This window comes from Nansenia antarctica (assembly GCF_963989245.1).
Source record: "Nansenia antarctica genome assembly, chromosome: 10".
NCBI lineage: Eukaryota > Metazoa > Chordata > Actinopteri > Argentiniformes > Microstomatidae > Nansenia > Nansenia antarctica.
In genome coordinates, this window is record NC_137680.1 from 1,779,765 (window position 1) to 1,844,764 (window position 65,000).

General features: G+C 42.8%; 3 protein-coding genes across 4 annotated transcripts; 2 read left to right on the forward strand and 1 right to left on the reverse strand.

Annotated features, from left to right (window-relative positions):
• Positions 1 to 10,216: 10,216 nt before the first annotated feature.
• On the forward strand, positions 10,217 to 28,628 carry thrap3a (thyroid hormone receptor associated protein 3a; the record flags this gene model as incomplete). The annotated part of the gene is made up of 11 exons (XM_080540487.1): positions 10,217 to 10,280; positions 15,971 to 16,125; positions 19,934 to 20,881; positions 21,442 to 22,209; positions 22,890 to 23,062; positions 24,221 to 24,332; positions 24,668 to 24,752; positions 25,613 to 25,800; positions 26,731 to 26,917; positions 27,495 to 27,638; positions 28,362 to 28,628. Exons 2-11 carry the CDS (start codon positions 16,004 to 16,006, stop codon positions 28,626 to 28,628), a joined length of 2,994 nt encoding a protein of 997 aa, XP_080396613.1. The 5' UTR covers positions 10,217 to 10,280; positions 15,971 to 16,003.
• A 2,543-nt stretch (positions 28,629 to 31,171) lies between these two features.
• sh3d21 (SH3 domain containing 21) lies at positions 31,172 to 46,875 on the forward strand. The gene is made up of 17 exons (XM_080540817.1): positions 31,172 to 31,300; positions 32,333 to 32,490; positions 32,812 to 32,869; positions 33,375 to 33,493; positions 34,244 to 34,334; positions 34,470 to 34,531; positions 34,905 to 34,953; positions 36,371 to 36,465; positions 37,679 to 37,780; positions 38,224 to 38,275; positions 41,598 to 41,648; positions 41,815 to 41,932; positions 43,602 to 43,761; positions 44,986 to 45,048; positions 45,579 to 45,775; positions 46,192 to 46,255; positions 46,378 to 46,875. The coding sequence occupies exons 1-17, from the start codon at positions 31,297 to 31,299 to the stop codon at positions 46,402 to 46,404; spliced, it is 1,470 nt and encodes a 489-aa protein (XP_080396943.1). The 5' UTR covers positions 31,172 to 31,296; the 3' UTR covers positions 46,405 to 46,875.
• Positions 46,876 to 49,968: 3,093 nt separating this feature from the next.
• eva1ba (eva-1 homolog Ba (C. elegans)) lies at positions 49,969 to 54,408 on the reverse strand. Of its 2 annotated transcripts, XM_080540827.1 has the most exons (3): positions 54,292 to 54,408; positions 52,316 to 52,415; positions 49,969 to 51,875 (listed from the first exon to the last, which is right to left on the reverse strand). In XM_080540827.1, the coding sequence occupies exons 2-3, from the start codon at positions 52,380 to 52,382 to the stop codon at positions 51,442 to 51,444; spliced, it is 501 nt and encodes a 166-aa protein (XP_080396953.1). In that variant the 5' UTR covers positions 52,383 to 52,415; positions 54,292 to 54,408; the 3' UTR covers positions 49,969 to 51,441. The 2 variants fall into 2 exon arrangements, with proteins under 2 accessions (XP_080396953.1, XP_080396954.1); XM_080540828.1 differs by lacking the exon at positions 54,292 to 54,408 and having other exon boundaries at positions 52,316 to 52,525.
• Positions 54,409 to 65,000: the final 10,592 nt, after the last annotated feature.

Sequence of the window (65,000 nt, forward strand, 5' to 3'; positions counted from 1 at the left end):
GGCTGGAGCCCATAGATGTGCATTCCAGTTCAGAGAGACTTATCATGGGGAGACGAGACAATGGTCTCCTAGGGTAGAGACTAACCCTAACCCTAACCCTAGGGGTAGTGGTGGTCTAGTGGATAGTGAGTTGGACTTGTGATCGGAAATCATTTACATTTACATTTACATTTTTGGCATTTAGCAGACGCCTTATTCCAAAGCGACTTACAATCAATACATTTGAATACTAAGCATGTGAATCAGCAGTCCACTATTCGTTGCAGGAAGAGTACTCTAGCTCGGGCCCGGGGCCACTGATAGAAGGAAAAACTTCTCCCTATTATCGCCTTCTACTAAAATATATATATATATATATATATATATTATTTTTATTTTATTACTGGAGAAACTGAGAAACAGTACAAGGGGGGCAGTAGAAGTTCTTAGGGACACAGTAAAGGGGAAAGCGGGTGTCTTTAGGAGACGTAGTGGTGAGGGTCAGAAGATGTCTCAGGAGGAGCAGTTAAGATGTAACCTGAAGAGATGGGTCTTCAGTCTACGACGGAAGATGGGTAGTGACTCTGCCGTTCTGACAGCCGTGGGGAGCTCATTCCACCAGCGGGGAGCCAGTGTTGTGAAGAGACGTGATCGGGCAGCCCGACTGCTGTGTAGAGGAGTTGGGGCCAGTCGGCCAGCCGAGGTGGAGGAACGGAGTGAGCGGGCAGGGGTTTGGGGGGTTACCATTTCCTTCAGGTAGGCAGGGGCTGTCCCTTTAGCTGCCTGGTATAAATCCCGCCTGAAACCACACCACTACTAGTGTGCCCTTGAGTAAGGCACTTAGCCCTCAGTTACTCCAGGGGGAATGTCCCTGTAATTCGTAATTGTAAGTCGCTTTGGATTAAAAGCGTCTGCTAAATGGCAAAATTATAATTAAAATTAGACTTATATCAAGGTGGAGGAACTAGCACAGCTAGAGTAATGGAGCGTCAACCAACCAGAAGGCTTTCATTCCCCAACAGCATTAGTTACTTATGAGGTATCATGTGGCCTTGGAACCCTGTTTCAGTTCAGTTTCTAATCATTTATTGGTCATATCGGTTCGAATGGTTTCGCCACCTGCTATCACTTCCCACTGAGACGAGTTACCGAGCCATAAACAACATCAATCTAATGAAGTTAGAAGGGCTGAATCTACCTCCCTCTGAACTGCCCACCTGCCTATTCACGACTGGTGTGTGTGTGTGTGTGTGTGTGTGTGTGTGTGTGTGTGTGTGTGTGTGTGTGTGTGTGTGTGTGTGTGTGTGTGTGTGTGTGTGTGTGTGTGTGTGTGTGTGTGTGTGTGTGTGTGTGTGTGTGTGTGTGTGTGTGTGTGTGTGTGTGTGTGTGTGTGTGTGTGTGTGTGTGTGGGGGGGGGTTCATAAACTGTAGGTCAAATTTCGGCCATACACTTTTAGCTCAAGGCTTTCCCCTCAGGTACTGATTCATCAAAATACCCATACGTAGTAACCTCAGGCCCCCCGCCCCCCCCACCACCCTCCCTCTTTGACGTAAAGGCTGCTCTCTCTGCTCTTTAGCAGTAACTCAAACTGACCCAGCTGCTCTGTGTGTGAGCAACACGCAAGAGGGAGAGTTCCTCTTTTATGAGTTTGCTGCTGCAGTGCATTGTACGGCTGTACGGCGAGTCTATTTAAGTCTGGCCTTCTGGCAGGGACCTCTAAGTAGGGGCTTAGGAACCAAACTTAGATGGGGGGGAAGAGGCCTGGACGGCAGAGGGAAAGAGGGAGAGAATATCCTCTATTGCAGAGGAGAAGAAAGTCCTGTTTCGGCCCTGAAAGTTTAAAGTTAGCTCTTGGAAGTTAGCTCATGTCCTGGCCACGTTGTGAAGAACTGTGATAAGTCTATATGTTACGGTACATGTGGGAAAACTAGGGTTAGGGTTAGGTGCTAGGGTGACTTGGTACATGCTGGCATGTCTAACCCTAACCCTACCCCTAACCCTAACCCTAACCCTAACCCTAACCCTACCCCTAACCCTAATCCTAACCTTAAACGTAGCACCCTAACCTAACCCTAACCCTAGTTTTCCCACATGTACCGTATTCCCACATGTACCGTAACATAATACACTGTAATGGGGAGCTTTGATAAGGCCCATGTGAGATGATGGATATTTTACAACTCAAATTTGGGCTACATGGTGAGAAATGTGTTCTGCTTCAGTTGTTATGATAATGATAACACTCTCATAACTACCTTTGCATAGGCCATATAGTTCAGGTTTGACTTGATTAACTCTCTTTATCAAGTGTGGATTATTCTTATTATGTGGGTTGGCCAGAATTGTAAACTTTCTTTCATGTTGCCTTTTCCCCTAACATGTGTTTCCAATGCAAAGGGTACATTTGAATAACACATTAACTTCCTTGGTCAGGCACTTTCTTCTTCTTTGTAACGACGCTGAGTACTTTTACTCACTTTAAATCTACTTACTTTAAATCTATTAGTGCTTTTCCTCCTGTCGTAATGTGAAACAGAAAAGATAATTTAACTGAAGCCAAGTTTCGTTTTTCAGTCATTGCTAATAACATTAAACTACATCTGGTGATTCCAGCTTCTCCAGCCCCAGATATGTTGGTTAATCATTATCTTGAGTGGCTCAAAAAACTTGTGCTGATAGATGGGTTGTTGTGTCGCATAACACCAATGATTTATTGACTTGTGTGAGATGTCCTTGGACTCTATAAATACAGAAGCTTTATTTGTTTTCTCTCTTGCTTGGCAGCCCACGTTTGTTTCCAATGGCATCCTTGAACACAAGCATCCTTACACAGTCCATCTGATTATTAACCAGACAACAAACAAACACACAGTTGTAAATCTCAGAAATGCACATTTTCTGCTTATGCATTTTCTGCTGCATATCAGGGTATGCATATGTTACGGTACATGTGGGAATACGGTACATGGGAAAACTAGGATTAGGGTTAGGTGCTACGTCCACTTGGTACATGCTGGCATGTCTAACCCCTAACCCTAATCCTAACCCTACCCCTAACCCTACCCCTAACCCTACCCCTACCCCTACCCCTAACCTTAACCGTAGCACCCTAGCACCTAACCATAACCCTAGTTTTCCCACATGTACCGTAACATATGCACCCAGTACTGTACAGATTATCATGTCATTAAAGCTGAGCCATACAATCCTTTTTACAGTATATCTGTACATTTGATTGTATCAAAACTCACAAAAGCATTTGGTAGGAAACAATCTTTATTGGCCTCTCAAAAGTTCTAAAAGTGAGTTCTATTAGACAGGAAAAGCATAGTAAAAACACCAGATACAGTATTTGGCAGACATCTGATTTACCTTCCCAGATGTGCTCCCAAATTGAGTTTTTAAAGAGAGCCATGTCAATATTGAAAATTGAATCCATATTTTGCTACAGGAAATCTGGGAAATGTTGGGTGTCATCCTCACTATAGCGGTGGCATAATATGAACAATACCCAATTCACTCAACTTGAGAAAATACACTATAAACATTAGCCTCATATGGATACAACTGCACTGAAGTGTATTATTGTGAAATCGTGACGTTAGAATTATAAGGTTCTATCTCAATTTTTGTCAAAATTGAGTTTTCTACATAATCTGATCCATTAGGTGTTTATTAATGCCAGTGTGGTGTTATTTTTAAAAAGTTGACATTTTTGAGTTAGTAATTAATAAAATACAAAGGTTCCATCTCACAGAACATAATGGAATGTAAAAACGTTGACGCTCAATATCTCTGAACTGCCCTAAACGGAGATAGAACCTTATCATTCTAAGCTCACGAAGTGGCGCAATGATTTGATTACTTCTCATGCTATCTTCCTCAGTCTCCTCATCGCATCAGACTGTCTGTGATTATAATTACACCCAATAAAAAACCCTGAGCCCCTCGGCACCTTCTTGAATTCCCACCCACATCTTCTTCTGACGTGCTGATACAGAGTCTGGGTCTGGCCGTGTCTGAGGTGGTTCTGACCCCGGTGGAAACATCTAGAAGGTGATAATAGTTTCTGAACAGCTGGGTCACAGCCCCTTCTGGAGCTAAAGGCAGCTGGCCTGTTAACGCTTACCAGCCTCTTAGGGTCAGATCTGTCCACGACAAAGAGGACGAGAGAGACGTCCAAGACGACTTGGTGAAGTGTGAGGAGTCCAGAAGTACATGCTGAGATATAGGGAAGGACGGTGGTACGGATGGTGAGACTTATAGTATTTCAACGTACACATCGTAATCAAGTTATGATCGACGTCTATGAAAGTTGGATCGAACGATGTACCACATTAACCAACTATAGCACTTCCATCCTTAAATATAACAGTCATAAACACTCGTGGTATTGGTTCTGATACATGAGGCTTTGAGGATTTACAACTCTGACACTGAATGAACAGTTTAGTATCCTTACTAAACTACTTTAGCTCCTCCATACTGTGATTTACAGTATATTATCTGAATGGCTCATTAGCCTTGTGGCACAAAATGAACTAATCCTCCAATGCTTCCCAAACAACAGATTTGTCAATTAAAATTGTAATTACATAGTTCGCTGGTGAAATAGGGTGAATGTAGTGTAGTAGTTTAAATATGCAGGATAATGGACATAGAGATAGTGCTAGTTTACTTTGCGCCGTCAACTGAATGAAATATTACATAGTACATTTCCCTGTGACTACCAGAACAATCAATACACATGTTAAAGTCAGGCTCTAGCCTGCATAATAAGGTTTAATGGTCATAGTACTCAGGTGGTGAAATGATACATCTTCAAGAGAGTAATAATGTGCTACTCAACACAGCATACTCAACTGACTCACGATACTGTATTCATGTAAGACATTTGCTCATTTTAGTCATTCTTTAGAGGACAACTTTAACACAAATGTCTATAACTGGCTTGTTTAAATCCTGAGGTTTTGCATTTTGTTTGATGGAATCTGCAGAGATGACTGCATATTGTAGTATATTGTTTCCTAACAATCCAATCTAGATTATTCTCCAGAACTCTGCTTTGAAGCTGACCTTTCTGTGCTCTGAGTAGCTGCCCAGTTCAAGTGGCTCATATATAATGGCCTGTAATTCAATATTCAGGCTTTGTAGAAGGAGGGACAGGTGCCATGCTTGCGTGGCATTTGAAAGTGAGTAGAGGCTGGATTTGGGAGTTGATGTGGGATTTGACTTGTGGTGCCACAAGCACGCACACAGCCGTTACTGATGTGCGTTTCGATGTGCCACAGGCAATGTGCTCTCCGCATAAATGTATAAATGTATGCCCATGGAATGAAATGGGTTTGGATTTTTTCAACATACGTTTTGTGAGGTTCTTCTCAAAGACAATATTAGTGAAATACACAAAACACAAATCCATGAGAAATCCCCCCCATATCATTAGAAATAAGATACAGAAACAATATAGTACTACAATATGCAGTCATCTCTGCAGATTCCATCAAACAAAATGCAAAACCTCAGGATTTAAACAAGCCAGTTATAGACATTTGTGTTCAATTTGTCCTCTAAAGAATGACTAAAATTTGCAAATGTCTTGAATACATTTGAATACATGAATACAGTATCGTGAGTCAGTTGAGTATGCTGTGTTGAGTAGCACATTATTACTTGAATAGTTTGGGCAAGTCATTGAATAACACAGATATATTGATCTGCGGTATCACAGACAACATCATTCATTTACACAAACTGCAATGGCGTCTAGACGTATAGTGCCTAAACTGCACTGATAAATCAGAAAAAGAATACTGTACTGCAATTGTTTCGCTGAACTGCAGGTTCAGGTAACCATTAACAGATGGGGAAAAAGGCTGTAAAATCAATATCTACATGCAGATACTCTGGCACAGGGACAGTGGGAAAGTTCAGCAGGCTTCTATGAAAACAAGCCTGGCTCAGACAGCATGTCCATTCACGACACTCTGATCCACACAGCACAGCAGTGTTGGTTACACCTTAACTGCTCCTCCTGAGACATCTTCTGCCCCTCAGCACTACGTCTCCTAAAGACACCCGCTTTCCCCTCTGCTGTGTCCCTAAAAACTTCTATTGCCCCCCTTGTTTCTCCAGTGTAAAAAAAACACACAAAAAACTAGGTTTTAGAAGAAGGTGATAGGAGAAGGTTTTTCCTTCTATCAATGGCCCCGGGCCTGAGCTAGATTACTCTTCCTGCTACAACTGGTGGACTGATGATTCACATGCTTAGTATTCAAATGTATTGATTGTAAGTCGCTTTGGAATAAGGCGTCTGCTAAATGCCAAAAATGTAATGTTGGGAAACAGTCAACCCAGTGCCACCCTGCATTCTAATGTCGCTTTTTTATCCTCATTCAAATACTGGTTAATCAATCGTCTCAATCAAAAGTGTTGAGCCCCATGTCTACGTTTCTGTGTATCGCTTTATTTACATTGATTATTTCAGGGTTCACATTATCAGTTGAGATGACGGATTGTCCCAAATTCACATCCAATGCTAATTCTTCATTAGACTGAACTGTGTGTGACCCCAGTGCTGTTTGCGGGCTGTCAGCATAGATATGGTAAAGGCCTGTGAGTGTTCCTGTCCCTGTCACTGAAGGAGCAGACGGCTCCAACAGGTGGGGGGCAGGACGTGGGGGAGTGAGAACTCTTTTATCGAGGCGCAGATGGAGAAAATGGTGTCAGAAGGGTCGCCCGAAATAACCCACCGCTGTCTGTGCGCACTGAGGGCTAATAGGATTGGAGGAGAGGGCGGGGTAGGGCGTAGGGTGAAAGGGCACGAGGGGTGCGAAAGGGGCAACTGTACTCTGGGGTTAATACAACGCCACTGTCTAGGTCACACACTGTGGCCATCTGTTTCTGTAAAAAAGGTGTGTAAAAGAGAGGTACTACCGCTTTACACCAAGCCACACCTACTACATGAGGGTGTGGCCAGTAGCCTAGAGGCTAGAGAGGCCGGCTAGCTATTGGAAGGTCGCTGGTTCGATCCCCGCCTCAGGAGGGAGCTGCATGTGCCCTTGAGCAAGGCACTTAACCCCTAATAGCTCCAGGGGCCGCTGACTATGGCTGACCCTGTGCCTAGAGCAAAAAATACCATTGATTGACAAGTTGATTGCATGGCAAATAAAACATTATTATTAACTGTAATAGATATAGTTTATGTTTATTATTTACACATTAAATTACACACAGCTTTTAGGGATTTTTGCAACTTATGCTCATAGCACGTAAGTAAGTAAGTAAAGCTTTATTTATATAGCACCTTTCATACAGGAAATGCAGCTCAAAGTGCTTTACAACAGGAATAAGAACATAAAGTGAATATAAAAACGTATACAAGCATAGAATGGATATAAAAACAGTAAAAAGAAAAAGGTGAAGATAAAATACAATAAAAATACATTTAAAAAAAGGGAAACAATGTACAACCTCTGCCTTAACGCTTAGTAACCGCTATCCATCTTCTCATCAGCAGAATACCTTTCCCTATCCATTTCATCTCCCTACCTTACACAGTCTTTCTGTTCTTCTCACTGGCTTTCAAGTTCAAACATGGCTGACCTTGCACCAAAAATCCAATATCAACATTACAGTGTCTTTCTTTTGCACTTACTCAAACCTTCTGACAACGTACAATCACCTCTTTCTCATCGATCCGGCAGCGTCAGATCACAGTGTTTTAACCAACTGGATTTGTAGCCTAACTGTCGTCTGTCTATGTCCTGACATGTCCTTTCTCAAGACATGTTGGATGAGAACGGCTAAAACAAGAAGGACAAGAACATACTGTATAGTGTAGAAGGTGTTATCAATGGTATTTTTTAAAGTCAGCTTTGAATTATTCTTTTTTTTTTAAGGAGGGGTATTCACCAAAAGTGCTAGAGACATTTCTTTGGCTAACACAGATTAAATTAAAAACCTTTTGGTGACCCTAGTCCTTCCACATTATGAACTAATGAACTGTAAACACCCCCTTGCCAACACCTGCAGGATGGATGGGTTAGGGACACCACTGTTTTTCATTTACCTACTGACCTCTAGTTTGCCTGCTCCCACATCTGCTCATGAAATAAACATTGCGACCATTTCCTTGAGCTTTCCTGTTTTGAATGAATCAAATGAGCTCTCAGTTGGCACAGATGCTTTTGAGGACTATTTAGTGCAAAGAATATACAAATATCTAAAACGAAGGTAAGGACTCACTCCACATACTGTAACCTCAGACTTGTTTTTTTATCTGACACACTTTTTCTAACACAATTCTTCTGTGTTTTCCAATATTACCACCATTTTTTAAATGTTCCTTCCTTTTTGCATTTATCTTTTAGATATAGGAACTCTTATATCTACGTGGTTGTTGGTGGTGGTAATGCCCCCCCCCCCCTTTCCCTCATTGCACAACGTCTCTTGGCTGTTGTTTATTGTCTTTTTGTTTGCTGTTGTGTTTTGTCTTATAATTACTTTATTTTTCTTACTTTCTACTTTATGGAGTTAATTGTTTTCCTTTAATGTCTGTCCTTGTTGTGACGTCTAGATGTTTGTTGTTTAAAAACTTACCAAAATAAATAATAACAAAATAAAAGAAAACACACCCATGCAAAATCAGGACAGAAAGATGTTATCACTATGACATCTCTATCTGGTCTATTTCAAGATAGACATGAAAATAAGTACTGTATATCTAGTGTATGTCAATGTAATACAGCAAATGCATACACACATACCATGGATATGTCCACAGACTAGAGCACTGCAGTAGACTAGTCTTCCAATCTGATTCCATGTAGGCTACAGACCTCTAATTATATATTTTGACCATATATCGTCATAGTCCTTCCATTATCTTTATTATTCACTGATGTACAGTATATATTCTACAATGTGTAGTATGATTCATACAATGTCTTATCCCATGGTGTGTTTTTGTGCGAATACTGCAATGTTAATTAAATGGGCTCAATACAGCTGTTAACGCAGATCGTATGTTGCCTTCTTCTCTCCATTAGTTTGATTCAGCCTGACTGATGTACAAATATTTGCTTTGCAAATAGAAAGCCTAAGTCAATGTCAATGTAACCCCCCAGCCCCTGGACTGTTAGAGTATCCAGTTGGTCCAGAGACAGCTTTAGATAAATGAATGTGTTGATCACCTCTGCCAGAGGGTTCATGACCCAACTGTCACCTGTAAGCTACACTGTCACTTCTACAAACAAATGTGATATCTCCTGCCCGTGTCACATCGTGAGTTTAGAATTATAAGGTTCTATCTCCGTTTAGGGCAGTTCAGAGATATTGAGCGTCAAAGTTTTTACATTCCATTATGTTTTGTGAGATGGAACCTTTGTATTTTATGAATTACTAACTCAAAAATGTCAACATTTTAAAAAAGAACACCACACAGGCATTAATAAACGCCTAATGGATCAGATTATCAATTATCAAAAAATCAATTTGGACCAAAAATGGAGATAGAACCTTATAATTCTAACGTCACGACCTCCTGCCCGTGTCACACGAGTCCGACCCATTGGTCCTAACAGATCGATGCAATACTGTAGCGACACACGTGGCTGCTGATATGGACCCCCCGCCACAATTGTAACTCTAAACACTGCCGCTGTAGAGAAGAAAGAAACATTGCACATCTATACACTATGCTCCTATAATAAAACCACTGGAAGCGGTGAGGCGCACACTGACTGTCAACCCTCCAAAAAACGAGGAAAGGAAACTTGACCTCCTGCATGAACTAAAGCAGTCACACAGTCACACCCCCTCGCGCTCCGCTGGGAACCAGAGCCCCCCCACCCCTCACACACCCCTCACACCCCCTCACACCCCTGTCTCTGTAGTCGCAGGAGGAGCAGTGGGACTGTCTCTCTACATCTCTGCCTGCTGACCGCACTGTTGCGACCTCACATCATTTCACTGCTTTGCATTAATTTCAGTGTCACATTTCAACTGCGCGATAATAATAATGTGACATGAATATAAAACGATATTGATAAAAAGGCTGGGTCAAACCGTCATTGCTGCACATTTTTATTTTTGCGAGGTTTTCTCAGAGCCAAAGAAATGCTGCTCAGGTTCGTAGCTCAGCTGGCCTGATTTATTCGGATTGCGACGTTATCATCATCGAAATTATTTGCTTTTGACACTGACAGCGACGGACGGAGGAGTCCGACGGAACCAGAGTCCGACAGAACCCGGGTCAGGACCCGCAAGAGGCGGCGTGCAATCACCGACATTTCCCGTGGTAAGCCTACTACCTACCCTCAGCTTTGGTTGTCACAGATTACATCATGATTTACATTAAATACATCTTTGCTGTGTTATTGTATTATAGCATATTATAAACATGCTGGCTGCTAAACGTCGAGCGTTAATATCCCTGTATGTCATGTCTGGTATGGATGGGTTTATAATAATAATAATGTTTTGGAAGCTACTATATAGAAGTCAACATAGTTATGTCCTTTTGTATTGATAGATACAGATATGATATGATAGGGCCTTTTTTGGTCAACCACAAACGTTTTTGTTTTTTTTTCGGAAATGATTTGTGATCATATACACTCCCAGTGTATCTTTCCCCATTTTCATTGAGGGATTAATAATAGGACAGGAGGATCCTGTTGCTGTATGTGGAAAGATCCTTGTTTTCTTTACTCACTATACAAACAGACACCTGTTCAAATGTGCACAGGTGATACACAGGGTGTGACTGCATTCCAGGCAGTTTTATGGCACTTTATGGACTTCACAACACCTCTGTGCTGTACTTTCACTTTTGTTTACCAAGCAGAGCCTTTTCCCCTATTTCCTTTTTCCTTTCCTTTTTTCTCTTGTAAGTGAATGAATGAATGTGAATGTGAAAGTGAATGTGAATGTGAATGACCATTCATTCATTCATTCATTGTAAGCCTGGTCGGTAAGAAGTCTACAGTTGATGATGATGCCCCCAGCTCCTCCCCTGTCACTGGTAGTCTTAAATGTGTCAGGGTGTTCACAGGATTCATGCTTTACAGTATGTGTTATTCAAACAGATATTAGGAGAAATGGTGGAGTTCACCATAGTTCAGTTGTCACTGACCAGAAACTCCAGATATCTATAGCTTTAGCCAGCGTTTTCATCAAGAGTAACTCTCCGAAGATATAATGCAAGACCCATAATGTAGCCTATTTCATACTACATTGCATGATCTCCACACTTTGCTGAAAAGCAGAAAGTTCCAGGAGCTCCATGCTGTTCACAGCTGACAGAAATAGAGAGGACCTTTAGCTGATGAGTCCCTGTTGAGCCCCCAAACGCAGCGTTGACAGAAAGTTGAGAAGCGTATAGTATATTATACTCACCCCATTTTGAGGAAGCCTCAGGAAATGGTCCACGTCTTTTTAGGACAAGACAGTTGTCCTCCACATCTGTCCACATCTTTATATCAGCCTTCACTACAAATAAGGATTGATTCTGATCTTGGAAGCTCTTAGAGAGGAACAAACAGTGATTATGTTACGGTACATGTGGGAAAACTAGGGTTAATCCTAACCCTAACCCTACCCCTACCCCTAACCCTAACCTTAACCCTAGCACCCTAGCACCCTAGCACCTAACCCTAGTTTTCCCACATGTACCGTAACAATTATACCAAATACTGAGCCTACTGCTTGGGGAGCAGATCACACAGTAGAACTGTGGTTGTGCTAGATCTTACCATGAACTTGAAGGCACAGATAATTAAAGTACATAGCATTCAGTACATAGCTTTCTTTCTCCTAGCTTTTTTATTCACCAAGACAAGATTGTTGGCTGAGTTGTTGGGATCATTGTTGGTTACAGGTTATTGTATAGTCTAGTCAAAGTCAGTAGTTATTTAGCAGTTTGTTCTGTTGTTCTATGTTTGAAGATGCAATGTCATTAAAGAGCCCTTCTCATTCTACTGTACTTACACTATATAAGCCAAGGAAGAAGAAGACCTACAGTGTATCATAATCCTTTTATCTAAAGCCACTTACATTGCAGTGTGTGCATATGATTTTTCCAGTATATGGTCAAGTCACAAACAGGCCTTATTGGCTGTTGATGCTCAAACAACACTATGGAAGGAAGCGAAGCCACAGAATTTATCTTGACTCCACCAGAATCGTCAGTGGCTTGGCAGTCGGTTAATGGCCTTGATAGAGCGCTGTCAGTGTCTTGAGGGAAAACTCACGCAGCGATGCCCAACATTTCAGTTCCATTTTGGTAACTGAAGACGATGTCACTGACAGTTGCTGTGGCTTTTTTCCGAAGGGGGGGTGTTGTCACAGTGGTCCATATAGATAGCAAATGTGATTCCAGCTGCCACCGAGGCGTCGGAGCCTTAATGATACAGCAGTTGATTGAGCGGAGTGTGTCTGTTGTTTGTATTATTTTTGCTGTACTGTATCGTGTTGCTGACCATTGTTCACAGCCACCTCTTCCTCCCCCCCAAGTTAAATAAACAGGTGATGTGGTTCGAGCAGCTGTCTGTCACTCTACTCCAGAGGACCTGTGTGTGTGTGTGTGTGTGTGTGTGTGTGTGTGTGTGTGTGTGTGTGGGTGTGTGTGTGTGGGGGGGGGGGTGTATGTGTGTGTGTGTGTGTGTGTGTGTGTGTGTGTGTGTGTGTGTGTGTGTGTGTGTGTGGGGGGGGGGGTGTGGGGGTGTGTGTGTGTGTGTGTGTGTGTGTGTGTGTGTGTGTGTGTGTGTGTGTGTGTGCGTGTGCGTGCATGTTTTAGGGACGTGTGGGGGGCATGATTAGAGGGTGTGCTTGTCACAGCCTTTTTTAGATGTCGAAATCCTAGTGATTAGGCTTCAGTCCACACAGTAGAGACAGCAGCTGCCTCTGGTTATCAATTGGGACCTGGTCAACGTGCCCTGAAATGGATTCCACCACCATCCCCCTTTTGCTGACACTTCTTATCAAACAGGGCTTGCCCTTGTCCTTTTCCGTTTGCTTAGTAAGATAAACCAGTCACAGACATTTCAATGGAGCGTTTCTCACAGATAATAGAATAAAGTAATCATAGTACAGTAGTAACTTTGTGGATGACCTCCAGCTTTGGCCCTCATTGTGTTTATGGTATCCTATGACAAGGCATTTGAGAGCTTTCAGAAAGGTTTATTCTCATCTATGTGAAACTTCTGGGTAAAGAACCCAGAACAGATGTTATTCTTTGTTTGTCTGTTTCAGTAGTTTCAACAGTTTTCAGTATTATATGAAACTATAACAGATTCAAACAGGAAGTCTTAGCCTTTTTAATTCACGCCCACACGTCTTCTGTACATATTTGCATAGTTTCTCAGTTTGATAATATTGTCACAACGTGTCTTGGCCAGGGATTATTTGTTTTCATTCCTTTTCCAAACGTGGGCATGGGCTACCTCTTAATGGTAGTCATGAAATGCTCGCTAAGCAAAAAAAGGATTCAGGAAATTATACACTCGAAGCCAGAAACAACAAGCGGCCTGCAATGAATAAAAAGCGGTAGCTTCATAGAGGAGGGATCCATTTCCATAGTCACAAAAATAGTAGCTGGTATGGGACCACCATGTTCTGCTGCACAATGTCGGTGCAATGTTTTTGAAGTCCACCCAATGTTTAGTCTGCAATTTCCTCCTCACAACGTCCCCACAGATGCTTCTCCAAAATGAAAAATCAATTATTTGATCCCCTGCATTTAGGCTTAACGATCATATGCCATATAGAGTGTCCATAGACTGCAGAAGGGTCTACATAGTACATACCTCATCTGCTGGATCATATACTATGTGATCCCTAGAGGAATCATGTTTACCCTCATGTTAAGACGCATGGCATTGATTGTGAAATTCTCGAATGATAGACATTTCTGCCCCTTGCAGTGCATTAAGCTTAAACAGCAGATCATCTTATCACCTCCCATCAACCAATCCACATACCGTGGTCAGACGCTTGTACCCTTATTTACACTATAGATCCCAACTAAGCTGCATAGTCCTGGGCTGACTTGGTTACACATAGTTACACATCCACCACAGTTGCTATAACAACACTGTGAAAGGAACATATCTGACTGTGTTTACTGTAGCATTGGTTTAAGTCGGATCTACAGTGTGTAAAGCCAAGTAACAATATTCCAATATTCATACTGCCACCAACAACACAATGTAGGGTACAGTAGTAACAGTGGTTTAGCCTATAGACAAACCTAACCAAATTCTGTAATTAATGCATTTCTTATTGTTGAGTTGCCCGCCTGAAGCCACACCACTACTAGTGTGCCCTTGAGTAAGGCACCTAGCCCTCAGTTACTCCAGGGGGAATGTCCCTGTAATTCGTAATTGTAAATCGCTTTGGATTAAAAGCGTCTGCTAAATGGCAAAATTATTATTAAAATGATAGTTGCAATCTTCTGGGGATTATGCAAGATTATAATCCAATATTGCTCTCATTGAAGATGAGAAATGTTATAAATGTACAGAACAATAGGAGTTTTTCTGGAGTATCATGAGGTTAGTTAATGTTTTGGAACATGAAAATAATGCATAGCCTACATTATTCATATTCAAGCGGATCTCGAGTGGCATTCTCTTGTTGAAAAAAAGTGTCCTGTAAATGTGTGTGAACATCCACAGAATTGTTGCCTGTCATCGTCTTTTGCAGTACATTTTATTTAGCTTGAGACTATTATACTACTATTTTGTGTTGTATAAAAGTGTTATATAAATCCATGATATCTTTCAGTAGCCTAATTCTTCAGCCATCTCATTTATAAAGCCATCTCTGTCTTATCTCTCCCTGTGTCTTTGGACATAGCCTAGTTCTAAAATCACCTGCAGATTAGCAATACTAGCTTTCTTGTAGTTAGCATACATGTGAATGATTAAGAAGGTTTCAGGAGGCATGTTTTTGGTAAATACGAATGTTAACAGTGAGACTGATGGGCATTCAACTAAAAGGCGAGGTGATGATGAAACAGACCCCACTCTTTTATATTTGGGGAAAGCTGGCATCTATTTTCGAAGATGGCTACAGGGCCTTTTTCCTCTTGGGTTTACAAATATTTCCATCGACCCATACAGTAATTGGGTCAGCTGCCAGCACAATAATTCTGGCCAACGTGACAGGCGGCGAGAGTAATCTAAGGTGATTGATCATTGTTTTCCGACTCAGAATCTGGCTCTGATGTACTGTATGGATGGAGCCTATACACTGCCAAAGAGCCTAGGTAGTATTTTGTCCCATAACAGCATGGTTAATCTTTAGTGGCTGAACACTTAAGGTGACTCAACGTTTATGTTGGGTCAATACATGGTCAAAGGTTCCAGATGAATCAGACTAATATACAATCTCCACCTTTAAATAGTGGCTAAATCAAACTGGTTACTGTGCATTTTATGCACCGAAAGAAGACTCTATTGATAGATTGCATTTTTCAGATTCAACAGATTTTTGGCAGCAATATTAATGCCGAGCCTTTTTAAACTTAGAGCCACTTCACTGCGATATCTGCACAGAGGCTTCTCTGAAGTCTGCTGTGTGTCCTGGATGTTTGGTTGTCACGGTTCACAGCTCTTTATCTTAATTCCTGCCGTCTCTGCGGCGACTGTAGAGAACCAATCAGCTTCTAGCCTTGAGCCTTCTGCTGCTAGTTTGCTAGCTGACATTTTGGTCAAGGATATTTACACATTTTGTCATTTTATTGTGTTTAATTCCAGCCATCGCTCTAGAAATTAATTTGTCAATTGTGATTTCGTTAATTTTCTTAAAGTAGGTTTTTTCCCCTGTAGGCCTACTAATTGGCCTCATTGAAGAACATCAATGTTTTAGTATGGTTTCAGTTGTAGGCTAGATTGTTGAATCCATGTCGTATTTAAACTTTATTATTATATGTGACCAAATGTTATATTTGAGTAGATAACCCCCATCTGTTTGTGTGTCTGACAGGCTGTTGTCTAAAAGAGGTGGTCTGCTGCAGTGATGTCCAAGGCAACAAAATCTGCCTCTAAGTCTCGGTCCCGCTCAAAGTCTCGGTCCAGATCTCGCTCCCTCTCCCGCTCCAGAAGCAGCTCCCGCTCCCGATCCAGGAAGCGTCGCTACAGGTACATATACTATACTATATACATACAGGTACATATAGTTCATATGTTTATACAGGTACATATAGTTCATATGTTTATACAGGCACATATACTATACTATATACATATACTATATGTTATGGTACATGTGGGAAAACGGTACATGTGGGAAAACTAGGCTTAGGGTTAGGTGCTAGGGTGCTACGGTTAAGGTTAGGATTAGGGTTAGGGTTAGACATGCCAGCATGTACCAAGTGGACGTAGCACCTAACCCTAACCCTAGTTTTCCCACATGTACCGTATTCCCACATGTACCGTAACATATACATATATACATATATAGTTCACAATCTCACATCTATTTCCATCAAGGGGAGGGGTTAGGACATTGCTATGTGCTCAAATATTTCCCCTTCTCTGTATTACATAGTTTTTTTTGTATTAGTTTTTCCAGAGGGATGATAGAAAGGATATTTTCTTACAAATACAAGAGTTATGTCGTGGCAATGTTGGCTATTTCTGTCTTGCACACTCTTGTACATGGAAAGCAATAAACGCTCCGCACATTCTAAACATCGCTCAGGCAGAACTGACAAACTGAAACAAGATAAGGGTCGCTAACAGAGTCCTGACAGTTACTCTACAAGTAGATTTGGAAGAAACGCCTCTCTGACCCAAGGTCACGTGGCAGGGCCCCAAAGGTATTACAAACGTAGATGACCTCCGATGGTTCTGAATGGACCTCTATGCGTGTTAAATATGGACCTTCATTCATGACACATTCCATGTTTAGACCATGTATACCATGTACCTTTGCTGTTGCACACTTACTGTTCTGTGCTGTACCTGTTCCATTCCTGTAAATCAGGACTTCTTGTGGAATATCTATTTGTTTACTATGCATTGTCTCTAGTAGTGGTTGTGGTCTGGTCTAGTGGATAGTGAGTTGGACTTGTGATCGGAAGGTTGTGAGTTCAAATCCCATCTGAAACCTCACCACTACTAGTGTGCCCTTGAGTAAGGCACTTAGCCCTCAGTTACTCCAGGGGGAATGTCCCTGTAATTCGTAATTGTAAGTCACTTTGGATTAAAAGCGGCTGCTAAATGGCAGAATTATTTATTACATTTCTCTGCTCTGCTCTGCTGTATTAGATAATATGCAAATGGTAAAAAAATCTAAGATTAGCTTGATGATTGAGCTTTGTCAGCAGAATGTCACCCTCACGTTCGTTGCGTAACATCTGAGTGCTGAAGCACACATTCTTTTTATTTCCTGCCCCACGACCATGTCTTTTCCTGTGCTTTATGAGGAGTTAGCGCTCAAATTAACTGGCGGAGTCATAGCTGCATTATAGTGGATATGGGTCTTACCCAAGGTCTGGAGCACTTTAGACCAGAGGAAATTGATGTGTGTAAGAAAGAGCTTGGCAGCTGAGAGATGGCCCTTGGCTCACTGAGATCTGGTACTTACACGAGGCTATTGTAGGAACCTTTTTCTTTGAATTCTTTGCATCACCATGTTATAGGGAGTCCTCTATTATTGTTTTTTAAACCTAACCCTAACCCTATTCCCCAACTCAATGTAAGCAGGGGCCGGATTCACAAAAGTGTTCTTAAGATAAAACATAAGTACATTTTTAAGAATGTTTATGAAGATGTTCCTAAGAATGTTCTTAAACGCTATTCACCATTTTTTTCTTAAGAACGCTTTGTGAATCCGGCCCCAGGTCTGCAAATACTAGCTAAACAATATATGGATCATACAGTAGATAAGAGCCTTTTTAGAAAATGTCTCTAAGCACATAATATGGCTTCCACAATTATTAAAGATGTAGTCTTGAAACGAGAGATCTAGACCCTTCACTCTTCATTACTTGCACAATAGCTTCCATTATCATGAAAAGGAAATAGGCTAAGTAAACACATCTGGTTGGTTTCTGAATGATTCCTCAGTGTTACATGAAAATCATTCCGCCTATGTAGTATTTGACTATTTCATTGTGCATCTATGCCTAATGGGAATTCTCCGGCAGTGGGGTCATCTGTAGGATGCAGTGTTGTTGTCAATTTGCAAGGGAAAGTGGAGAGTTTCAGTGTGACACCACCGCTTCTGCTGCTGGCAGGATTGTTTCTGGGTTCTGTTTAGCAGAAACGGCAGCCCCTTTCCTGGGAGTGGCTCTGCCTGGCATATGGCTAAAGCATGGCCTTAAGCACTGTGGGACCTGAAAGGAGAAACTACTCTTGAACTTGACAGTCTATGTTGTAGGAGCTGTACAGGCTTATTCATGTTTAATGAATGTTCTAACTAGTATTAGTCATACTAGTTAGTGGTGTTATAACTAGTTGTTTTAGTGATGTTGAATGAATGAATGAATGAATGAATGGTCTTTATTGTCATTGCTATAGTACAGGTACCAAACAACGAAATTTGGGAGGGGTGGCTCCCCTGGTGCTAGGAAAGAGAAATAAATAAATAAAATAAAAATAAAGTTATAACTAGTTGTATTAGTGATGTTATAACTAGTTGTATTAGTGATGTTATAAAGGCTTATTCGTGTGAAATTGAGCCCCTTATCAAGATGAGAAAAAAAAAATCAAAATAGATGTATTTTAGACCACAGCATTCACCTATACCTAAGTCCTCAATCAGCATGTACCAAAAGGAATTCAATTGGAAGTTTAAATCTAATGCAAAGAGATTAGTTTTGGTCTTACATTTTCAGTAGAATTAGTTGTGTACACTAGTATATTAGGTACTGTAATATTTAGTTTATTTCATTCAATCAATATTGTAATTTAGCTGATGGTAGATTATAAATCCCTGTGTCGTCGGCTGGTGAATCGCTCCTTTTAGCTGAGGTTTCTGGGCAGACTGGCCAGCCTGTGTAATTGGCGAGCCAGCCAGGCCCCCCCTTTTTACTTCGAAGGATTAAGAGTCGAAATGTTTCCCATATGGCCCATGTGACCGCCTCTTTCCACTAGTGCTGCTCGGCATAAGAGATGCAGAGTCTCTCGCCCTCAATGTGAGTGTGCAATGCTGCTCAGCACGCAGTCTTCTCTGCTCACTCTTTATTCCAATGAAAAAACGCACCGGGTGAGTACTGTAAGGGCTTTGTTACGCTTTGGAAAAGGTTTGAAGAAGATGGGTTTGGATTTGCATTCCATTGTTGGATACTTCAAGTATTTTAGATTTTGTATTGATGTTGTGTGCTTTTTAGTCTAAAATGATATGATGCAGTATTGAACTGTTTGCATGTACATCCTAGACTGCAAATCAGTTCGGCTTCTTCTAACTTAGGTTATTAATTATGACATCGTATTGATACTTGGATATTCTCAATATGGTTAAGACATCTCTCTCCACTTCAGTGAAATGTTTTACTGAAGATTAGATCTGATTTAATTAAAGCTTAACTAATAGACAAGTCTGTAGATTGTTTAAAAGCTGAAGGCACTGGCCAAGAGTCTCTGGCCAAGACCGCTGTTGCTGATTACGCCTAGCTCCCACAGTGCTCTAGAGCCACCATGTGGACAGGGTCGATCTTACAGCTTTTCCCCCTTGCCAGCCATCATTACGAAATGTCTGGTTTTCTTCTCCATTGCTCCACTCCATTGTACCCTTCTCATCACAGCAGTTAATATGCCCCTGCATTTGCTTATTTTTAGTAAAATCGTAGCCTAGTTGTGTACTTCTTCTTTTCCCCGAAGGTACTTTTATTTATTTTTTCTGCCAATGAGACTTGTTGTTCTGGGGGAAGGTGTAATCAGTCATCTCCCTCTCTCTCTCTCTTTCCCCATCTCCCTCTCTTTCTCTCTCTCTCTTTCAAAGCTCTAGGTCTCGCTCTCGCTCCAGATCCCATTCTCCGCCCCACAACAGGGAGAGGAACTACCCCAGGGAGTATCAGAACAACCGCGGGTTCCGGGGCTACAACCGAGGCTTCCGGAGGCCCTACTACTACAGAGGAGGCCGAGGAGGGCGGGGCTATTTCCCACGGGGGCGCTACCAGCGGGGTGGTGGGGGAGGAGGCGGCTACAACAACAACTACAACCGCCCCAACAACTGGCAGAACTACAGACAGCACCCGCAGCAGCAGCAACAGCAGCAGCAGCAGCAGCAGCAGACGCAGCAATACCACCCTCACAGCCCCAGAAGGGGGCGCTCTCATACCCCCAAAAAGCGCTCGGGGAGTCCTCGTTCCCATAGCCACTCCCGCCACTCAGACCGGGGTTCTTCCTCACCCCGGTCGAGGCGCTCCCGCCACTCCTCCTCCACCTCTCGCTCTTCCTCTCCAAGGCGCGGATCGGCGGCCTCTGGGTCGGCCAAGCAGAACTCCTCCAAGGATGTGAAAGAGGAGCGCGTGGCCTCCAAGGAGGTCTCAAAGGGAGGAGGGAATGGGGAGGCTATGGAGCTTACAGGGGGGTCTGCAGCAGGGGGGTCTGCAGTGGCTGAGGAGGGCAACAGGGGTGAGAAACAACCCTCGGGTAACTGGCAGAGCCTGAAGGACTACAGCGCCAGCCCTAAGAGGTCCAGTCCTCAGGTGCGCTCAGCTGTTATCGTTGGTCAAGGCGCCCAGGCTAGTCCCTCCCCCCAAAACACCACTGATACCACTACTGGCAATGGTGGTGCCCCTTCGTCTTGGCAGACTGTGGGCAGCTCACCCTCAACCAAAAGCCCTGCTCAGAAAAGCCCCACACCTGTGTTCTCTGGCTTTGGGTTTTTCTCGAAAGAGGACAACCTGGCTGGAGATAACGCAGCAATCTCCACAGCGTTTAAAAAGTAAGATGAATGTTTTATTATGGGATCATAATTTCATGAGGTATTAGATTTAAATAATCACCCTTGGGGCTGCACACAGAGTATAGAGGACATGTTGTCTTTGCAGCGAATGCTTAATTTCTATTTCATGTACTTTCACTGCTGTGAATGTTTGATTTGTATTCAGAGTCGATGTTTCCTTCCTTCCCGTTCCTTCATATACCACAACCACATACAAATAATTTGTCCCTGGTATTTTTCCTTGGCCCTAAGCCCTTTGGGAACTGGTAGCCATAACAAGTCCAAACTGGATCTTTGTAAGTTGAGAAGGCATTATGGACGCTTGGGAGTCTTTGGATGAGTGTTTTCTTGGCCAGTCTACGCTGCACTAACCAAGACAGATCTCTTATGACATTATGTCTTTTTAAAATGGCAGATCTTTTAGCTGCCTCTCTCATTTTGTTGTTTGAAAAAGATCATTGCCATACACCATTACGGTACTTTCATAGGTCATAGGTTCGAATTAGAGTAATAATACCCTAACCCATTTAACACAGCTATCTCTCCTTACCTTTGCTTAGGTTCTTGGTGGAGCACAATAATAAGAAAAAGCAGTCTGGCTGCAGGGAGAATGGCAGAGACATGGAAGCTAACGGCGGGGATGTGGAGCCAGAGAAAGGGAATGGCAAAATCTCCTCTGACCCTGGATCTGGCTACGGGCCGTCCAAAGGGACGAACCACAATGACAAAGGGGAAAAGGAGAAGTACAAGTACAGAGAGGACTTTGACGGCAATGTGTCCTTAGCCAGCTTCATGAAAGCCCCCCCTTTCCTTTGTGGGGACGATGAGGAAGAGGTTGAGCAGACGATACCCAAGCCCCATCCCAAGGTGCTCCGCAAAGAGCGGGGCACGGAGGACGATCCTCCCAAAGCCAAGAGTAAGGTTACTACCCTCTCTGCCCGCGAGCTATTCGAGGAGCGCTTCGGCAAGTGGGAGGATCTGGCCTACATGCAGATAGCCAAAGACGACGATGACCTTGACGCCATGGCGGAGGAGATCTACCGTAGCCGAAAGAAGGAGAAGGCGGCAGCCATTGCCGCCGCGCTGGCCAAGAGGGACACGGGGGGCATGTTCAGAGGGGGCCTCTCCCCAGACAAAGTTAGCAAGGGCAGGAGGAAAGAGAAACCTGCTACCTGCAGCCCATCCCCCCCCTCACCACCGCCGCCAAGGAGAAACTCTGACAGAGAGATGTTCATGGCCAGGGGGGAGGACTCTCCCCCAAAGGCCTCTGGGAAAAGAGGAGCGGAGTTCGGTATCAGAATGGATTCCCTCAGGGATGACATGGCCAGGTGAGTTTGAGTTTGAGTTTTTATTAGGACCTCTTTTAGCCAATGGCTAATCTTCCAAGAGTCCTTACATTAAAACATTACAAAAATCAGTATTTCATTACTTCATACACTTTCAGTACATGTCAATAGACCTTCTGAAACATGGCATTAAAACACATTTATACACAATACGTAACAATAGCAATACATTCACTTGGTTTTGCATAAATTAGTCCCCATGACCGTCAAAGTGAGTTTTGATGTGTTTCTTGAAGTCTGTCCTAGGTAGGCCTCTGAGAGAGGCAGGTAGCCTATTCCATAAAGCTATTGCTCTGTAAGAGGTGAGCACCTTGCACATTGGGCATACAGGTACAGACAGAGACACCTGTCCTTTATTGCCTTGGAGAGGTTTCACTAACTATTAGCCAGTAGTCATGGAATCATGAGACACTCTCAATGGATTTGGCTCCAGCCTTTACAGTACTATAGGGTCATCATTCTATACAGTATGAAGCTCTATCAAAATGCACGAAGGATGTGTGCGAATAGAATTGAGATCAATTATTAAACAACCATTTTGATTAAGTCTTGTGATAAAGTTTGCATTCTACCGTGTGTTTATTCTCGCCGCCAAACTGTAAAAAGCCAAAACGGGGCATAAAAATACAATATTGTTGTTTTTGTTTTGTCTGTCATCTCAGCTCCTCTGGCGTTCTGGCGGGTGAGCGACTGTTGTCTCGGGATCTTGTGCATCTTTCAAAAAAGGAGCAGGAATTCCGCTCAATCTTCCAGCACATTCAGGCCACCCAGTTACTCAGGAGTCCCTCGGAGCTGTTCGCACAGCACATTGTCACCATCGTCCATCACATTAAAGGTGATCCTCTCCTCTGACTAGTCTCATCCTGGTTACAGGTGCAAGTTAAGACCAATGTGATAGCTGAATGTGTATATGGTTATGCAGTTTTGGTACAGTTAATTCAGGGGTGCAAACTTGTCACCTTTCTGCTAAATTAGCCGTTTTTTATCTCAAAATATGTCATCCATTTGAATTGTGGAGATCTGCAAAAAGAATATTTTGGGTGGGTGGGTGGGGGGGGGAGGGGGTCTAAGTCTCATCCAAGTCACATGATGCGCAAGTTAACTAATCTCCCTGTCTGCTGAACTCTGCTCCTGTTGAAATACCTTTTAGCTTCAGGGAGCTAGGTACAATTCCAGACAGTATAGAGAACACAGTCACAGTAAACTGTTTTCGAAGTAATTCTGCAGGTGTTAAGGTCAGGGCTGCCGCTACTTACACATGCATCATTGTTAGACCACCGTTAGTGCTAGCGGTATCTATTTAACACCATTAGTGCTAGCGGTATCCCCCCCCTAAGGTTAGCCGCCAAAACAAATGTGTCACCTTTTTGGGCCATCACCAGTTTGCACCCCTGGTTATGTTTTTGGAGTGCGACAGTCCAACTCTCGTATATGTTTTTCAGTTTTTATTGGAGAGAGACAGTAGAGACAGACTGGTATGAGAAAGACGGGTATCAGCAGGGCTGGGCCAGATTCAAACCCATGCCAACATGGGCATATGAGTGCACAGTATGCCATGTTGCTAGACCCACACTATGCAGTTTTCTGAAATGGCATACTAAATCATTTAGCTTGGCCTTGTTAAACTTTTTTCTGAAAACATTTTCTATTTTTTTTTTATTTGTCTGGGGATAATTATGGGAAAATGCATCTACTGGAGCAATTATTTCTGTCAGTTGTCAAATGTACCGTATGTAATTCAATTTAGTTTTCCAGATTTATTTTTCATTACTATCGATAAAAAAAAAACTTTCATGGTCAACTTTTTATCACCATATATGGTCTATGAAGTCAAACTAAAATCTAACCTTTGATGGAGTAACTGAACATATTGTTTTAACGAGCTGAAGTTTACATGTAGCATTGACTTGAAAGTAATGGGGACATGGCCTTTGAACAGAATGTACAGTAATATCTCTTGTGTAACTCAAGGCGTGGTTGCTCTTGATTACAGCACAGCACTTTCCATCCCCTGAAATGACTCTAAATGAGCGCTTCGCCATGTACCAAAGAAGAGCTGCGGAACAGGAAACGCTGAAGCAGAGAAAGAGCCCAGAGATTCACAGGTAGAGTCGCCCTCAGAGTGACCCTCTCACCCTCAGTGTGCTGTGCCACCTGTTACCTGTTACCTCTCGTTTTATCACAGTTTTCAGGTATTCTTTTGACCCTTTGTTGTTCAATAGACACAGTATGGCTCGTTCGTAACACAGTAGTACACTGGAATAGATTTGCAAGCGTACTGTCTGAAGTTGGCCTTAGACTCAAAAGTCATGTTGTTGCTTATCTGAACAGTACAGACCTGAAACTACTCTGCCTTGCACACAGTGCTGCTGTTGTGTTATGGCACCTGCGCCCTGACAACCTTCAACCATCTGGTCTAACGTGTATTTCTCTCTTGTAGGAGAATTGATGTTTCTCCCAGTGCTTTTAAGAAACACTCTCATCTGTTTGAGGGGATGAAAAGCTCCGGCGATGGCAGTTACAAGGTGACAGAACATTTTGAAATATGAAGTATATTGGAAAACAGACAAACAACAGCGAGCGAGTGAGCCAGCCAGCCGCCTTTAGACGGCATTCTCTCTCTAAGCCTGTGCTTTTCTTTGAAGGGAGATGCATAAAGTCTAAAAAAAAAAAAACATAACAAGGCACATTCAGTTTGTTGTGTGTTATATACACCCCCCTCCACGTACGATGATTTGGTTATACTGTGGGTACAAGCCTTGCCCATGGCCAATGAGTTGAAAAACATGAGGGGTCAGAAATGGAAGTGGCCAATTGCTCCTGTGTGCAAGCCGTTCAAAGGACTCTAAACAAATTTCATAGTAAGTATTCTTCTTCAACAAATAAGCGAAAAATAAATAAATGAGTCCAAAGTAAAGATCTGTTATACTTTGCTAATACAGCATGTCGGCCCCCCTTTGTGCCATTTGTTGATAACTCTTCGAGTTGTTTCATGGGTATCTTGGAGTCTTACTTGTACAGTAGATTTTTGCGTAAGGAAACGGTATTGAACTCGCTTCAAATCTAAAAAATGGTGCCAACCTATAATGATTATAACAGCCGTGAAAGTGAATTCATGCAAATTACTATTTGAAACCTCCACATGTGTCTGGTCGAGGTTCAACGCTGTGTTATGAACACCTGGAAAACTAATTTCCGAATGGTCTGTTTTCACCAAAGTGAACCAATGAACTCTCTGTCTCCCAGAGTTTGTTGATATTACACGTTTCCCAGCCCCCTCTCATCCACTCAATACAAACAAGCTTGACAGCAGAACATGACAGCATCCCCATGCTAACCCCAAGCCTGTCTACGTCCTCCTGTTTTGTTTTGTTCACCTGCACAGGATGAAACTGGGAAAAAAATGAAGAGCGACTCAATGGACCTTCGGTTGGATATAGAGCGCCGTAAAAAACACTCCACCCGGGACAGAGATTGTAAACGGGATGATGGGAGTAGAGAGTCAGGAGACTCCCCAGGGTCTAGCAGGGAGAGATCAACTGAGAAACCCTCCAAGCATCACAAGAAGACAAAGTATGTTATACTGCGTTCATACGTTTCACAATTGCTTTTTTTTCATTCAGGGGGTAGTGTTGGTCAAGTGAATAGAATAGAATAGAATAGAATAGACTTTATTGTCCTTGTACAGTTGCCTATACAATTAAATTGTAGTGGTTCTTCTGAAGGTGCAAAAACAGAAAACATATTCACATATTCACAAACATATACACATATAACATATCACAAATATTACACACTAGACAATTAAAAAGCGAAAATGATATAAAACAAGCTAAGAGACAATGAGGTCCATGGTGTCAAGTGCAAATAAAGACAACAATCTTAAGAAAATAAAAACAACACACAGTGGATAGTGAGTTGGACTTGTGATCGGAAGGTTGTGAGTTCAACCCCCGCCTGAAACCAAACCACACCACTACTAGTGTGCCCTTGAGTAAGGCACTTAGCCCTCAGTTACTCCACGGGGAATGTCCCTGTAATTCGTAATTGTAAGTCACTTTGGATTAAAAGCGTCTGCTAAATGGCAAAATTATTCAAACTGTATGAAATTCTCTAGAGTAATACTTCTCCACATTATGTTCAGGGTCTTACAAGACAAGTAAGAGGAGACCTACGTACTGTATGTTACTACATACATAGACATACATACATACATACATACATACATACATACATACATACATACATAGTTACTACATACATAGACATACATACATACATACATAGTTACTACATACATAGACATACATACATACATACATAGTTACTACATACATAGACATACATACATACATACATACATACATACATACTACATACATACATACTACATACATACTACAGACATACATAGACATACATACATACATACATATACCTACGTACTGTATGTGAGTAGTTTTAAACTGACCTGTGAGGGGCCTCTGTCCCCTCTACCTCCAGGAAAAACAAGAAGAAGCGCTCTCAGTCACAGTCCTCCTCTTCCTCTTCATCGTCCCAATCTCACAAAGGAGGAGGGGACTACCCCCACGAGGAAGCAGAGAGCAAAGAGGAGGGCTTTAACAAGGCCCGACTGGGGCCGCGAGATTATGGAAGTCCTATGGACAGGGGCCGGGGCCGTGGAGGCTTTGTAAGTGTGATCATGGGCCTAGTCATACAGCACTGGCGGACTCAGGGGGGGGGGACAGGGGGGGCGACCGCCCCTCCTGGTGCCCCCACGGTTGAAAAACGTCTCTCTTAAGTGCCCTTTTGAGTGGCATAAATGCCCTTTTGAGTGGCGAAAATGAAAGGACGTGCCCTATTGGTGCCCCTCCGATGGTCTAAACTTGACCATGTGCCCCCACAGTTGAAAAACGTCACACTAAAGTGCCCTTTTGAGTGGCAAAATTAGAGGATGTGCCCTATTGGCTGCCCTTCCAATGATCTAAACGTGACCATGTGCACTGATGGGGTCCCATGTTGTGCAGTAGGTGCCCTTTTTTCCTTTTCGCCCCCCCCTGCCCTTCAAACAGCCTGAGTCCGCCACTGTCATACAGTACAGTTTCTACAGTAGGCCTACTCCCAAAGACCTTCCTGTATGCTCCGAAAGCTGTTTAACTTTTTACTTGATATCAAACTTTTACTCCACTGTAAATCTCTGGAAGTGTCTTTCAACAATGTTTTTATTCATGTCAATGTGGATTGTTTGTGTTTAACTCTTATTACAGCAATTTAAGATAAGAGGAAGGGGATGGAACAGGGGGAATTACCAGGGCAACAATGGTAACGGTAACCCACCTAACGTGTCAGCGCACCCCAAGAACGAGGACTGGGACCCTGAGTTCACCCCCAAGAGCAGAAAATACTACTTGGTAGGTTTGTACCCCCTTTTCTTTATTAATCACAACTTACATTTAAATGAAATCAAGTCAAATTAATCCATTGAAAATATGATTCATGAATTCAGGGGTGCAAACTTGTCACCTTTCTGCTAAATTAGCCGTTTTTATCTCAAAATAGGTCACCCATTTGAATTGTGTCGATCTGCAAAAAAAATATTTTATGGGGGGGGGGGGTCTAAATCTCATCCAAGTCACATGATGCGCGAGCTAACTAATCTCCCTGTCTGCTGAACTCTGTTTCTGTTGAAATAACTTTTTGCGAGAACACAGTCACAGTAAACTGTTTTCTAAGTAATTCTGCAGGTGTTGAGGTCAGGGCTGCCGCTACTTCCACACGCATCACTGTTAGACCACCGTTAGTGCTAGCGGTATCTATTTAACACCATTAGTGCTATCGCTATCCCCCCCTAAGGTTAGCCGCAAAAAAAAATGGGTCACCTTTTTGGGCCATCACCAGTTTGCACCCCTGCTAAATGAAATCAAGTCAAATTAATCCATTGAAAATATGATTCATGATACTGTGTCACACATGCACACACACACACACACACACACACACACACACACACACACACACACACACACACAGTAATATTGAAATCAGCATTCTATGGGCCACTTGGTTGAGAAGGACTGACCCTCTTTCACTTCTTATGTTTCTTTCTTTCATCCCTCCTTCCGTCCCTCTGGCAGCATGATGACAGAGAGGGGGAGAGGAAGTGGGCAGACAACAACCGAGGGCGCGGACGGGGCAGCTTCCTCCGCGGCGGCAGGGGCCGTTTCATCGTCCGTCCCAACACTTTCGGCCCAAACAACAACAACGGCAGCCCTAAGTGGACCCACGACAAGTTCCAGAGCAACGGGGGGGAGGGAGGGGAGCCTCAGGGGGAGGAGGACTCAGAGCAGGACCACAAAGAGGGCGGGGGGAAGGATGGAGGCACCGAGGACGCTGAGCAGTGAGGAGGAGTTTGGTCCCCCGTCGGTTCTCTGTTTTAATTATTCTCAGTGGACATGAGAGAGTATGAGATTCACCTGTGCAAAAAAAAATACACACATGTTTGATACTGTAGTACTATGGTATATGAATCAAACCAGTGCTATGAAAATGGAGAATATTATAATATGGTGTTCTTTCTGAACTGAAGACTCTTCGACGACATGATTTCTTTATACAATATTTGTTACCCTTGTCAGGTGTTTTATCTGCTTGTAGTAAAAGCACTGTTAGACAGTGAAATTGCTGTTTTTGGATTAAGAATTCAACATAACCAACCTCTGCGCTTGATTAGTCGGCTCTCGATAAGCAGGGCGATGTGGAGGGTTTTGTGCTTTTCCATACGGGGCTGATATGACTGCATAACACCTCCCGACGTCTTGGTATCTTGATCTAATGCACAAAAGTCACACCTTGTCTGCAGAGTACGGGGGAGGGGGGGGGGCGGGGCGTTCTGTCTGTGCCTTGGAACGGTTCAAATAATTCAGACCCATGTTTATCAGATTAAATGACTAAACCAATCAAATACTATAGTATCAAATACTATAGTAATACTATACTTCGAGAGAGAGAAAAGATAAATCAAATGTCTATCCTTAAGTAGATGTAATGGTTATAGATGTATTTCTAGTTTAGCCATCAGATGGAAAAGATGTGGCATGTTTAGAGGGGATTCATCACGCTAAGAGTACAGTTTAGTACATGAAAACATGGTACATGGTAGCAGTTTATTTTGTGGGTTTGGCCAGTTCAGCAGCCTGCAAACTCTCATCTCTGACAACGGGACCAAACTGTAATGGGTCAAAGGTCATAATCTACATACCTTCACTGTGGAGTAATGCTCACAGCCTATTGAGGAGCACAAAGTTTATTTTCGATGGGCAATATAGACTGTTAAAGGCTGGGTAACCCCTGTCTGTGCGGACTCACCCCTTTTTCAATATAGACTACCTGAGTATGTGTTACGTGTTGTCAGTGTAAGAGTTTGTTGGGAATCATGACTAGATTTTCTTGTACTTTTCAGAACTGTTAACTTGGTCTTGGGTAAATACTACTTATTAATGTCTCTGTCTCACAATTGTGCATACTGTATGTGCCTCTGAAATACTTTTGCAAGGTTTTTTCTGAAAGCTTTGTAAGTTGGCAACAGCATTTGAAATTATGTTAATACATCAAAACTGCTGGCTTCATTATGTGAAGGAAAAAGATTATGATGATCAAATTATATTCTCACGGCACGCTCAATGTTTTGATGTGATCGGTTTTCTTTTTTTTTGAGTGATGACTTTTGACCCTCTGTGACTTCTATGTAAAGTCTTGATTGTTTTATTAATAGTGTGCTTATGGGTGCAACACAGTCAAACGTGGTTGAATACTAAAGAAAAGAAGGTAAAAATATCTGGGATATTTTAATCAGATCCAACATGATTTGTGCTGTCAAAAAGTATAGTTTGTAAAAATAGGTTGAAAAATATAGACTGTTGCACTATTTGGATTTGTATGTGATGCTGTGGGTTGCACTGCTTTTTAATGTACAGGATATACGGTACATGGTGGGTGACAATTTAATGTCCAATTATATGTTGTTTGAGGAAATTGCTTTTTTAAATGATTCCAATTTCATTTTTTTCAGATTGTAAATTAAAAGGAAATTCTGCTTAATGTAATGTGTGCTTTGACTTTATTGACTACAGCTAAGCCATTTTGTTGTACAGATTTTGCATTTAAAATAATATATAGCTGAAATCAGGTTTATTCTACTAAGTGCTTGTGGAATAATGCCATGCCACTGAGAATGTAATAAGTGCAGGAATTTCTGAAGAAGTATTTGTTTCCTGTTTTTTCCAGTTTGTACCAGTGTGTTACTATACAGAGCACTGCATATACACTGCACTGCATATTCTGCCTATGGGAACATTTGATTCAGCAAATATTTGACCAGAGAACAAAGAAATAATTCTGTGGTCGAAACCGTTTTAAGATCTACTGTATATCATGAGCAACATGGAAGAAATGCCAAGCCACAAGCCTCTAAGGTGCATATTCAGTATATTTATATAACACTTTTATGTAGCCTATGTATATGTCTGAAGACTTCCAGTGTGACACACAGTTTGAATTTCAAGTATGACGTTCTTTGTCACCCTCGCTTATTGTCTCCCTCTTTCCTTCAGAAACCCGTCTCACCTGTTCTCTCTCTCTCTCTCTCTCTCTCTCTCTCTCTCTCTCTCTCTCTCTCTCTCTCTCTCTCTCTCTCTCTCTCTCTCTCTGTCTCTCTCTCTCTCTCTCTCTCTGTCTCTCTCTCTCTCTCTCTCTCTCTCTCTCTCTCTCTCTCTCTCTCTCTTCTTATTTTTCTCGCTCTCTCACTCACCCTCTTTGACCCATCCTCCCCCTTGCTGGCAACTTGTCATGACTAGCCACAGAAAAAGTTGCTCAATGTTAATGTTTGACAAGAAGGAAGGAGGGCCATCGTTTGCTATATCTGTCTCTAGTTCATGTCTCTAGTTCATGGGTAATAGACATTCACTTTCAGTTCTCTCTTCTGCTTTAACATGACATTTCTGTCTGCTGTCTGAAGGACAAGGAATTGTCTATCAAAGCCTTTGGGAAAAGGAGAACGTTTTCTAAGGAGCCATGGGTAAGTTGTGTTTGATACATTCATCCATTTCTACAGTGTGAAGTGCTTGGGGTATTGTTTACAATGTACAGTACTGCAATTGTCAATCAATTGCCTGTGCAGAGCAATGAAAGGGTTTAAAAATGCAGATTTGCAATCTTGAATGAGTTGTGAGTTGTCAGGTTGCCATTAGTATCAAGTGAGTATCTGTTTATGTATAGAAATAAACACCCCCTATGTGAAAAGCTCAACAATACAACAATATATTTTTATTAGCCCAATCTCTGGGTGCATTGCCAATACACCTTTGCACAGATTTTTCTTCATATTTTCTTTGGAAATGTGGGTATTTTGCTTGCATTGTTATGTTCTGTATGTGGGGGGGGGGGGGGGGGGGAATGCAGATTTATTTCCCTTATTTACCCATGGAACTGTGCTGGTTTGTGGCTGTTGGCTGGCACACTATGGGTGTAAGGTAATGCAACATGTGAAGTATTTCTGGCCTGTAACGCAGGTCAACATGCAAATACAATGTGTAACCTTTGGTCTCCATTCTGGTCTTGCTGTCCCAGGACTCTTATCATCTCTGTTTACGCTTATGTGTCAATCCTATACACATAATGCTACAGGAACCTTGTATGTTTTCCAATGGCTTTTGTATGAAAGGGGTACGAGTAGTGCTGTTCTCAGACATGATCAACCTGAAAGAGGATGACAGTACAGTAACAATACCTTTTGTTTTGCATAATTGATTAACACAATCTTTCATACCTCCAAACACAATCTCTGTTCCCCGTTGTAACTTGTTGTAGTACTTTTATCCAGCGCTGCATACCACGCAGCATGTCGATACAAGAATAGCCTCATTGTTGGATCTTAGAGTAGAGTAGCTACTGATAACTTAACTCTTCAAGGGGGAATGTCATTGTGTAGCAGCAGGTATAAACAGAACCGTTGCAGTTACTCAAGCCAATACCTTTAGATGTTTATCTGTTGGAATGAAGAGCTAACCTTGCAACACTGTTCCCTCCCAAACTTTTTGTGACGTCACAGAGGTGCTGGTGCTGATCAACTTCGAGGGGACCATGGGGGACGAGATGACGGTGACAGCCGGAGACGTGGTGAAGAACGTCACCAAGACCAGTGAAGAGGGCTGGCTGGAGGGAGAGCTGCAGGGCAAGAGGGGGATCTTCCCGGTCAATTTCGTCAAGGTCTGTCCATCCCTCATCCTGCCATACATTCACCAATGCCATATTAAGTTGCATAGTATGTATTTTTTAAAGTATATATATGTTACGGTACATGTGGGAAAACTAGGGTTAGGGTTAGGTGCTAGGGTGACTTGGTACATGCTGCCATGTCTAACCCTAACCTTAACCCTACCCCTAATCCTAACCCTAACCCTAACCGTAGCACCCTAGCACCTAACCCTAACCCTAGTTTTCCCACATGTACCGTAACATATATATATTTTAAAATTATTTTTTACAAATTCTTATCTTGAATGTGTTTTTCCCTGATTCCCCACACAGGAAGTGCCCGTATATCTGATGGGTGACAGTATCAGGGAACCAAGAAGCCTCCGGAAATGTACGTGTCACTTTAACACAACAACATGATTATGTTCTGTCCCACAATGTCTTTCAGTAACAAAGCAGAATACAAAAATATGTTTTATAGTCAAATATTAACTCTATTTTGTCCAGAGACATTGTCAAGTGTTTGGGCTTGTGGTCATCAAGATACACCCCCTTGTCAGCAAGACAGTAGCAATTACACATGCCCTTTGGTAAATATGTAGACCACAGCCTCCGAGCACTACGCTTAATTACAGTGTCCAAAAAAAGAAACAGATAAATACAATACACAGTGCACACTACACTGTTATTAAAAAGTCAACAGTCAAAATATTAAACCAAACGTGAAGCGCAGCTCCAACTCCTCAAGTGACGAAGCTTTGGCATCTCTACAGTATGACACGTTTCCTTCTGAATCTCTCTTCTGTGAAGTTCCTAGAAATCATGTTTTATACCATAATAACACATTTTAATTTTGTCCAATTATTCTGCTTGTGAAATACTTTGTCTCTCTGCAGCTGCAGCAGGAATGTTGAAACCGTCCAGCAGGAAGTGTGAGGTGGCGTTTGCGTACAGCGCCTTGAACGATGACGAGCTGGAGCTGGTTGTCGGGGAGACCTTCGAGGTCCTCAGAGAGGTAAAGTGCTGCCTTCATCTTCATCACCACTGCTACGTCACGAGTTGTCAATGGATGGCTGCCAACAACATGTACAGTAGTATACTAAACAACTTATAGATTGTTAGGAGAGAACAATCTGCTCAAATTACTTTTTTTATTGAAATCTCTGGTGACATATTTACAGGAAGGACAAGAGGGAACTGCAATAAGCTATTTTAAAATACTAGACTATTGATAGACTATAGACTATAGACTATTTAAAACTATTTATCCTGGAGGCATAGATGAGCTTCCAAAAGCTCAAACAAAGAAGGGCAGACATGTCCACCATTATGCTGTTCCTCAGACACATTCCAGCTTTAATGTAGCAGTAAGCCGTGTGAACTGTACAAACTTGTTTTCAGAAGTTCCTTTGTATGTTTGTGCGATCAAGTCAGCTTGAGAACTTGAGTAATCTCACTATCAATAATTATGTGAACCCACATACATACAGTTTCTGTAAGTTTCATTTCATCTGGGAACTGTGTTGGCACAGCTGTTTGATGCTTACATTGCAGTGTAAGCCATTTGAGATGAATGGGGAAACATGAAATGCTGTGTTGTCATTCTTACATTTCTCCCTTCTTGTCTTTTCTCTACCCCCCCTTTTGCTCTTGTTATCACCCTCTCTCTCTCTCTCTCTCTCTCTCTCTCTCTCTCTCTCTCTCTCTCTCTCTCTCTCTCTCTCTCTCTCTCTCTCTTCCACATCTGTATTATAACATCTGACAGATTGAAGATGGATGGTGGATGGGACTGAAGAGTGGTAAAGTGGGAGCGTTTCCATCAAACTTCGTCAAGGAGATTTTTGTCTCTCCAAAAGGTGAGTAAAGCCCAATTTTCCCACATTACCATGACACAGTTATTGCTCTTAATATTTGTCTATGTCCTCAAAATGTAGATTCATTAACTAACAGTATATAGCTGAAATGAATATATCCGCCTCAATCTTTTGCAGATGTCAAAGTGAACGAGGGGAAGACCAGACCCAAACTCTCAGATGCAGTCTTCAGTCAGGAGGTGAGGGACACTAAAACATAGCGTGACGTTATAATTATAAGGTTCTATCTCCATTTAGAATTATAAGGTTCTATCTCCATTTTTGTCAAAATTGAGTTTTTTACATAATCTGATCCATTATGTGTTTATTAATTCCTGTGTGGTGTTATTTTTTAAATGTTGACTTTTTTGAGTTAGTAATTCATAAAAATACAAAGGTTCCATCTCACAAAACATAATGGAATGTAAAAACTTTGACGCTCAATATCTCTGAACTACCCTAAACGGAGATAGAACCGTATCATTCTAAGCTCACGATAGGTTAATCAAATACCCACAAACATACGTGTGTAGAGCACCGTTTATTAACATCATGTGTTGTGTTCTTCTTCAGACGAAGCAGCCTCAGAGGACTGTGAGCGTGAGAAACAAAACCAGAAACGGTAAGTTTGGTTCATGTGGGCTGAGTAAGGTAGTAGAAGAGAGTCTTCCTAGTATATATGATCAAATTCACTCTACTCATGGGAAACACCTTTTGATATTTCGAACAAGACAAAAAAAGCAAAGTTAAAATGCTAATGTACCGGTACATGCTCTGATAAACCAAAAGTTATACCTTTTGATTTGCTGCCTGTGACAAGGAATCTATTTTTGGACCATACCAGAAATGATGGTAGTGCCCACAAATGACACATCATTGGCATGTGATTCAAATGATTCATCATTGGCATTGGTTCAGTAATTCCTTCATCGTACCGTTAAGACTGCATGGGTGGTGGCGTTAAGACTGCATGGGCGGTGGCGTTAAGACTGCATGGGCGGTGGCGTTAAGACTGCATGGGCGGTGGCGTTAAGACTGCATGGGTGGTGGCGTTAAGACTGCATGGGTGGTGGCGTTAAGACTGCATGGGCGGTGGCGTTAAGACTGCATGGGCGGTGGCGTTAAGACTGCATGGGCGGTGGCGTTAAGACTGCATGGGCGGTGGCGTTAAGACTGCATGGGCGGTGGCGTTAAGACTGCATGGGCGGTGGCGTTAAGACTGCATGGGTGGTGGCGTTAAGACTGCATGGGTGGTGGCGTTAAGACTGCATGGGCGGTGGCGTTAAGACTGCATGGGCGGTGGCGTTAAGACTGCATGGGCGGTGGCGTTAAGACTGCATGGGCGGTGGCGTTAAGACTGCATGGGTGGTGGCGTTAAGACTGCATGGGTGGTGGCGTTAAGACTGCATGGGCGGTGGCGTTAAGACTGCATGGGCGGTGGCGTTAAGACTGCATGGGCGGTGGCGTTAAGACTGCATGGGCGGTGGCGTTAAGACTGCATGGGTGGTGGCGTTAAGACTGCATGGGTGGTGGCGTTAAGACTGCATGGGCGGTGGCGTTAAGACTGCATGGGTGGTGGCGTTAAGACTGCATGGGCGGTGGCGTTAAGACTGCATGGGTGGTGGCGTTAAGACTGCATGGGTGGTGGCGTTAAGACTGCATGGGTGGTGGCGTTAAGACTGCATGGGCGGTGGCGTTAAGACTGCATGGGTGGTGGCGTTAAGACTGCATGGGTGGTGGCCCTACATAAATTCCCGCCCTTGACGTCACAATCAACGTAGAAAGGGATCAAGGGTTCACAGTCTCATTCGTCACACTTCTGATATAAGATAAGGACAAATACTGCATATAAATGCGAACGATTATCCTTCCATATCTTTGGTTTATAAAAAAACATCATGGTTCCATTCCTGTCATCATCTATCACATCATAAAAACAAACCACCTATTCTAGTGCATGGCTTTAGTTCTTTTGTTACTGTGTACTGTATGGATGATTGAATACTCACACAGTGTTCTCACTCCCCTAAACTCTGTAGTGAAAGAATGTTGTCTAGTCATGTTCGATTACTCAGCCTTCACCGGAGACGAACTGGATCTGAAGAAAGGGGACATTGTCACAATCATCACCAAGGTTTGGGACGTTTGTCACATCATGCTTTTAGTCCAATTTCCCAGATACACTGTCACTTTACACTATCTGCATATTACTACCTCTGTCTGACTGAGTGTTTTGGTATAATGTGCTATTGTGTCCTGTGTGTCAATGTCTCTTCATGTCTCTTGGTGTTTGTTTATTTGATTTGCAAAAAACAATTTCCCCACGAGGCTTAATACTGTTTACTATTAGGCAAGGCAAGTTTATTTGTACAGCACATTTCATACAACAGGGGCAATTCAAAGTGCTTTACATACATTATTTAAAAATACAGCAAGAGGAGCATAAGAAATGTCTAACCCCAACATAAAACATACAATGAATAAAAGCAAATATAAGAAGTAAATAGATAAAACATTTAAAAAGACAATAGTTAATGGAAAAAAAACATTGACAGAAGTGTTTGTGTTTAATCATAACTGGTGCAAAACATGAAGGTTTTTAGCTTAGATTTCAATATTTTAAGGGTTTGGGCCTGTTTGCTTACCACTATGACGTTAGCCTATGGGTTAGGGTTAGGGAGGTTGAGAAGCTAAATGGCAAAATTAAGATAACCCCATTCCCATGACCTCGTTCCCCTTCAGCCCTAAGCTGTAATAAACCTCAGTCTCCAGTGTCTTCTCTCTTTATGTAATGGCATGTTTGTAAGGAAACATTCCTCCTTCTGTTCAACCAGCCAAACCTGTTATTTCTCTTGTGAGCAACTCCGGGCAAATATGTGCTACTCATCCACTAGATGACGTAGAGTAGGCAATTACATAAACAGGGCGGCAGTCATTAAAATCATAAATTATGGCATCACTAGAAAATACAGATTGATTTATTTAAGACTACTTTGAAAATCAAATTATATAATGGGTAGTGGTGGTCTAGTGGATAGTGAGTTGGACTTGTGATCAGAAGGTTGTGAGTTCAAATCCCATCTGAAACCACACCACTACTAGTGTGCCCTTGAGTAAGGCACTTAGCCCTCAGTTACTCCAGGGGGAATGTCCCTGTAATTCGTAATTGTAAATTGCTTTGGATTAAAAGCGTCTGCTAAATGGCAAAATTCATTAATTAATTAATGTATGTATCCTGACTCTCTATTAACCTCTCTGACATAAGATTTCTGATCCCAATAGACTGTGTGCAGTTCATTGAGGTGTTCATTACATCTTTTTTTTTTCATCTTCATCTTCATCTTAAGGAAACTGAGGATGAGGGCTGGTGGGAAGGGGAGCTGAGCGGACGGCAAGGTTTTTTCCCCGACAACTTCGTCATGGTGATACCAACGACGGACGCTCTCCACGTGAGTGTAGCAGGGCAACGTTCCCAGGAATAGCCTTCCATGTCTCCCTGTGAACGGGAACTTCCCCACATTTCCAGGGGGATTTTGACTTTGCACTGACTGGCCTCAGCAGCCATGAGACCCAAGGACACATCTTCCACTAATTAACATTGGCTCATTTTTTAAACTTGAAGAAAACAAAGACAAGTCCTTTATCCTTTGTAGCTGGCTGACATTTTACTTCTCTTGATGTCTCTGGCAAGCCTTTTTGTGACATGAAGTCTTATATAACCTATAAAAGGTACTGACTCAGAGCTCTCCTCAACATCCGCAAGTTTTGGAGTCACTCACTCAAAACTCCCTCTGTGGAAACAGTGTGTCGGGTAGAGGTGGGTGTTATTGCAAACCACCAGAGAGTCAGTATTGCCAACCTGTTGTGCTTTTGCTATCCCTTTTCCCTGCAGTCTGGGAACCCGAGCCAACCACCGGTGCGGTGTGGCACGGAGAAACGCTCAGGTAAGGACCGGACCGACTTCCTGTTTCATCATAGAGACTGGTAGAACAGGGTGTATCTGTGACTGCAGTAAATCATGTAGAAACAGCAGAGTGTATTTTATGATTTAGAGTAGTGTCAGCTGAACTTCACAGGGAAATGACTACTGTTGTACAGTCGTCTGTAGTGGTTTGTTTAGTCTGGCACGGTGTTGACGTTAAGGAGGGGTGTTGGGTTGTTGTTTTGGCAGCTGTAGAATTAGCAGAATCATGTCTGGTGGCACACCATGTGGGCCCTACAGTGGTTCATGTACATGTAGATGTGGTGAAGGTTCAAATTACTTCCCGGTAGAAGTCTTCTAAGCTCTTCTAGGCTGGCTAACAGAGATGTAAAAAAAAAAAAAAAAAGAAGCTGATGCACCTCTCACCGCCTCTCTCCTTAGATACAGTTTGGGAACAAAACACCCAACCTCTGCACCTTTGAATATAGAAAAGTCTACCACGATTGAAACCACTGTGGGACCTGTGGGTTATTTCACTGAGACGGATCTATTCTAAAAGAACATCTGTGGAGATTTCAACACTTGAATCTTCTGAGACGATGACTCATAACGGCCAGGGCGTTTACATAATCTGCACTGCTTGGCTGTTAGCTGTCTATGGCTGAAACCACAATGAGGTTTTATTACCAAACCAGACCACGGATATTCTCACAGTGTACCACCACTATATATACAGTGGCGGGGGAAATAAGTAATCAAAACATCACCAATTTTTTAATTCAACATATTTTCCATTGCAGCTTATTCACATGAAATTGAGACTCCTGACATTGATATTAACTCAATAAAACTACGCAGCAAAAGAGATTGTAACAGTCTGATCCATAAAAAACATGCAATAATGGGGAATGACACACATTGTGAGCTTAGAATGATAAGGTTCTATCTCCGTCTAGGGCAGTTCAGAGATATTGAGCGTCAAAGTTTTTGCATTCCATTATGTTTTGTGAGATGGAACCTTTGTATTTTATGAATCACTAACTCAAAAATGTAAACATTTTAAAAAACAACACCACACAGGCATTAATAAACACCTAATGGATCAGATTATGTAAAAAAATCAATTTTGACAAAAATTTAGATAGAACCTTAGAATTCTAACGTCACGGTCTGTCAACATGAGGACCAAAGTGGGGCCAATGAAAGTCAAGGAATCCATTAATGGCTTGGTTATGAGGCTGAAAGATAAATAAATAAATAAATGAGAAATAAAGCCAAAATCTTTGGCTTACCAAAATCAACAGTTAAACATCATAAAAAATATAAAGGAAGAAAGCAACTGGTGAGCTCAGCAATCTCACATGGCCTGGGTAGGCCACGGATGACCTCTACAGGAGATGACCGGAGAATGCTCACCACAATTAAGAAAAAGAAAACAGCTGTCAGCGGACAGATAAAAGTACCCTCAAATAAAAGCTGAGAATCTATAACTTTAACCTCATAGTACATGTTGGAGTATAGAGACAAGAGAAGAAAACACGCTTCACTCTCCCAATAATTATGCAGGGCACTGTACGTGCAACAGCTACGCTCAGATAGCCATACACACATACAAGTCATTTATCTAAAGAACGTTGAAACAGCCATACTTATACTTATTTTTCAGACAGAGCATTCTTCACAGGAGCATTGAGACATACAGTATACAGTGTATCATACTACAGTTATGTTTAATTTAGGAGAGCTAGGTGTCCCAACTAACTTCATCTTTGAAGTTTCATTCTTTAAAGAATTTTCCTGAAGTGTTTCCATTTGCCCTGTCTGGTATTTGAATACCACTGTTCCCTTTTTGAGTTTTTGATGACTGTGTGTTGTACAGTGAGGGATATAGGGACAGACTGCATAACACTGCCAGAGTCAGTAAGAGGATGTGGGAGTCTGCAGTCTGCAGTCTGTCAAAGGCAAAGCAGCAGGATGTGGTTCACAGGCGAGTTTTATCTAAAAGGCTCCAGATCCTGTCTCAGACGCACATTTCTAGCTGAAGGTAAAAATGTGGCACACAGTGCTGAGGAGGCTGACCCTTGGTTAGGGCCCGATTTTAATCTCAGACATACATAAGTACTGTATGGAGCCTCTCTAAATTGTCTATACAAACTGACAAGACACAATTCATGTACCGGTACATTATGTAGTAGGCCTCTCTCTACATCAACTTAGTCATATTCAAAGGAACATCATACTTCAAACCAGTTTGTAAACGGATGCCAGTGCTGTTTAAACTTCTTCAGTAATTAGTAGAGATAATATCACGAGAACACAAATCCGTCTCGAGCCTCTCCTCAACTTGAATCCCCCACCACAGCCACTTCCATCACTCCACTTGTGTCCAGAGTCACTGGGGAGTTACGGCTTGTCACAGGAAGTCATAGACCATGGTGGGGTGGTTGTGTCATGTGACCTGGCTGCATCAGAAGCCTTGGAGGAAACCAGGGGGTGGGGTACCGCAGAGAGTTCTGTCACAGCAGTTTTCTCAAGCAGCAGTATAGATCCACAGCAACTCTTTTGCCTCAAATTTCTGGAGGGTTTTGAAAGGGAGAAGCTTTACATGTGATTTCAATCCATAAGGTACAGTAAACTCTATTCTTATTAATTATTGGTCTGTGAACCTCTTCATCCCAGGGCGTTGGGGGGGGGGGTTGTCCTGGGTGTCTGCTTGACATTCATCCAGTCCCACCTGTGTTTTGTGAGAGATGTGCTTAGAGAAGTTAGCTGTTGATTCTGCGTTCAATAACGCAGATACGTACTGTATGAGTCTACGCTGTCACTGATGTAGTAGTGTTGGGGTCAGGCCCCTTGAATGCTCTCTAGGTGAGCACTAGTAGTTTCGAACAAGGATAAGACTTGATGCTCAGTTACATTTGTATAGTAATTGAGAAAAAGACTAAAGTACTGTTGCATCACACGGGATCTCCCCACCCCCTTCTCGAGGAGGAGACTCTGGGGACTGTAACTGTGTTTGACTCGCTCTGATCCCATTGGACAGAGCTGTGACCTGCCCTGCTCCTATGACGTGCAGATTCTTACAGTAGCTTCCCATGCTACCACTCCAGTTAGCCAACGATGGAATTCAATCAAACCATAATGAGGAAAATGAACATTGTCAAATGGGATTAAAGCACATTTCATGCCCCACATTAGACTATGTTCACTGAGTGATACAAAAATATTGATTATTATTGATTGATTGATTATAGATTATATTCATTGTAGTGAAAACCAAACCTGTGTGATTACAGGAGTCCTGTATAATGGTGTGTGACTCTTCTGCTCTTATTGTGTTCCAGGCAAGGCAGAGGCTTCGGCAATGGAGAAGGTCAGCACTGCAAAGGCCAAAGGTAAGATTTTGTTCTTGCCTTTCATCTCACATGCAGTTTTTGCTGTATCCATGATTAGACAGAGGAGCGGATAGTGTAGGATTATGTGGAATATGTGTATTCTTGAGTCCAGAGAGTTAAAACTCCGCTGTCAATGCTGAAATTAAATGAACACATTTGTGTACAGATGAGAAATCTGAGAGCAAAGACCTGCGAAGCAACCCCCCCACCAAAGTGAAGCTTCCTGTTCCAATCAGACCTTCCCCGCCTCCAGTGAAGGACAAGCCAAACAAGTTTGTGCCCAAGTGAGTAATTCTACAAATCGTGAGCTTAGAATTATAAGGTTCTATCTCCGTTTAGAATGATAAGGTTCTATCTCCGTTTAGGGCAGTTCAGAGATATTGAGCGTCAAAGTTTTTACATTCCATTATGTTTGGTGAGATGGAACCGTTGTATTTTAGGAATTACTAACTCAAAAATGTCAACATTTTAAAAATAACACCACACAGGCATTAATAAACACCTAATGGATCAGATTATGTAAAAAACTCAATTTTGACAAAAATTGAGATAGAACCTTATAATTCTAACGTCACGAAAGTTGTTCAACATTAACCATGTCTAAGAGCTCAAGGACAAAATGCCAACAAAAGTGAGACTCTTTTAAAAGTTTTCTTTCAAACTGTGTTAGTTACTAATCAGGATGGACAAATAGGCTACTCAAATCAAATTGAAACTTTTAAAGAAGTTATATAATTGCAAAAAAGCGATGCTGAGCGATAATGTGGAAAGCAAAAGGCCTGTAAAAACTGACAGGAATAGTTTGTCCTGTTTCATCTGGCATGGAGGAGAGAGGGGCTTTGGTTAGTGCCTAGGTTGCCATGGACAGTCTTAATGCTGAATGCCAGGTGCCCAACCGATGCCCAACCTTGAGCAGCGCAGTGGAAACTCTTGGATGTTGGATGAGTCAGTCAGTCTAAACAGACAAGCGCAGCCCATTTCCTGTTTCCTGTGCAAACACACACACTCACACACGCACACACACACACACACACACACACACACACACACACACACACACACACACACACATTAGGAAAACAAAAAAGGCCCTGTCGTCTTGATGGGCTATCTGACGGAGAAAAAGTCATTCTGACAGTTTACTTTCCAAGTAGACTGTCACATGTCAATACAAGGCCTAGTGTTTCACCTTGGCTAAAAATCCTCAGTTTCAAAGGGCAACATTCTTCCTCATAAGACCGTACCTCATAAGCTCTCAGGGAAATTATTTGTTGACTTCAATTGAGATTAAATCAATACACAGCGCTTATATAAAGGTTAGGCTTGTTAATTTGAAGAGCTATAACATCGGTGTTATTATATTCAGGGTGTGGACTATGAAGGGGAAAGTCTTCATACAATGTTAAACATAGGCACACCTACCTGCCTCTCAGAATACGTGGTACACAATACAGTACCACATGCAAGATAGACATGTCATTTCCACATTTAAACCACAGTCATTTCTATCAACTGAAAAAAATCTAGACTTGGAAGACGAATCATAGATGAATAGATGAATCAAAGCTTTCTCTTCCAACAACACAAGTTGGGATTAAGTTCAACAACATTGATGAACTCTGTATCACCCCTTTACAGTATATTGGAAGAATCAACCATTGTGTTTTCTGAGAGAACACCTCGTGAGCTTAGAATGATAAGGTTCTATCTCCGTTTAGGATTGTTCAGAGATATTGAGCGTCAAAGTTTTTACATTCCATTATGTTCTGCGAGATGGAACCTTTGTATTTTATGAATTACTAACTCAAAAATGTAAACATCTTTAAAAAATAACACCACACAGGCATTAATAAACACCTAATGGATCAGATTATGTAAAAGACTCAATTTTGACAAAAATGTAGATCCTAGAACCTTATAATTCTAACGTCACGACCCATTTCCTTCCATCAGAGCCAACGGCGATGTCCCTCCCCTTTCACCGAAGCGTCCAGAGGAGAGCGACTCAGACCAGTTTGACGGGGTGGACGTGGCCACTGAGAAGCTGAGTCACCCCACAGCCAACAGAGCCAAGCCCCCACAGAGGAGGCCCCCGTCTGCCCTTGTCACAGGGGTACGAGTATATCCCCTTCAGGGCCACAGGGGGGCAGTGTTCCAATGTGTGTTCCTCAACACTCTAGAACAGCTAGAACTGTTCTATTCTTTATGATGTGTTCCTCAACACTCCTCATCACATGCAGTAGCACATGACAAAACTCACACAACCCCCCCTAGATTATCAAGGAGATGGCACAACTAAGCAAGAGATGGTGATATACAGCTATGCACAATCCCTGGTTGCTGTAATGTCTTACACCAGGGGTCCCCAAACTTTTTTCTGTGAGGGCCACATAATTTTTCCTTTCTGTGATGGGGGGCCTGGGTTGGTCTCTAACATAAAATAATATGGAACGGAGTGGAATGGAGGCAGTTGCGCAAAGCAATTGCGCGCAGGAGAGCACTGGTGGATGCAAACAAAGTCTAAACAGTTGAATTTGGATGGAATTTATACCTATAGTGATATGTCAATGAAATATAATCAGTTTTACAGTCTGATACTTGAGGGAGGACCCTCATCATATACGGGGGGACCCATGAAGCAGGGCTGTCTGGGGGTCCTTAAACGAGCATCAAACCCTTAATTTCTTGCATTCTGGTGAATTTAGATGCAATTTGTGCCCTTTCTGCATCAATTTATGGTGGAAATGTCATTATTTATGTAAAGGAAAACACAATATTCAGGCACCAGATGACCATTCAAAATGTAATGTAATATAATGCAATATAAGGCTCTCAGGCATTCTGTACTTTCAAATATGTATTCTCCTTGAGCAGTCAACATCAACTATCAGCTATTTCGCTAGCAAACACGAAAGCTAACTTATTTGCGAAACAGCGCCCCCGCCACCACGTCGGTGCAATGCCGCAATTGCAGTTAGAAATTACACGTTGTTCAAAGGGCCGGTCCAAGTGTGGGGGTGGGCCGTGTTCGGCCCGCGGGCCGTAGTTTGGGGACCCCTGTCTTACACCATTACAGCATTGCACACCAGTTCATATTTACCCATAATAACCCTCATAGGGGCCTTCCAGTAGAGCATAGAGGGCCTACTCCAGTTCCTCAGGGGTTTTCTTGAAGTGTATTAGTCAGAATGTATGATGTGGCCCATCCCTTGCTGTTTGACTCTCAGTACAGAGACACGGTCTGTTAATAAGTGGCGTGGTTAGCGAGGGCATGGTACCAGGAGTGACTCCTGAGAGGGATGGTCATGACAGGGTTGTTGTTGTTGTTCATCCGTAGGCTCCGAGTGGCCCAGACCAGACAGAACCGGATGTGTCGCTCAGATCACCAGGCCTGCCCAAGGTTTGTGTCATTGACTTTTAAAACATGTTTGAGTACACGTTAGGGTTTGACAGATATTAGATATACTGTATATGTTACGGTACATGTGGGAATACGGTACATGTGGGAAAACTAGGGTTAGGGTTAGGTACTAGGGTGACTTGGTACATGCTGGCATGTCTAACCCTAACCCTAAACTTAACCCTACCCCTAACCCTAACCCTAACCTTAACCCTAGCACCTAACCATAACCCTAGTTTTCCCACATGTACCGTAACAGATACATATTTGGAGCATATTGTGATATTGTTCTCATACATAACATAGTCTGTAAAAGAGCTTACAACTCCAAAAATGTGCACAACTACAAGTACAGTGTCTTGTATTTTGCAAGGCAAAGCAGTGAAACACATTATCTTTGTTTCACCTGACTATTCACAACTCTAGCCTTACACTCTATTCACTGCAGTCATTAGTAATCCCTGGGGTTGGATGTCACAGTGCTAATCTGTTGATCTTTGATAACCAAACTAGGCACCTTAACATTGCAGGTTGCTGAACATCTGGCAGCACCATCACCCTCCAAGACGGAGCAGCAGCCCAAGACCTCGCCCCCTCCCAGGCCAGCCGTCCCCAAGGCCATGGTGGAGGCCAGAGTAGCCCATGACGACGACCCCTCCCTGGACAGTCTGAAGGCGGAGGTCAACGAGCTGAGGATGGCTCTGGAGCTCATCCAGACCCGACACCAGTGAGTGGTCAGCCATCTCGTGACGTTAGAATTAGAAGGTTCTATCTCCATTTTTGTCAACATTTTGTTTTTTACATAATCTGATCCATTAGGTGTTTATTAATGCCTGTGTGGTGTTATTTTTAAAATGTTGACATTTTTGAGTTAGTAATTCATAAAACACAAAGGTTCCATCTCACAAAACATAATGGAATGTAAAAACTTTGACGCTCAATATCTCTGAACTGCCCTAAATGGAGATAGAACCTTATCATTCTAAACTCACGATCTATCTTGTGTCCAAAATGACCAGGAGATAGCTTGATAAAGTTGAAGAATTGTACCTTGATCAGTAAAACTATTATGGTGTATAGTAGGCTTACTGGCACGTTTATATGCATTCTTTCAATGGTAGTGTTTATGTTTTTCTTGTTCAGACGAGACATGCAGGAACTGAAAGAGGAACTGAGAGATGAGAGAAACAAACGCGTCGCGCTACAGGTTAGTAGATTGTTTAGATTTACACTTCTAATTTAACCAATACGACTAAGTTACACTATTTGGCTCACAGGCTTGTGATTTAACTGGATATTACTGTGACAAACTACTTCCCCCTGGTGCAGGAAGAGGTACATGGTATGAGGACCTAACATTGATCCTAACTGACACTCTGACGGAGATGGACCTCTCTGGCTCTGCTATGCCAGTCCCTTGAAGACCAACTGGAAACCAAACAAACATTTTCCTGACATGTTGTGCAAGAGGGGAGGAACAGCGTACATTATGACCTCCTCTGCAGACAGCTGAGGCGACATGACATCACTGTAGTGGAATTCTGGACTGGATGGACAATAGACCGAGTAAATCGGCCGAAAGATCATCTATAATAAAATGTACAATACAAAATGTTGTATTGATGATAGGCCTTTATGAGTTTTTATAATTTTTTCAAAGAGTTTTTTTTATGTTTTGTTTGTGAAACATTAGACTCAATTGTGTCTATACGGAAATCTGCCATTTGTATATACAATAATAGAATAGAATAACTTTATTTTTCCCAGAAGGGGAACTGTGTCCCTTGTATAACAACTATTTTTTATGTGTCTTTTGAAAATATTAAATCTGTCCTAATAACTATTGCATTGTATGTGTTTTATGGAAACAGGCTACTTATTGTCATGGCAAATTATTGAGTTAAGTTGTAATGCTTTGTGAATCCACCAGGGGGCGGTCTTGGTCTACTTTTCTTCTATTTCTCTTCAGCATCTGGAGTTGTTTGCGCCAACAAAACGATGACCCATCAATTCAGCCTAAATAGATAACTGACTCATTGTTGGACCTTTTGAACTGTCACATGACATAGGTGTTGGGTCAGTGAGTGTTACACTTTTGGGGTCCAAATGTTCACTAAGAGTAAGAGATCAAATAGGTGAGATCATCAGTCAATGCTTTGACAATATGAACACACTGAACATGTAATTGTTCTACCAGCAAAGCTTGTAGGTAGGAAACAGCAACCTAGCAGCTGGAAATGATAGCTCCCAAATTAGTTGCTATCATCTCAGGGCCTTGGCCTTGCTCCTCTTAAGTAAAGCTCTATAGATCTGTTTCCCCACGCTAGCGTTGCGACATGTTGCTGGCGTGGGCCTATGAAGACGTGAGCTTTGGGGAGCACATCTGGACAACATCTGGAACTCATTAAATAGAGTGGGCTTCTGAAACGGCCATGAGAACAAACTATTTTTTAAAACTACATTGAATACGCGTTATCGAGTGCATATTTTCCTCGGGGGCTAAAGCGCGACTAGTGTAATGTGAAAGAAACAAAAAGTAAATAAATAAAACTTGTTGATACAGCAGTGTTTTCATCTTTTCCACAAGGTATTAAAAAGTGATACTTCATCCTTATGGGCCCTGTGCTAAAGAAGATTTAGCAGATTTTCTTTCATGTAACATCTATGACTCGTGGTCATCAATCATGTTTTCCACACTAGTGGCCCCCACTGTTACTGTACTGTACACACACTGTAATTTCAGTTTCTTGAGGATTTTTCTCCAAAAATAACCCAAATAAGGTAGAATAGAGGCCTTTTGATTAGTCATAGAACAAACCTCTTTTTGAGAGGCCGAGCGTTCCGTTTCTGTAACAGAGAGAGAGAGAGAGAGAGAGAGAGAGAGAGAGAGAGAGAGAGAGAGAGAGAGAGAGAGAGAGAGAGAGCGAGAGAGCGAGAGAGAGCGAGAGAGAGAGAGAGAGAGAGAGAGAGAGAGAGAGAGGGAGAGAGCGAGAGAGAGACAGACAGACAGACAGACAGACAGAGAGAGAGAGAGAGAGAGAGAGAGAGAGAGAGAGAGAGAGAGAGAGAGAGAGAGAGGATCTCAGAGAAATGTTGGGAGGCATGGAGCCAGAACTCAAGGATGGATGGGATCAGAGGTCGACTCTCTGTAGGAAACACACAGATCTGCTAAAATTAGAAATGACGAAAAGTAGCTGAAATGGAAGGAGTGTTTTGCTCTTGTGTCCAGAGGAAATGAGGGGATGTGGAGAGGGTTACGAGTTAGATCAGATGGTTGACCTCCAGCAAATGACAACAAAGCCCTTATTTTAAAACGTGTCAGGAGGCAAGTTGCACGGCTATCATATTTTAATCTAACAATATATCATTTTTTGTGTTTCTAAGTAAATAATGGAACCTCAGACCTCAGAGATCTATGGGTCGTCTCTTGATGATTAGAACCCCAAACCGGTGTAATTGTGGATCGGCCCATTTGCCGGTCTACTGAATGTCATGGGGTTCAGCGAACAATATGAAAGGGAAACTAGTACCCAGTGAATGAATAGAGTGAGTGTGCTGTAGCGGTAATTAATTATGAAGTGGTGTTTTCCAGAATCAGTCAAAGAACCACAAATTATAGTTTTGCCTCATCTGCGATGTTCAGATCGTCTCGGTGGTGAGTCTGGGCCTTTTCCCACGCGGGATTGTGGTTCCATGTGTGGGGGTTGTTCTCCATTCACCATTTATTCTGGGCCGTCCTAATTGGCATTTCCTCATGTTAATGTTTGGTAAAGTCCTCTTGGTCTCATTCATGTGTTTTTTTTTCTTTCATAATTGGCTAATTAGTATGAGTACAATATATGCTTTGATTACTGTAAGATATAAACATTCTATTTTACTCTTCAGTAAAAGGGAAACCAATACTGAAACTGAACTTTTGTATTCTGAGCTGACAAGCCTTTAGTTAGTAGTTGGTGCTAGCCAACGTCTTAGAACAGAATAGTAGTAACATCGCAACTTCAACAACAACAATCTAAACAGACGACATCGATCTGTACTGAAGGTCCGTCGCCACCAGGGTTCAGTCCTCCTGACCTCAACAGACAGACCTTCACCATGTGCCCTCCCTCTCCCTGTCTCCAAACAGACTCGGGCCCAAGGCAAACCTGCCCCCCCCCCGTCTGGTTCTCCAGCACATTGTGTACTTTGAGTCCGTTTCAGAACTTCTTACGGAAGTTCTTGGCGGTCGTCCTCTCCAAGCAATACCTTCCTCCCCGCAAAGTCAGACAGGGCCTCACTCTACACGGGCGTCAGGCAGTCAGATTAAGACTTCTGGCCGCCACGTTGGCTGAACGTCCAATGGACACGAGCCATTCACTGATAAGTATATATATTCTCTGTTCTTCCACGGCTTTGTTGTGGAGCCAGGTCTTTTTTAATATCCTCATACTTCTAGCACAATGAAAGCCCAAGTCAAACTCAGATGAACTGACCCACATGGTGCCATTCATTGAAGTGTCAATGACTTTGTTGGCAGCCAGATATCCTTTTTGATAAGGATCTTTTGTTTTGTGTTTCTTACTTCATTTATGAATTTAAGTTTATAATATTAAGTCTTAAGGCCAATGCACACGGCGTGCGATTTTGTCGCACGACAACATTCGATTCTCAATTCACACCACCGAAGTGAGTGGGTGTGAATGGAGAATCGAATGTTGTCGTGCGACAATATCGCATCGCACGCCGTGTGCATTGTCTCATTCAAAACAATGGAATCGAATTTGCGGTGCAACAAAATCGCACGCTGTGTGCATTGGGCTTATAGTTCCAATCTTCATGATATTTAAACATTTGCAGTGACTCCTCTGTTGTAACGGCCTTGACCCTAGAAAAGGACTCTCTGAGCTTAGAATGAAAACATTTAGACCCAGCGCAAATGTTCTAACAATTTTTATTATGAAAATAATCTCTTTAACATTTCAAGGCACACAGTGTATGGGAGCAATTGTCTGTGAAAAACAATTAACAATTGAGTGACCTTTCAATCCTTTATAATTATATTGCTCGACCAAGGTTTTTCAGTTGTCTTATTAAATGTCAGTAAAAAAAGAAACATTTGCTCCAGACAAGCTTTATATTCTCGTTTAAAAATCCATGACTTAAAGACATTTTGAGCTTTGTTTGTTTGTCTAAAGCATACTGTCGGTTTGAGAAACCACTAGAAACAGAAACAGCCCACAGTCCAATTAGTGTAATACTTTAATTTCCGTTAGTGTAATTGTTTCTAAAAACAGAATTATTGTATGTTTCTTCTAGACAGTCCAATTCTAAATGACTTGACATCAAGTGAAAAATGATCCAGTAAATCTTGTTTACTTAGGCGAGTCTATTTCCTCCCGGAGGATTCCCAGACGTCTCCAAGGCATCGGGGACCTTTTCCTTACAAAATGGCACACAGCTCAAAGACTTGTCCTGTTGTAAACTCACTGACGAAGGAAAAATGCCTTCTTTGCTAACAAAGGGGAGTGACTTCCCACTGCAAATTAATCGGTCCTATCTCTGACTATTCCTCAATAGCTGTAGCCTTGCTCTAAACAATCTACTAACTATCTTTGTGCTTCATAGGCGATACTTTCTGTCACTGGCGGACTCAGAGGGGGGGGGGCAGGGGGGGGCGACCGCCCCTCCTGGTGCCCCAACGGTTGAAAAACGTCTCTCTTAAGTGCCCTTTTGAGTGGCGAAAATGAGAGGACGTGCCCTATTGGTGCCCCTACAATGGTCTAAACTTGACCCTGTGCCCCCACAGTTGAAAAACGTCGCACTACAGTGCCCTTTTGAGTGGCAAAATGAGAGGACGTGCCCTATTGGCTGCCCTTCCAATGGTCTAAACTTGACCATGTGCACTGATGGGGTCCCATGTTGTACAGTAGGCGCCCTTTTTTTCTTTTCGCCCCCCCCTGCCCTTCAAACAGCCTGAGTCCGCCACTGCTTTCTGTAGACCTCAATCATCAGCCTCATATGGTCTTATACTGTGATCATACTGTGATCTTTAGACCACGTGACAGGCAGCACAATCGGTCCTAACTGTGTGGTCGTTCCATTGTGGTAGTGGTAGGCAACACATGTCCATTGGGATACATAGAGAAGTGCATTCACACTGTCCATCCCTGTCACCTAGGATCACAGTCATGCCTCACACATCAAATGTACTTTAGGATGTCACTGCTGACCTGTCTAGATGCCAAAGCATGACACCCCCTCTGTCCAATGGGGGATACTCAGGGGTACTGGACCAAGCCAAAGCTAGCTATGATTGAGTCTTTGGCAATGGTCCACAATGTCCCCACTGAGACTGAGGCACCGTAGTCGTATACAATATGTCGATACTGTACAGCGGTCCTGTGGTAGTGGGTGTTAGTAGTAATGCACCCGTCCGATTGTGCCAGTTCCTGAACCCAGAATGTCAGGCTGTCCATTCCTCCAGATTTCCCGTATGATTCGCTCCCTCTCCTCCAATCGCTGCGCCCGCTCGAGCTCCTCCGCCGAGGTGAACACGTTCACGCTCAATGTTCCGTCCGATTGGCTGTGGCGGTTGCCGATGGGGATCTCTGTGGTAGGCAGGGTGGCAGGGGCCTCTACGTCATCCCTGTCGTCCTCCTCCTCGTCTTCACTCTCTTCCTCGTCCTCGTCCTCGCTGAAGTCTTTTAACCGTTTCTTCTCGGGAGTGGAGGTGTTAGTGATGTTGGCGCGGGGTTTACAGGAGATCCGAATGACCAGGAGGCAGAGGGTCAGGACCAGGCCGAAACACACCCCGATCACGAAGTACAGGCCGAAGCTCTCCGGGTTTTCTACAGGAGGAAGGAAAAGAAATTGTGAGTTCAGGTTAAAAAACAACAACAACACCCCTCTCGCTATGAATGGTCTTTATTGTCATTAATATAGTACAGGTACCATACAACGAAATTTGTGACATGACATTTACATTGACATTTTTGGCATTTAGCAGGCGCCTTATTCCAAAGCGACTTTACAATCAATACATTCGACTAAGCAAGTGAATCATCAATCCACCAGTCGTATCAGGCTCATGCCATGTCAGGCTATGACTCATTGTTTGTACTGTATGTTGAGTTTTTCCAATGCTCACTGTCAGTTCTGTCATTGCTCAAGGAAATGAAAAATAAATCATGTTTAAGCATTGACCAGTTTAATTTAATATACTACAAATGTGAAAGCTGAACCCACTAAAGATGTGCAGTTATACCCAGTTCCTATAATATTCACTGACCTTTGATGTGCGCATAGGCAGCAATGCTATTGCTCAACAGGTCCATCTCTTTCCTCTTCACGTCCATGCTGGCGGTGTGTTGACGAGCTCTCTCTCACACCTAGCAACAAAAACAGCAACAAAATGCGTCAGAGCTAATTCAGACGTATTGTACCTCAACTTGAAGTCCCACTGTGAAGATGCATGAATGTCATGCGTTAGGCTGTGGGGCTTAGAAAACACCCTCACCCTTCGTATGCACCGAGCCAAAACAGTTGGCCACAAAAGACACATGCTACCCTTGTGCACCCTACAGAAACACTTCTGGTGCCACAGATCCCCCCCCTCCCCTTTACAATGCAGTTAAAGTGTTTTACGATGGCCTCCAGTGCCACACTCGATGTTTTCCAGTGAAACGCACTGACCACAGCACTTCTCCATATGTCCTTGGGTGGGTGGGTGGGTTTGGACGAGGCCTCTCCAACTGGCAAACAAAAGCTTCACTGTGTCCTCCTCAAATACCAGTACAAACCGGGATCACGACGCTCACGCATTTGGCTCATGGCTTCCTCTCTTCTCTGAGCCTTGACAGGCCTCTTTAGAGAGGTCACCAGAGGTCACCTCTCCCCAGTAGCCAATGAAAAAGTATTCCATGAGGCTCTCAGATCAATGGGTTAAGTTAAGCCTGGGAGAAAGGCCTTCTGGGTTGTTTACCTGTATGTTTTATTTAGACTCCCTGATGAATATCCTTGACGCAGAGTCACTCGGGAACCAGTGTTGTTGGCTCATCCCCCAGTGGCGCTAGTCTGAGTCTCTTCCTCGGTTGTTTCCTGTCAGGTTCTGTTTGGCTTCCTGGTTCGTCCTGGTTCGTCTTCCTGGCCCTCCTTCCTTGGCCCGGTCATGACTCCCTCTCCCTCAGACTCCTTAGGAAGTCTCACGTTTCCCCCACAGAGAAACCTGCGGCGCCACACCTCGCATGTGACACACGTACCGCCCGGCCGGCTCTTTTCCTAGGAGGTCTGTTTTTTATTTTCAGCCAATAACGTGTAGACAACTACAACCCCCTATGCTACCTACCCCCCCATGCTACCTTCTGGTTCCTCTGAGAGATACAACCTGTTTCCAATCTGAGTGAGTGGTGGTTGGTGGATTTGCCTGCATGGAACACTCTCCTACCCTCGGGTCATAGTGGTCCTGCTGGGTCTTTCCGTATTTCCTGTGCAGCCCCCCCCCCTCTTCCTCCCCTCAACCCCTCGTCACACAGCGTTTCCTGCTGACTCTGCCCTTTTCTCGTCCGCTTTGCTATTGTTCTCAGGCCCTCTACCCCCCCCCTCCCCCCTCCGCTCCTCCCCCCCACCCTGATGACATCATCACATGATACATGGCTCACGGCACACATGAGAGCGTTGATACTGTAAGCATACAAGGACCAACCCAACAAGGTGGAGTCTCTGCCTTGAACCCTCCAATCCGTCAGCGTTTTGCACCCATCCCTCTCATGCTTCACATGTGCTTTGTGTTACAGTATTCAGGCTCTCTTGGGAACAAACATTTTGTTCGAATATGAAAAGATGGCTGGCTCGCTTCAGCACAGAGAGATTTTAACCTGTGAATCGCTCACACACTTAAGTTATACCACATGGCTCGATAGCCTTCATAAACTTCAAGGACCTTTAACAACAAATGTACCAAACCACATGTTTATGTTTTAAGCCGCCTAAGAAATTGGGCCTTCCTGATAACCTCAGAGTGATTTGTCTGCTATGTGAATATCCTAATGACGTGCTTTATGATGCTAATCTGTTGATGCAGCAATTTAAAAAGGACTGCAACATGCAAGGAAAAATAAACACACATGTAAACCATATGTAGTCATTCCATGTATGCAAGAGTCTTAAACGCAAAGTCTCAATCTGTCTCTGACTCTAGAGAAGGAGAAGTAGTAGGCCTAGAGAATAAAACAAAGATAGACAGGTATTGTAATTGTAAAATCTTACCATAAAATGAAGCTCTGGTGATGACGACCCTTCAATCCCAGCTCATGGTGCAACGGCCGGGGAAGTGGAGATGGGTGCTGAATGATTGAACCTCTCTCTCTATCTCTTTCTTTCTCTCTCTTTGGATCTATACCCGTGCCCTTCGCTCCTCAGGCGAAACAGTTCATTGGCCGCCCTGGAGAAAGGAGCAAACAGCACACAGACACACACACACATACAGACGTCAGACCACATCAGATCCAGACTCACTGAAGCGTTCCCAATGCAAACAATGACAGGCCTTCTGCTGCTGCTAGCCGAGGGCTACAGAGTACAGCAGGAGAGACACGACTCAGGCTTTTAGCTTTCAGCACAAAAAAGATTTGGCTTTACTGTAATCGGAAGCATAAAAGTTTTTCGAATACGTAGCATTATACAATATTAATGCAGTTTCTATCTAAATATATCCAAACTATGCATGCATACAGTACAACCATGGGTAATTAAAAAGGAGGGTTAGGAAGAGAATAATGGGTTTTCTTAATACATAATATATATCTTCATATTTTGTTCATGTTTGTAAGTGCTCTACGACACCATGAAGAATAAGGGAGAAGACGTACAACACTTCAACGTTTGAACATCAAACATGATAGCAGATACATTCTCTCCTAGATACCTCGTGACGTTAGAATTATAAGGTTCTATCTCCATTTTGGTAAAAATTGAGTTCTTTATATAATCTGATCCATTAGGTGTTTCTTAATGCCTGTGTGGTGTTATTTTTAAAATGTTGACAGTTTTGAGTTAGTAATTCATAAAATACAAAGGTTCCATCTCACAAAACATAATGGAATGTAAAAAAATTTGACGCTCGATATCTCTGAACTGCCCTAAACGGAGATAGAACCTTATCATTCTAAACGGAGATAGAACCTTATCATTCTAAACGGAGATAGAACCTTATCATTCTAAACGGAGATAGAACCTTATCATTCTAAACGGAGATAGAACCTTATCATTCTAAACGGAGATAGAACCTTATCATTCTAAACGGAGATAGAACCTTATCATTCTAAGCTCACGACCTGGGTAATACAGTACTCAACTGATTCTCCTGAAGTTGAGTAACACACCACTTGTGTTTCCCTGGAACAGCTGAATGGATAGTAGGCCTAGACACTAAAGTCCCTTTCGATCTCTGACACAACAAACCAACCAAGATCACTTCAAAGCAAGTTTATTTAGCTCTCATTTTTCCGAGAGCCCCCCGAAAATGCTTGCAGTCAATACAACCAAACAAACACAACAGTATATCTTACTAGAATATTACCTCCTAGTTAGGGAGAAAGAGGGCCCTGGAAAAATGCTGTGCTGTGAAGTTTTGCTAACTCTCTCTTCTGTTGAGGAATAAAGGCGATCTAGCCTAGCTAGAGTTGGTTTAGCAGAGCCTCTCTATGCTCTCCAGTGTAGATTCTGATCCTGCTGACTCCTGGCAGACCCTATGTACACTAGCGCTGGTCTGAGAGAGAGCACTCGGGGCTAGAGAGACACCCAACCGACGGTCACCATGGCAACAGCGCCTACCCCAGGCCAACCGCCGCGTCAATATCCACAGGAGTGTGAGACTGAGATGAGCCTTTTGTTTGGAATCGCACGACAGCGCACATCCACCACACAGTCACTGTCTTCCTGTTGGGACTTCCTTCCTTTTCAATTACAGCAGCTTCTTGTGTTTGAACAGTCGATGTCATCCCTGCCCAGTGGTGGACTCTGATTGGCTGTTTGAAGGGCAAGGGGGGGCGAAAAGAAAAAAAGAAGGGCACCTACTGCACAACATGGGACCCCATCAGTGCACAAGGTCAAGTTTAGACCATTGGAAGGGCAGCCAATAGGGCACATCCTCTAATTTTGCCACTCAAAAGGGCACTTTAGTGCGACGTTTTTCAACTGTGTGGGGGCACATGGTCAAGTTTAGACCATTGGAGGGGCACCGATAGGGTATGTATCCGCATGGCAGGGGAGCACAGATTTCACAATGTAATATTTTGTGTTTTTCTCTTAAGGGTATTATTAAAGTGTAAGACTTTGAATGACTACATTGGTTCTTCAAGGTCAAAGGTCAAAGCTAATGATTGGACACCTACAGTAACTGCCGTTTTTACCTCACAGTGGAATGCACCGAAACGGAGTCCCAGGCATTTTTGTGAGTGGTGGTTAATGACAACCGGAGACTTGTGTTAAAGCCAACCCAAACACTAATTAACCTGCCCTGTTGTTTTGTTGTGTTTTTGTTTCACTCCCGAGGAGGAAATGATTAACAGACCCACAGTCCTCCTAACGTACAATCCCATGACTCAACTTTCAGTCATTTTCTCCAAGTGACTTAATTTGCTTCTCCATAGCAGATGTTGCCATTCCCCCTCGACTGATGAAAACAAGACTCTTCACCTCTCAGCCTTTCTGCAGGTCTAAGCGACCTTGAGTGTTGAAAACATTCTGTCATGTTTCTTCACCTAAAGAAGAAAAAAAAAGAAAAGGGAAAAAAAAACTTGCCCCCAAAGGCATTGAAAAGCAACCTGGATCACGATACCACCAGCATTGAGGGAGGTTTATTTAAATGCATTAAGGCTGGTTTCCTAGACCTTGACTAATCCCTAGTCCTAGACTAATAACTTTGAATGAAGAATCCCCCATTGAAAGTTTGATTTAATCAAGGATTAGTCATAATCTGTGTCTGGGAAAACCGCGCCTATGTTAAAAAAAGCATTTACCAAAAGAAGGGAGGGTGCTGTAAAGGCTTGGTGTGGTAGGTGCAAGGACAGTAACGCTCCACCACATATCGTGGCAGCAACCAAGCTTCATGACATGGAGGAGGCATGGTCCAATTCAATGTTTCATTTACATTTACATTTTCGTCATTTAGCAGACGCCTTATTCCAAAGCGACTTACAATTAATACATTTGAATACTAAGGAAGTGAATCATCAATCCACCAGTCGTAGCAGGAAGAGTAATCCAGCTCAGGCCTGGGGCCATTGATAGAAGGAAAAACATTGTCCTATCACCTTCTTCTAAACTTTTTTTTTTATTATTATTTTTTTTACACTGGAAAAACAGAGAAACAGTACAAGGGGGCCGTAGAAGTTTTTAGGGACACAGTAGAGGGGAAAGCGGGTGTCTTTAGGAGACTCAGTGCTGAGGGGCAGAAGATGTCTCGTGAGGGGGGCTTCAGCTTTGATGGCCTCATACACAGAACACATCCTAGGGGCATGGGACCAGATAATGTCTGTCATTCACTCCTCGCTGACCTCATATCCTCGGGTCAAACAATCTGTACACAATTCCTTCCTGTGTCCTCACATGGTAGGGGACCATTGAAAAACCCAATTACCCCCAGCTTGACATCAATCAGTTTGCCAGAAGTCTGAGGAAAACAGCGTATCCAAGTCTATGTACATCCGCTCTGCTCCCAAAAGCAAAAGAACCAAATGATTACAGATGATAACCTTGACAGAGTAGTGAAAATTAATAATATTGAAAAGTTCATCCGAAGCTCAGAATGTCAGTCAAACGATGAGTTATTTGTGTAAAGGCTAAAAGTACAAATTGTGTTCAGACCGACGCCAACATAAACAATCAGTAATGTCATGTCGCTTGGGAAGAGGTCAGCTTCTATTTCTGACTGGATGTTGTTTGCTTTGGTTTGGCCAGAGAGGAGCCAAACGATGGAAAACCTCAGAATGATGCCACGTCGTATTTCTGTTGTTATCCTACTTGAAGAAGACCACAATAGCCCTTCCTTCCTCCCAAAGTTTGTTCCCCATCCGCCCCAAACTGTCTTCGACCCGGTCCAGACCGACACCCTTCTTTACCATAAGCGACAACATAGTCCCCATTGTCCGAGGCAGCCATGTTGTTATCTGTTGTGTTGTGAGAGAGGCTGATTAAGCTGTCTGTCTGAATAAGGATGCACGCTGGGTGATTTATCAACCACATACTGACAGGCACCAACCTCTGAGGCTTAGAGTTCCCTCTGTTAGTTACAGAACAGAAGCTCTTTTCCCCAGATACTTGTAATATCCCATTCATTAAACATTTTATCACATGGAGTCCTCCGCCACGTTGAATAAATCATAATCACAGCCCCATAAGTGGAATTTATTCAGGGAGTTTAGGCCATAATTGAGTTTCAGAGGAAGGTTGAAAATATATATATATAGATCACATAAAGGGAGTGTGTAAGCCTGTGTTTCCTCCTCATAATGACACACTTTGAACCGTAGAGGGAAAGGAGGGAAAGGGATATTTTCAATACCTAGAATCTCTGTGCAGCCACAGGAATTCCTGGCACAATAGATGGTCTCTCTGCGGTTTGCCTTGGCATAGGGCTTCTGTGTTTAAAAAAGCACAGATTTGAATATAATCACAACATTTCATTGTTTTTATACAAAACGCCTGACATGGAAGATCAGAGGCGCTGTCAGATTGAGTGCAACATTACAAGAATGTGTATATCACTCATCAATGCCAGTGACAAGGCTTCTCTGTTTCTATTTTTGATTTTGTTTTCTGCTACTGAGAGAGAGAGTCTGTCTGGACAATTGATCCATGAGATCAAATGAACCATTCAGGAGTAATTCATTCATTGTGTTCAGCCTGTGGACTGTTCAGTTCTAAGCTCAATATGTGGGGAGGAGGACCCTTTGCAACTGGAATACATATGCTGAAATGGAACTAGTGGAGCTCCACTGCTCCAAAGCCATGATGTGACGTTTCTGTATAAGTAGCAGAAATGGGAGGTTAATGGTTATTCCCTTAATGCCCATAACATCAAAAGAATCTTGCATTTGTATCACAAAAGGATCTCCTGAACGTTATTTCCATACTTTGTGGATTTAACAGCTTTCTGTAAGGAGTTTAGCAGACCGCCTCAGCCAGGCCAGTGTATGGTACTATGGTCTCAAAGCCTTTTTCCCAAACCCAGCCAACTAAGATCACCTGACCACCAACCTAGCCCAGGACAGCATCCAAGACCAAAAAAAAATCCAAATTCTTGATGGAACTTCAGGCCTCACTCCAACAGACCGACCACAGAGGTGCAAACAGTAACTTTCCACCCGATAAAAACGGACACATTTCCTACGCTGAACGCTGTGTTTGCGGTGCCTGCGAAAGCATTCAGGGGGGCATATTACATTTACAGATGCAGATTATCATACGTATTTTTCCTCTGTATAGCACGGCTGTCTTTCTCAACTGCCGTGAAAGTAAGGGACTTTTTTGGGGGGGGAGAAAAGAGAGAGAGCGTCTTTCTCCTTTGTTTTCTCTCTTGACACGGGATCTCGGGGGTTCAAGCTGTGCTAAGTGTTAGCGTTGTTTTCCCTCCGCCGTGCCCTGCTAGGGTGTCTTACTGCGGGGGGAGTTATTTCAGTTGGAAGCGAGTCAGACATGTGGTTGCCATCAGCTCAGCGGTCCGGTGCACCAGGTAGAGGCTGACCCCGGTGAAGGCTGCCGGCTGAGAGGATGGACAGTTCCAATTTTACAAATCAACATCTTGACTCTTTCTCTTAACAGCAGGGTAGCCACCAAGTGAAGGTAATTTTCTATACATTAGCTTTGATAGTTTGTGACGTTAGAATTATAAGGTTCTATCTCAATTTTTGTCAAAATTGTTTTTTTTACATAATCTGATCCATTAGGTGTTTATTAATGCCTGTGTGGTGTTATTTTTAAAATGTTGACATTTATTAGTTAGTAATTCATAAAATACAAAGGTTCCATCTCACAAAACATAATGGAATGTAAAAACGTTGACGCTCAATATCTCTGAACAGCCCTAAACGGAGATAGAACCTTATCATTCTAAACTCACGAGTTATCTTCAGTTGATGGATTTGACTTAGGGGGCATTCATTTGAAGTAACGTAATGAACATACAAGTTAACAACAAGTTAATGCAGCCAGCCAGTAAAGACCATGGACTATGCCCAGTTTATGCATTATACACTCTAATATAATTGTTAGATTGTTAGCCAGGTATTCGCTACAGGTTGTTGTTTTGGCTCTTGATGCCATGCTTGGTTCCACAGAGCCTCTACGCTTCTTAGTGGCTATGTAACTGCAACCCCATGACAAACTGATGCAGGTATTTTGGTGACATACGAAGAAATGAACCAGAGAGTAATCTCTACCCCTCTGAGGAGTGTGCTGGGGGGGGGGACATGGGGGGTAATGGAGATGTGGTCCTGGGCCTAAGCTGGAGGTAGGGGGGGGGGTTAATAGTGGCCAGATGTGTTTTTGTGATGCTTATCTATGTAAATCCAGAAAGAAAAAAGCACATGCTGTATTTTAAATTGTCTCTATCCTACAAACTACATCATCATCTCATCTCCCTCATCTCCATTGAGGTAATTTCCAAAGGCACTGGATGCTCAGAAGAGATATCTCAAATTAAAAAGTTTGAGTTAGTATGGGCTCTGTGTGTGTGTGTGTGTGTGTGTGTCAGGTTTCCCCCCTCCCTCCTATGCACCCCTGTGTGATTTCTTAAAGCACAGTAACCCCTAGGTGATCCCAAACCTCAAGCTCCAAAAATAGAGTTGTGATCTCACCCCCCTCTCACCCCCCTCTCTCCCCCTCTGATCGATATGGGCTAGCATAGCACCAGCCGACCAGCACCACACACTGGACCCATTAAACAAGACTTCTGATTACTCTATGACACAAAACATGTGTTGGCCCCCTCTCCAGGGGTGGGTGGGCAGTGTTAACCCTGTACTGTCCACAAATGCTCAAGTGCCTTCTTTCGATAGTATAGGATTGCACAGAAACAATGTCAGGTTTTTGATTGCTTTGCACAGCTTGATTTGCGTTACGCCTACAAATCAGAGAGTTTGAGAAACATTGTGTCAGTTTTATGTCATAAGGATTTGATAGCCCGTAATAAATAGTGATTTGATCAGAAGTGGAAGCTGTTGTTGTCAGTTCAGTGAGAACGCTGTTCCCCTCGGGTGATGTGTGATCAGTGAGTACTAGAGATGCTGTTACCTGCCTCTGTGTGCATAACCCTGTAGGTTTGTTCATGACACCATCTCCATTCTCCATATGGTTCCTCCTCCCATGCCCAAATGCTCACGTAGAGTTTAAACAAATTCAACCTCAAATCCAAAGGCTTATTTAATGTTCTTGGAGGTTCAACATGTGTGGTTTAGTTTAACTCTACTGGATTTAGTATGTCAAACATCCCTCCCCAAGCTTAAGTGGAGGATTGTCTGGACCAGTGCAGACGCCTTGAGCCTTGTTATAAGACAGTAGTGGTTAGTAGGAGTATTGCTAAACACAGTTTCAGAGACAAATCACTAAATTAACCTCCGCTTGGTCAATGTAATCTCTTGCCTTCATGTTGGCGTTGCAGTTTAAAAGATTGGGTAATGAACGGTTCATAACTTCTTTTCTGTTTCTAAATATTTCTACAAAATGTGATGTGTATGTATAGTATCACCTTTCCCTAGGGCAGGGATATCTCAATCGTGAGTTTAGAATTATAAGGTTCTATCTCCGTTCAGGGTAGTTCAGAGATATTGAGCGTCAAAGTTTTTACATTCCATTATGTTTTATGAGATGGAACCTTTGTATTTTATTAATTACTAACAAAAAAATGTCAACATTTTAATAATAACACCACACAGGCATTAATAAACACCTAATGGATCAGATTATGTAAAAAACTAAATTTTGACCAAAATGGAGATAGAACCTTATAATTCTAACGTCACGAGCTGGTGAAATCTGGAACAAGTCCGCAACTGAGGGACCGTTCTGACTTTTATTCTGAAAGTGTTCCATGGTTGGTTCATTGAGAGCGATTGTGACAGCAGCTGGTGAAAGTGGGCACAAGTCGGCAACCAATCAACATTTTCAGACTTGTAATTCAGAAAAATGTAAATAAATGTCAACGTTGTTTAAAAATCAATGACACACTCAAAACATTGCAATGCAGTGGATTCGGTGAGTAAATCCCACTACTACCTAGTTAGAGTAGTGAGTAGTGGGGATTACTCACCACGAATCCACTGCATTGCAATGTTTTGGCTTGACTAGCGAGTGTCATTGATTTTCAACAACCAACATTTTGATTGGTTGCCGACTTGTGCCCGCTTTCACCACCTGCTGTCACAATTGCTCTCAATGATCCAATCATGTAATTTGCTTGTGCACATTGTGATGTTAGAATTATAAGGTCCATTTTTGTCAAAATCTCTATCTCCATTTTGGTCAAAATTTTGTTTTTTACATAATCTGATTCATTAGGTGTTTATTGATGCCTGTGTGGTGTTATTTTTAAAATGTTGAAATTGTTTAGTTAGTAATTAATCAAATACAAAGATTCCATCTCACAAAACATAATGGAATGTAAAAACTTTGACGCTCAATATCTCTGAACTTCCCTAAACGGAGATAATTCTAAGCTCACGACATGTCAAAGCCTTATGTTTTAATCTCCTTAATGCTGTCAGTCACTCTTTCTCTGTCTCATTGTGTCCACCAGTGATCGTGTGGCAGGGGCCTATACTGTCTCACCATTCCTCGCTCTGTGTGTCTGTTAAAGCACTCAGTGTGTCTCCCTTGGAGATAGACAGGCAACAGGGGGAGTAAAGGCAAGTGTTTCATGTCAGGGGTTGACCTCTGACCTCCAGGACCGCAGAGTACGTTAACAACCATCCTCGGCGCAGATAAGAGCAGACAGTGATTTACTTGGTGGATTAGGGAGAACAAGAGGATGCTGGGATAAATGGCTGGGAGAGGTCAGATGCAAGTCAACTGTCCCAAAACATACTGCAGGGGTAAACATTCACACTTATCCTGTTATCTCTTAGCTTATCTGATTGCCAGAGCAATGCACAGGCAAACAGCCCGCCCGCTAAGATGTGTGACTTGGAGCTCTAAGAGCTGATAAGAGGAACTGACCACAACATTCCGTTTGAGAGAGAAGTTACAGGGATGGGATTGATTAATGGATGTGTGTGTGTGTGTGTGTGTGTGTGTGTGTGTGTCTGTGTGTGCGTGTGTGTGTGTGTGCGTCTGTGTGTCTGTGTGTGTGTGTGTGTGCGCGTGTGTGTGTGCGTGTGTGTGTGTCTGTGTGTGTGTGTGTGTGTGTGTGTGCGCGTGTTCTGGTTGGGGGATAATGGTTTTAGCCCTACATACACAGGTCCCCTATATGTTGATGAAACGGGTGCCTGCACTTTACAGAAGCGTGACGCCCTCACCTCGGCTCCCCCTGATCACGTTACAACTGTTGACTCTGGCCCTCATAGAAATACAGAGAGAGAGGCAGGATGTTTGCTTTTATTACGGGGAAAGTGCAGACCAATTAATCACCGCAAAGGTTAGCAGCTGCTCAGGAAAGACTGGACTCCTATCTGACTCCTGCTGCCTCAGCGGCTCTCTGGCACTGACTCAGCATCAGTAACATGTTGCAACCAAAACATTCACTTACTAGATCTATCAGGGGTGCATAGTTCTGGCTGGGAATGCTGGCCGTGATTGAATTGAACATTGCCCTCTGGTCTTAGGAAATGATGGCGAAATTACAGTAAAACTGCTTTAAATGACTGGACTTTTTAAATAGGCACTACATTTTATAAACACTGCAATGTCTGTCTGTTTTTATTGTATGTATTAATGTATGTGACCTATGTGTGTTTTTAATGTGGAAACTGAACTGCACTTCTGCCTGTCAAAGGAGAATTTCTGTCACTGTGTGACAGACAATAAAGCAATCTTGAATCTCTTGCATAAACTGTCCTCAGAAGTTTGAGGAGTCTACCCTATCCAATAGTGTGGACGATGGACACACACCCCTGACCCCCCTGACACCCGCCACCTCTACTGTGATCAGCCAATACTGTTCAACATCTAGTCAGAGACAGAGCTCAGCAGGGCATACATGCATGAAATCAGAGTTTGGTTTGACGAAACGAACAACACAAGTACCTCCTCGTATTTCATGCCAATGGAAACTTGCACAGGGCAGGATCAAACCTGGCACTGTAATGATGCTATAGTGGCACGCCACCAGACTTCAACATTTACAACCCTCTGTGGCTAAACTTGCAAGGAAATGGCAAGCCAAGCCACCCCAAACGCGTGCAACCCATAAGAATGGTGCTTTGCTGGAAGTTTTGCTGAAGAACATTGAGTTGCAGAACATGACACATGAGGCATTCATTTAAAAACCCTGTAACTAGACACAAACCACAGGTAGTACAGTACAGAAAGCCAATGGTTCTACTGTATAGTTTTTCCCTAGAAGAACACAGTGATAACAATGCCTTACTCTACCTCTGCTTCACAGGTAAAGGTAAAGGTCATCAACACTCACCAGACTGTGGTGTCAAGGTGTCCTGTTCATGTTCCTTCCTGTCAGAGAAGGCTTAGAGAGTCTGCTGCACTAGTCTCAGTCAAAACATGTCAACGTCTTGACTTCTCCAGGGTTTGTAAAGTAACACTATGTGCACAATCCTGTCTGGGCTATTCCCTGTCTGGGACTGCTGCTGCTGTGGTCAAGTCCTGGAGGAGAAGCAGTGTGTTCCTGAAGCCTCCCTGAATAGAAACTGAGTGAGCAGCAGAGTTCCACTCAGCAAGCAGGCAGGAAAAAGCTGTCATACTATCCCTCCGCTCAGAGAGAGAAAGAAAAGAGGAACAGCCAAAAAAGGGCAGGATTTGGGAAG

Excerpts from the sequence above, each read along its gene's own strand:
- sh3d21 (XM_080540817.1), top strand. Across the intron at positions 33,494-34,243 it reads CCTTCGAGGTCCTCAGAGAG|ATTGAAGATGGATGGTGGAT; the intron begins GTAAAGTGCTGC and ends AACATCTGACAG. Across the intron at positions 38,276-41,597 it reads TGGCACGGAGAAACGCTCAG|GCAAGGCAGAGGCTTCGGCA; the intron begins GTAAGGACCGGA and ends ATTGTGTTCCAG.
- eva1ba (XM_080540827.1), bottom strand. The coding sequence starts at position 52,382 with ATGGACGTGAAGAGGAAAGAGATGGACCTGTTGAGCAATAGCATTGCT. Across the intron at positions 51,876-52,315 it reads TGCCTATGCGCACATCAAAG|AAAACCCGGAGAGCTTCGGC; the intron begins GTCAGTGAATAT and ends TTCCTCCTGTAG.